A 72,089-nucleotide genomic window follows, 5' to 3' on the forward strand; every position below is an offset into this window, starting at 1 on the left:
TCATGGCCTATTGGAATAAGTTTGTTAGGGGGATTGGTTAGTAGATATTGGAGAGGAGTTGTCTTACGCAAGCCTATTGGAGTGAGTTTGGGTAGGGGGATTGGTTACATGGCCTATTGTATTGAGTTTGGGCAGGGGCATTGGTTTCATGGCCTATTGGAATAAGTTTGTTAGGGGGATTGGTTAGTAGATATTGTAGAGGAGGTGTCTTACGCAAGCCTATTGGAGTGAGTTTGGGTACGGGGATTGTTTACGCTAGCCTATTGGAGTGAGTTTGGGTAGGGGGATTGGTTACATGGCCTATTGGAGTGAGTTTGGCTCGGGGAATTGGTTACATGGCCTATTGTATTGAGTTTGGGTAGGGGTATTGGTTTCATGGCCTATTGGAATAAGTTTGTTAGGGGGATTGGTTAGTAGATATTGTAGAGGAGTTGTCTTACGCAAGCCTATTGGAGTGAGTTTGGGTAGGGGGATTGGTTACATGGCCTATTGGAGTGAGTTTGGCTCGGGGAATTGGTTACATGGCCTATTGTATTGAGTTTGGGTAGGGGTATTGGTTTCATGGCCTATTGGAATAAGTTTGTTAGGGGGATTGGTTAGTAGATATTGTAGAGGAGTTGTCTTACGCTAGCCTATTGGAGTGAGTTTGGGTAGGGGGGTTGTTTACGCTAGCCTATTGGATTGAGTTTGGGTAGGGGGATTGTTTACGCTAGCCTATTGGAGTGAGTTTGGGTAGGGGGGTTGTTTACGCTAGCCTATTGGAGTGAGTTTGGGTAGGGGGATTGTTTACGCTAGCCTATTGGAGTGAGTTTTGGTAAGGGGATTGTTTACGCTAGCCTATTGGAGTGAGTTTGGGTAGGGGGATTGGTTACATGGCCTATTGGAGTGAGTTTGGGTCGGGGAATTGGTTACATGGCCTATTGTATTGAGTTTGGGTAGGGGGATTGGTTACATGGCCTATTGGAGTAAGTTTGGGTAGGGGGATTGGTTAGAAGATGTTGTAGAGGAGTTGTCTTACGCTAGCCTATTGGAGTGAGTTTGGGTAGGGGGATTGGTTACATGGCCTATTGGAGTGAATTTGGGTAGGGGTATTGGTTACATGGCCTATTGGAGTAAGTTTGTTAGGGGGATTGGTTAGTAGATGTTGTAGAGGAGTTGTCTTACGCAAGCCTATTGGAGTGAGTTTGGGTAGGGGGATTGGTTACTATATATTGTAGAGAAGTTGTCTTACGCTAGCCTATTGGAGTGAGTTTGGGTAGGGGGATTGGTAACATGGCCTATTGGAGTGATTTTGGGTAGGGGTATTGGTTACATGGCCTATTGGAGTGAGTTTGGGGAGGGGGATTGGTTACATGGCTTTTTGGAGTAAGTTTGGGTAGGTGGTTTGTTTACGCTAGCTTATTGGAGTGAGTTTGGGTAGGGGGAATGTTTACGCTAGTTGATTGGAGTGAGTTTGGGTAGGGGGGTTGGTTACATGGCCTATTGGAGTGGTTTTGGGTAGGGGTATTGGTTACATGCCCTATTGGAGTGATTTTGGGTAGGGGTATTGGTTACATGCCCTATTGGAGTGATTTTGGGTAGGGGTATTGGTTACATGCCCTATTGGAGTGAGTTTGGGTAGGGGGATTGGTTACATGGCCAATTGGAGTGAGTTTGGGGGATTGTTTACATGGCGTAGGATAATACTGGTAATGCTGGATCGAAGGTTACTTTTATTGCGTTTTACTATTACGTAAGCAGCATGTGGTGGTGTTTTTTTTATCGACAATCAATATCAATAAGGAAACTAGAATTAAAAAGTGACCGTAAGGAATGAAGTGCCAATCTGAAGTAAGACTCCTCTTCCTTTCCGTGTCTATCTCCCGAGTACCGGTTTGGCATGAAACAACAAAATTAAAATCAATGGTTTCGTATGTTACCAAACAGTGCGGTAAGCTCCGAGTCACACAGATATTCCCACCGTGTTCCCCCGTAGTCTTTATCTCGTCTTTGGAATTGATTTGCATAGAACAATATCATATTTCATGAATGTATTTTTCATGATACAGCCCATTGGGGAACAAGATATGGAATGTCAGGGATGGCGGGTCTTATCGGTTCCTCGGCGTATGTACGCCAGCACTTCGGCGATATTTTTTCTTTCTCCTACACCACTATTATAATGATGGGTCCTTTGACTTAGAAACGTTTTGAAATCGATATTTTCGGGTAGTGAGTTTCTCCATGACTTGAGGCACTACACGTTCCTGTCGATCCCTCTCACTACTAGTTCGTGCTGGTGAACTAAATGAAGCTCATGACCAAACTAGAGCTGGTGATCATTCCCCGTACTAGCTAGGTGGTGCTGGTGATCATTCTCCGTACTAGTTGTCGCTGGTGATCATTCTCCGTACTAGTTGGCGCTGGTGATCATTCTCCGTGCTAGCTAGGTGGCGCTGGTGATCATTCTCCGTACTAGTTGACGCTGGTGATCATTCTCCGTACTAGGTGGTGCTGGTGATCATTCTCCTTACTAGTTGGCGCTGGCGATCATTCTCCGTACTAGGTGGCACTGGTGACCATTCTCTGTACTAGTTTGCGCTAGTGATCATTCTCCGTACTAGTTGTCGCTGGTGATCATTCTCCGTACTAGTGGGCGCTGGTTCCGTATTAGGTGGTGCTGGTGATCGGGTAATCATTCTTCGTACTAATTTGCGCTGGTGATCATTCTCCGTACTAGTTGGCGCTGGCGATCATTCTCCGTATTAGGTGGTGCTGGTGATCGTTCTCTATACTAGTTTGCACTAGTGATCATTCTCCGTACAAGTTGTCGCTGGTGATCATTCTGCGTACTAGATGTCGCTGGTGATCATTCTCCGGGCTAGGTGGTGCTGGTAATCATTCTCCGTACTAATTTGCGCTGGTGATCATTCTCCGGGCTAGGTGGTGCTGGTAATCATTCTTCGTTCTAATTTGCGCTGGTGATCCTTCTCCGTACTAGTTGGCGCTGGTGATCATACTCCGTACTAGGTGGCGCTGGTGATCATTCTCCGTACTAGGTGGTGCTGGTAATCATTCTCCGTACTAATTTGCGCTGGTGATCATTCTCCGTACTAGTTGGCGCTGGTGATCATTCTCCGTACTAGGTGGCGCTGGCGATCATTCTCCGTACTAGGTGGCGCTGGTGATCATTCTCCGTACTAGTTGTCGCTGGTGATCATTCTCCGTACTAGTTGGCGCTGGTGATCATTCTCCGTACTAGTTTGCGCTGGTGATCATTCTCCGTACTAGATGTCGCTGGTGATCATTCTCCGTACTAGGTGGTGCTGGTGATCATTCTCCGTATTAGGTGGTGCTGGTGATCGTTCACAGTATTATGCGGCGCTGGTGATCATTCTCCGTACTAATTGGCGCTGGTGATCATTCTCCGTACTAGTTTGCACTGGTGATCATTCTCCGTACTAGGTGGTGCTGGTGATCGTTCACAGTATTATGCGGCGCTGGTGATCGTTCTCCCTACTATGTGGCGCTGGAGATCGTTGTCCCTACTAGATGGCGCAAGTGATCGTCGGGTACCTAGGTGATCGCTCCCCGTACTACAGTAGGTTGCGCTGGTGATCATGCTGCCCAGCCTACATGTAGTTGGGTTTTATTTACGTGTTCATGTACTATGTATTTTCAGTTTGGTTCTAATTTTGTTTTAGTGTGAGTTTTGGGTTAACAGATATAATGGTTTGCAATTTAAAACGTTGCAATGAAAATGCAGCTGAAAGGTTGAAATGCAGTTTCTTCATAACGTTTCTACAATAAGATCGAAGTCTAAGTTGTTTTGCTGTCTTCATTACTTAACTCTAACATCGTTCATAGTCAAAAACACACAGTTATTTCAATTCAGCCACAATCGCCCCTATTTGAGTATGAACTAATCCACAACTTCTACTTCTCGCCGCCATATTCAAAGTTATAACTGTGTAATGATACCTATTGAGTTTTTCCCAGTAATATAAGAAGGCACGATGTCCTATATGTTTATATACCTCAAAACATGACCAACCCTCGTGACCTTGTAGCAACGAATACTGAATGTTCTACCAGGAATCCTCCATTAGTCGCCTCACGCGGTCTATCGGGCTAAGTAAAATGTCTACATATCATATATCGCCTACCATTACTAAGGATGTCAAAACTCTTTTATAAAGAAATCAGACGGAAATTAAGTTGGCAGTTATGTTTCACTTGCGTCAAGATCACACTGCAGAGAAAATAAACCTCTCTGGATATATAGCCATGGAACTAAGTATAAAAAAAGAAAACTTGTGTTTATGAAGATTATCGAAGTGATTAATGCCTTCTGAAACCTATGAAATTCTTATATTTGATTTCTGAAGTAAGCACTACAAACGATTGACTGAAGAGACTGGCAAACCTGTACTTTGCTAGCGTTTAGATTTGTGTATGCATGCGGAATCGATAGGAAGCATCAGGTTGCCATAGGACCTATATATAAACGAAATGAGTCTCGCTGACAACGTTTTCGCCCGTGTGGTTGATGTCTCCTCAGTGTAAAAAGGCATGCAGTCAAACGTTTCGTAGATTAGGATTTATTATCTGTTGAAGAAACGTTTTTGGATCGAAATAAGGGAGAGAGTTACGCAGGCTTACACACAACGGCAGACGTAGCTTTCACGGTAGGTCTGGCCTCCAGCCCAAAGTTATATAGAGACAATTAATGTCCCGACTTGAAATGATCATCTGACATTTCCGAGTGGCTTTCTCATCAAGAAAAAGAGTCAAAAAGCATTATAATAGTAATATTACAACTGCATGGAAAAATAAAACTAGAGTGTGCATCGGTCCACGTCCAGATTATATGGAGGATTGATATTGTTTTGAATTGTAGTGTCGTGAACTGTCCCAAGCCGATCAGAAAGCAGACGCCATCAACAGGCGCTTCCAACCAACGCCACACTCTTAAATGGCACACACCGCTTATTAACCACAATGACCACTAACAAATGCCAATGACCACTAACAAACGCCAATGACCACTAACAAACGTCAAAGACCACTAACAGACGTCAATGAGGACTAACAAATGCCAAGGCCTACTAACAAACGTCAATGACCACTAATAAAACGTCAATGACCACTAACAGACGCCAATGAGGAATAACAAATACCAAGGCCTACTAACAAACGTCAATGACCACTAACAAAACGTCAAAGACCACTAACAGACTCACGCACTATTAACAAATGTCGCGAGCAATTTACAGCCGTTGTATACTATCAGACGTAACGGACTACTAACTACGGACCACAAGCAGACGTCATGGACCCCTGATAGACCATAAACAGACTCATAAACTACTAACAAAAGTCTCAATCCATTTACAGACGTCACAATTTACTATCAGACACCACGGACCAGTAACAAATTTCACGAACCAAAAACAGTCTTCACCTCCAGCACAGACCACAAACTTACGTCACGGACCACCGATCACGGACCACAAGCAGACGTCACGGGCCACTGACAGATCATAAACAGACTCAAAAACTACTAACAAAAGTCTCAATCCACTAACAGAGGTCACAATGTACTAATAGATTCATCAGCTACTGTGTCATGACCCAATTACAAACGTCACGGACTAGAAACAGATTTCACGAACTACTAACAAAAGTCTCAATCCATTTACAGACGTCACAATTCACTATCAGACGCCACGGACCAGTAACAAATTTCACGAACCAAAAACAGACGTCACGGTCCACTAAGCACAGACCACAAATTGACGTCACGGACCACCAACCATGGACCACAAGCAGACGTCACGGGCCACTGACAGACCATAAACAGACTCAAAAACTACTAACAAAAGTCTCAATCCACTAACAGAGGTCACATTGTACTAATAGATTCACCAGCTACTGTGTCATGACCCAATTACAAACGTCACGGACTAGAAACAGACTTCACGAACCACGAACAGACTCGCGAAATACTAAGAGGCATCTTAATCAAGGTACATCAACAGACGTCAACCCCACTACAAATATCGTGATCATCAACCAGCAGACGTCAACCCCACTACAAATATCGTGATCATCAACCAGCAGACGTCAATCCCACTACAAATATCGTGATCATCAACCAGCAGACGTCAATCCCACTACAAATATCGTGATCATCAACCAGCAGACGTCAATCCCACTACAAATATCGTGATCATCAACCAGCAGACGTCAATCCCACTACAAATATCGTGATCATCAACCAGCAGACGTCAATCCCACTACAAATATCGTGATCATCAACCAGCAGACGTCAATCCCACTACAAATATCGTGATCATCAACCAGCAGACGTCAATCCCACTACAAATATCGTGATCATCAACCAGCAGACGTCAATCCCACTACAAATATCGTGATCATCAACCAGCAGACGTCAATCCCACTACAAATATCGTGATCATCAACCAGCAGACGTCAATCCCACTACAAATATCGTGATCATCAACCAGCAGACGTCAATCCCACTACAAATATCGTGATCATCAACCAGCAGACGTCAATCCCACTACAAATATCGTGATCATCAACCAGCAGACGTCAATCCCACTACAAATATCGTGATCATCAACCAGCAGACGTCAATCCCACTACAAATATCGTGATCATCAACCAGCAGACGTCAATCCCACTACAAATATCGTGATCATCAACCAGCAGACGTCAATCCCACTACAAATATCGTGATCATCAACCAGCAGACGTCAATCCCACTACAAATATCGTGATCATCAACCAGCAGACGTCAATCCCACTACAAATATCGTGATCATCAACCAGCAGACGTCAATCCCACTACAAATATCGTGATCATCAACCAGCAGACGTCAATCCCACTACAAATATCGTGATCATCAACCAGCAGACGTCAATCCCACTACAAATATCGTGATCATCAACCAGCAGACGTCAATCCCACTACAAATATCGTGATCATCAACCAGCAGACGTCAATCCCACTACAAATATCGTGATCATCAACCAGCAGACGTCAATCCCACTACAAATATCGTGATCATCAACCAGCAGACGTCAATCCCACTACAAATATCGTGATCATCAACCAGCAGACGTCAATCCCACTACAAATATCGTGATCATCAACCAGCAGACGTCAATCCCACTACAAATATCGTGATCATCAACCAGCAGACGTCAATCCCACTACAAATATCGTGATCATCAACCAGCAGACGTCAATCCCACTACAAATATCGTGATCATCAACCAGCAGACGTCAATCCCACTACAAATATCGTGATCATCAACCAGCAGACGTCAATCCCACTACAAATATCGTGATCATCAACCAGCAGACGTCAATCCCACTACAAATATCGTGATCATCAACCAGCAGACGTCAATCCCACTACAAATATCGTGATTATCAACCAGCAGATGTCAACCCCACTACAAATATCGTGATCATCAACCAGCAGACGTCACCCCCACTACAAATATCGTGATCATCAACCAGCCGACGTCAACCCCACTACAAATATCGTGATCATCACCCAGCAGACGTCAACCCCACTACAAATATCGTGATCATCAGCCAGCAGTCGTTAGCAGGGCCTACGAGACATAAATTAACGTCACGGACGCTTCCCACTGTTATTTTGTTTTAGCCACTACAAATATCGTGATCATCAACCAGCACACGTCAACCCCACTACAAATATCGTGATCATCAACCAGCAGACGTCAATCCCACTACAAATATCGTGATCATCAGCCAGCAGTCGTTAGCAGGCCCTACGAGACATAAATTAACGTCACGGACGCTTCCCACTGTTATTTTGTTTTAGCCTTGATCGATGTGATTGTATCCCATCCTTTAGTTAAAAGATCTGTAGATATTTCAATGGTTTTAATGTACGTACATTCATCGAAATTTTAAGATACAGCTTACCTTCGCTCACAGCTGATGTAGTTGCATGACTGTGACACTGTTTATTTCTGATTTTGGCGGTTTCTATTTGGTATGCTTATATTGGGTAAATATGAGGGGGACAAATGTTGGTTTCCGAGATTTTTTAATATTGTTGATCTATTTCGCACTACAACTTCACAGCATTTATCTATATTTCATGAATTTTGCAGACTACTAAATATGCACTCAACGAAATAAAAGCGATATATCTATCATACATTTCCCTTCCTCCGAAGCTACTGTAGAGACTGGGTACATTTTCCACGTCATTGTGTCGAGTCGGTATACACGTGTACGTATGACGTAGCCAGGTGCATTGTTACGCCTCCTGGGGATGTAGTGTAATTGTATTGCTTGTTGAATGAGCTGTTAAAGCGCACGTGGATGTTATTTATACACCAATCGTGTCCAATTACTGTGTTCTCGGTCGCTACAACAAATTGAAATACATAATTAACTGACCAATTTAAAACTATTTAATCATTTATAGGTATGCGCCATCCTAATACATCAGAGATACTGCTCCACACTATTTAATTTGGTGGCGATATACTGACTCCACAAATAGATATTGTAGGAAACGTCACGGCGCGCTGTTCCAGTAAACTTTGTGACCCATCACGGCTTATGATAAAAAGCGCAACTCTGAAAAGCGCAATCGGTGTGTTGCGTCTACTATTTCTTACGGTTAATTTTGCCTTTGTTCGAAGAGAGCTACATTGTCGTCTGTGGAATCGCCAATCTAACTTTGTACTGACTAGTTTTGTTTTATTCAAATAGCCTTTAAAGGAACATTGTGTGCATGATTGCAGGTTTAGCTGTTTGGTAGCGAATATAGCACTGTGGAGCCAGAGTATCATCAGGTACGGATTAAGGGCCACCGACCATAGTATCCGATAAGCAGTAGTAGGCCAACACACTGATTGCGCTGTTGTGTGTATTATTATAGGCACCCATATCGGTAAACGAAAAATGCTGTTTACGAAAAGTGCCGACGGTTTCCGATTGCCATACCAGTACCTAATTATTACGCATGCGTGAATCATAATGAAGTTTTCTTCCGCTGTTCAATTTAGGGGCATATTTACAATCATATTCACAGTTCCGCGAGTCTCTGCGATACTTACATGGCCACGCATTGGACAAAGCCATGAGCAGTCGTGCGAGCAACATAGACGTATGTTCCCAACGTAATACAGAAATGTGTCATTGACTGTCCAATTAATTTCAAATAAATCTAACACCTAATAGAATTAAAGAACTAGCGAGCATATGTTAAAATCAATTCTGATTTGAAACTTAACTGTGTAGTTGTTAGTTCCTGGATACGCCTGCCACAGTGTACAGAGGGCGTTAACAGACAAACAGGAAAATTACTCCCCAATCTCGCGACTTAGCCAGTCAAAATCGTAATGATGCGTTCATGCTTAGAATATGAAGCGCTTTGACCAAATTGTATTTGTTTGTATCGATAGATTGATGGATTTAAGCGCTTTCATCAAAAGTCTTATTGTCCATTCTTTTATATAACAATTTATATTCAAAATAAACCTGCATCGAAAATTGAGACTGGCAAAATGTATACAGCAAGCTTGTTTAACATCTTGGTTTATATTTTGTTTCTAAAATGATTTCATGACTTTAACGAATATATCCGACGTCGTGCGGTTGCGTTGCGCTTTAATGGTTTTAAAGGACAGGCGATGACATACCAGAATTATTGGTTTGGATTTACATTTTCGGCAGTACAGTTTTTTAAATTAAGTTATCAATTACAGAATGTAAAAGGTTAGTAATGAAAGCATAACAACAAAGTGTCAATACACGTGAACGTCTTATCGTAAACCGTCCAGGTTTGTCGACATACTGTTACAGAGATCGGGACCAAACGTATCGTGACGTCATAGTCCGACTTCGACGGAGATTCAGGAATGGTGAATTAATCGCCTGCAAAAACGGTAACCACGCTTAACATGCAATTAACTAAAACATTCTTCCGCGCGTAACAATGTATATTTCTTAACAGTCTGTTTTAATTAAGACCAAGGTTCATGGAATATGTTTGAGACCATGTAGCGTGCCATGATCAGAAATGTCCAAAGAGGGTAATCAGAGAGTCGAACCATAACTTAAACAAAACCGAAAAATAAACGTTACATTATCGACTCTCTCCTCGTCGTTTTCTGTTTCGTGTTTGTTCATTCAAAGTTTCAAGAGAATAGGTTAGAAAACTAACGACCGAAAACCTACATTCCAAAAACATCAGATGCATTCAATATCTATGGTACTATCACACAAAAGATATATCCAATGCTATTTTTTTTTTTTATTGTTATATTATGGCATTAGCAAAATCAAACATCATCAATACTGTTTTGAATAAGAACTCGTTTAAATTAAAAGAACATGTATGTAGTGTATGATTGGCACAGCAAGGGTCAGATGAAAAATAGTTTATTTATAATCAAACATGTCCATACATACATGTGATATACATTTCCTCGAAAATCATACATTTGAAACTGTAAATTTATATATAATGAGATAATCACAACTATTCTGGAACGTTTCAGATTTTAATCATTCACCTTAATGCGGTGATTTTCAGCAGAAAATATCATTGTTTTTACAGCGTAGAGCGCAAGCCAAATATAAACTTAGTGTATATCTGCTGAACAAAATAAACAAACATCGAAGAGACAGCGAGTAACGTCGCTAGACACGTGTGTGTTGGAGGTTCGAATCCAACCTCTGCCTTATATATCTTGATTTAATTCACATGTAAACATATCCGTGGAAATTAACAAGTTACGAACAATATCACGATACACTGTCTGTTGTTTCCACGTCAATTAACATTAAAAAGTATGGATTTCCAGGAGATTATATACAGATACCTTTCTTCCCCGAATTCAATACGTCATCTAGGATTATACAGTCGTTTTATATTACCCATAGTATAATTTAGCTTTGACTACAGTTTTCCATTTATCGTTGAAGCATTTTTAAGTTATTGTTTGCCATCTATTTTGTGTTCGCCCATTTTTTTTCTGCGTAGTGTGTTGTGTTACATGCCCTACCAACCATCTTCGAAATACAATGTTCGAATGTATTTCGAAGATGCCTGCCGGATGATCCAACCAAATCAGGCCTTTTTTCGTAGTCTGTTTCGCCCCTGTTACAAGAAAATTGAATGCATGCTTGATGTTACACATAAAAATATTAAAGAAAAAACTGGCACCTTTCTATCTTAACATCGACTCGGTAATCGACACGAGAACATGGCCCTCAGATATAACTATGTTGGTGTAAACCATGACTAAGGTTGAGGACTCAAGGCTTTCCCTTGCTCCCTGGCCAGCTCTGAGGCATAATGAAGTTCTACTACAGAAAGGATAGCGGTAATAATTCATGACAATTCACACTTCCAATCTGAAGTTGTCCACTACAGACTCTCCAAGGTCATCAGGCAGGCGATGTGCAGATAACATCAGCGACCTCCGTCACGTAAAGGGAATGCCACACCATAACAAACTGCACTGTCACTATAACTGAAGAGCTAAGACAACCCGTTTTGTCTTCACTAGTTGTAACATGGCGGCCAACTGGTGCTGTAATTAGTTATCGCCCCGGTTACATGGGCGAACACTTTGAGTTATCGCCCATGTAACGTAGACTATTACATACTAGATACGGAACTGTCCTTAACCAGTTAGTGAATGGAGACCTTTACATGTAGTTATCGTCCTAGTTACTTAGACTACTGCCTGCTATATATAAGGAATATGAAATTATCGTCTGTTCAGGATTGGTGACCTTGGTGACATTTACACTGAGTTATCGCCCCTGTAACAGAGAATGTGGCCTGTTGCACTGAGTTATCGCCCCTTTTAACAGAGACTGATACCCTTTGTTACTACCCACGTTACAAAGAACAGTGGATATTGACCATAAATAAGTTCAAGTTCAAGTTCTTTATTAATTTGAAGTTTTGCGACGTATCAGTTAACAGGTGCCAGTTGTTTCACTCTATTAGGACCGCTACTGATCATGGGGCCACCCTTAGACTAGAATTGTTGTTGATCTTGATGTAACAGAAAAACCTAGCAAACCCATCCTTTTAAAATATTTCTAGTATCACAAAGTAACCATTTTCCTCATTTTAATGTGTTTGTGTGAAAATGGTGAATATCGCGTGCTACGACATGAGAATTGACGAGGTGTAGTAAAATTCAATAGCAGATATAATGGTGTCCATCAAAATACAACATTTTATACAAGCATCTTCACACATAACACGCAATAGTGTGTTAGTATGTGTATCTACTTGAAAATTGGGCGATTTATTAACCAATTCATCAGAAATACAAAAATATCTGGAAACATGAAGATGAATTTATTTGACTCTGCAGGTCGATTTCCACGCAGCAAACAAAAAAGTTTGATGCGCTGTCTAATGTCTTCACCCGCCATTATAGCCAGATATTGGTATGGATTAATGTAGCGAAAGATACAAGAACAAAATACCACCACCAACACCAGAAAAAACATCGCGACTCTTCTAGATATGCTTATTTAGTGGTGTTTGTTTCAGAACAAACATTCGTCTTTGGAAAACAAGACTGTGAAGTCCTAGCGCAGTCAGAGTGTTAGAAGAAAATGCAAATATAGTCTGATATAATTTTAAAGTCTCGATACCTAGAGAAAGGGCACACTTGTTCGGCCATTGATTTGAGACGTGACCTTATCTCCCTGATGCAAACACATTGAAATTTAAGGTTATATGCTACCTTCCATATTTTAACATTGATACATAGCAAGAGTTAGTTTCCTTGGATTATTTATCAGTAGTTATTCCTCAACCGCATCTTGCACCGTTATTAAATCTTACAGAACAGAAAATCAGTGAAGGTAAGGACAGATATGGACTAGTACACGTAGACTTCTATGTAAACATAACCTTCCAATAAACAGGTTCACTATCGTTCCCAAACAGATGATCGATTCTCGTGTGTCTGTTAGTTTGTATCTTGCGTAAGATGGTGTCTCAAGGCAGTATTACTCACGGTCTGGATACGGGCCATGTGCCCCTGCAATTATCGTGTTATTCAGGGGTATAACGTGTTGCCGTAGTTTCGTATTTATAGTACGGCAGTACCGAATATATCGACTGCTGACGGAAGAGCATTAAAAGAAAAACGTAAATTGATAAAATAAGACTTCATTCCAGAAATAATTCAGGCAAGTGTTATAAAAAAAAATATATATATAGGGTCACGGACACAGGGTCCCCAGGATTTGTTCAAGCTGTAGATCTATGTGGACCTTTATTAAGGTATTTAGAGTGATTTTACACGTTTTAGGGGTTTAAATCAACTTTCGGTCAAGGGTGGTAGTTCTCGATATCGAAAAATGACCCCACCTTACTTTCTTGCATCTAAAACCCACATTTCTAATGATACACACGGAAACCTCCTATATGCATGTAAAAGGTTTAGGTCCAAATATGGATATTGTGTACTATTCAAATCCAAATAAATCTGCGCTCAAAAGGCTCACAGGACACAAATCCATGCTCATTACCAGCACCACCACACTATCCAGGTCGAACTCTACGCTCGTCACTCCCTTTTGAATATTTGTGTACTAGTCATATTACAGTAAAAATACTATTAAATGTATTTTCTAAACAATGATCAACTTAATATTCGGCCACAATAAGTCCTGGCGATTTTAAATGAAGTTTGGACGCGACCCGTCAATCCTCGCGGTCATCCTGCCCCGTTATTGATTCTTGCCGCCAAACCACAGGTCAAATACCAAAGGACAAACGGAGAGGAGGAAAAAAATGAAATAGTAAATTATTAAATTGCTACGAGGTCAACGGTTAACGAAATGCTGGGAAAACGGTGATCACTGCAGAGTGGCATAATTTGTTTGACCAGCTTAAAAGGACTAAAATGAATTTGTCCCTTTTATCTTATGAATGGCTAGACACGGTCTTCCGACATTTTTTATGGAACCGAAGTGGAACCCACATCCAAGTGTCCACTAAACCTATATAACGGCTCGACATTGTCGGAAAAGAAACGGGGATTACTAAAAAACGTATCCCCGGTCCAGAACGCCGGATTATTTATTTTCCTAGTAGGAAAAACCGGGATATTTATTTCCAGATCATTTCAGACAGCTTCAAAAATAAATGAATAAAATCAAAATCTAGTCATATTTCCACTTCCTTTATGTACTATGTGAAGTCATATCTCCACTTCCTTTATGTACTATGTGAAGTCATCTCCACTTCCTTTATGTACTGTGTGTAGTCATATCTCCTATTATGTACTGTGTGTAGTAATATCTCCCCTTCCTTTATTTACTGTGTGTAGTGATATCGCCCTTCCTTTGTATCTCCACTTCCTTTATCTACTGTGTGTAGTCATATCTTCACTTCCTTTATGTACTGAGTGTAGTCATATCTCCACTTCCTGTATGTACTGTGTGTAGTCGTATCTCCGATTCCTTTATGTACTGTGTATAGTTATATGTCCACTTCCTTTATGTACTATGTGAAGGCATATCTCCACTTCCTTTATGTCATGTGTATAGTTATATCGCCCTTCATTCCTATCTCCGCTTCCTTTATGTACTGTGTAAAGTCATATCTCCACTTCCTGTATGTACTGTGTGTAGTCGTATCTCCGATTCCTTTATGTACTGTGTGTTGTCATATCTCTGAAGTCGTATGACCACTTCCTTATGTTATGTGTGAAGTCGTATAACCATTTCCTTTATGTTATGTGTGAAGTTGTATTACCACTTCCTTTATGTTATTTGTGAAGTCGTATGACCACTTCCTTATGTTATGTGTGAAGTCGTATAACCATTTCCTTTATGCTATGTGTGAAGTTGTATGACCTCTTCCTTTATGCTATGTGTATAGTCGTATGACAACTTCCTTTTTGTTATGTGTGAAGTCGTATAACCATTTCCTTTATGCTATGTGTGAAGTTGTATGACCTCTTCCTTTATGCTATGTGTATAGTCGTATGACAACTTCCTTTTTGTTATGTGTGAAGTCGTATAACCATTTCCTTTATGCTATGTGTGAAGTTGTATGACCTCTTCCTTTATGCTATGTGTATAGTCGTATGACAACTTCCTTTTTGTTATGTGTGAAGTCGTATAACCATTTCCTTTATGTTATGTGTGTAGCCATATCTCCACTTCCTTTAAGTACTATGTGAAGTCATCTCCACTTCCTTTATGTGTAGTCGTATCTCCAATTACTTTATGTACTGTGTGAAGTCGTATGACCATTTCCTTTATGTTATGTGTGTAGTCATATGACCACTTCCTTTATGTTATGGGTGAAGTCGTATGACCACTTCCTTATGTTATGTGTGAAGTAGTATGACCACTTCCTTTATGCTATGGGTGAAGTCGTATGACCACTTCCTTTATGCTATGGGTGAAGTCGTATGACCACTTCCTTTATGCTATGTGTATAGTCGTATGACAACTTCCTTTTTGTTATGTGTGAAGTCGTATAACCATTTCCTTTATGTTATGTGTGAAGTCGTATGATCACTTCCTTTATGTTATGTGTGAAGTCGTATAACCATTTCCTTTATGTTATGTGTGAAGTTGTATTACCACTTCCTTTATGTTATGGGTGAAGTCGTATGACCACTTCCTTATGTTATGTGTGAAGTCGTATAACCATTTCCTTTATGCTATGTGTGAAGTCGTATAACCATTTCCTTTATGTTATGTGTGTAGCCATATCTCCACTTCCTTTACGTACTGTACTGTGTATAGTTATATTTCCACTTCCTTTATGTACTGTTTGTAGTCATAGCTCCAATTCCTTTATGTACTGGGTGTAGTCGTATCTCCAATTCCTTTATATACTGTGTGTAGTCGTATCTCCACTTCCTTTATCTACTGTGTGTAGTCATGTCTCCACTTCCTTTACGTACTGTGTGTAGTCATATCTCGAATTCCTTTATGTACTGTGGGTTATCATATCTCCACTTCCTTTACGTACTGTACTGTGTATAGTTATATCCCCACTTCCTTTATGTACTATGTGAAGGCATATCTCCACTTCCTTTATGTACTGTGTGTAGTCATATCTTCACTTCCTTTATGTACTGTGTATAGTTATATCTCCACTTCCTTTATGTACTGTGTGTAGTGATATCGCCCTTCCTTTGTATCTCCACTTCCTTTATCTACTGTGTGTAGTCATATCTCCACTTCCTTTACGTACTGTGTGTAGCCATATCTACACTTCCTTTACGTACTGTGTGTAGTCATATCTCCACTTCCTTTATGTACTGTGTGTAGTTATATCTCCACTTCCTTTATGCTATGTGTGAAGTTGTATGACCTCTTCCTTTATGCTATGTGTGAAGTCGTATGACCACTTCCTTTATGTTATTTGTGAAGTCGTATGACCACTTCCTTTATGTACTGTGTGAAGTCGTATGACCATTTCCTTTATGTTATGTGTGAAGTCGTATGACCACTTCCTTTATGTATAGTGTGAAGTTGTATGACCGCTTCCTTTATGTTATGTGTGAAGTAGTATGACCACTTCCTTTATGCTATGTGTGAAGTCGTATAACCATTTCCTTTANTAGTGAGAAGTTGTATGACCGCTTCCTTTATGTTATGTGTGAAGTAGTATGACCACTTCCTTTATGCTATGTGTGAAGTCGTATAACCATTTCCTTTATGTTATGTGTGAAGTTGTATTACCACTTCCTTTATGTTATGTGTGAAGTCGTATAACCATTTCCTTTATGTTATGTGTGAAGTCGTATGACTGCTTCCTTTATGTTATGTGTGAAGTCGTATGACCACTTCCTTATGTTATGTGTGAAGTAGTATGACCACTTCCTTATGTTATGTGTGAAGTCGTATAACCATTTCCTTTATGTTATGTGTGAAGTCGTATGACTGCTTCCTTTATGTTATGTGTGAAGTCGTATGACCACTTCCTTATGTTATGTGTGAAGTAGTATAACCATTTCCTTTATGTTATGTGTGAAGTCGTATGACTGCTTCCTTTATGTTATGTGTGAAGTCGTATGACCACTTCCTTATGTTATGTGTGAAGTCGTATAACCATTTCCTTTATGTTATGTGTGAAGTCGTATGACTGCTTCCTTTATGTTATGTGTGAAGTCGTATGACCACTTCCTTATGTTATGTGTGAAGTAGTATAACCATTTCCTTTATGTTATGTGTGAAGTCGTATGACCACTTCCTTTATGTTATGTGTGTAGTCATATGACCACTTCCTTTATGTTATGTGTGTAGCCATATCTCCGCTTCCGTTTACGTACTGTGTGTGGCCATATCTCCACTTCCTTTATGCTATGTGTATAGTCGTATGACAACTTCCTTTTTGTTATGTGTGAAGTCGTATGATCACTTCCTTTATGTTATGTGTGAAGTCGTATGACCACCTCCTTTATGTTATGTGTGTAGTCATATCTCCACTTCCTTTATGTGCTGTGTGTAGTTAAATCTCCACTTCCTTTGTGAACTGTGTGTAGTCATATCTCCACTTCCTTGATGTATTGTGTGTAGTCATATCTCCACTTCCTTTATGTAATGTGTATAGTTATATCGCCCTTCATTCCTATCTCCGCTTCCTTTATGTACTGTGTGTAGTCATATCTCCACTTCCTTTACGTACTGTGTGTAGTTATATCTCCACTTCATTTATTTACTGTGTGTAGTCATATCTCCACTTCCTTTATGTGCTGTGTGTAGTTAAATCTCCACTTCCTTTGTGAACTGTGTGTAGTCATATCTCCACTTCCTTGATGTATTGTGTGTAGTCATATCTGCACTTCCTTTATGTACTGTGTGTAGTTATATCTCCACTTCATTTATTGACTGTGTGTAGTCATATCTCCACTTCCTTTATGTAATGTGTATAGTTATATCTTCACTTCCTTTACGTACTGTGTGTAGTTATATCTCCACTTCCTTTACGTACTGTGTGTAGTCATATCTCCACTTTCTTTATGTACTGTGTGTAGTCATATCTCCACTTCCTTTACGTACTGTGTGTAGTTATATCTCCAATTCCTTTATTTACTGTGTGTAGTTATATCTCGACTTCCTTTATATGCTGTGTGTAGTCATATCTCCACTTCCTTTATATGCTGTGTGTAGTCATATCTCCATCTTTTACTTACTGTGTGTAGTCATATCTCCACTTCCTTTATGTACTGTGTGTAGTCATATCTCCAATTCCTTTATGTACTGTGTGTAGTCGTATCTCCAATTCCTTTATGTACTGTGTGTTATCATATCTCCACTTCCTTTATGTACTGTGTAAAGTCATATCTCCACTTCCTTTATGTACTGAGTGTAGTCATATCTCCACTTCCTTTATGTAATGTGTATAGTTATATCGCCCTTCCTTCGTATCTCCAGTTCCATTATGTACTGTGTGTAGTCATATCTCCACTTCCTTTATGTACTGTGTGTAGTCGTATCTCCAATTCCTTTATGTACTGTGTGTTATCATATCTCCACTTCCTTTATGTACTGTGTATAGTTATATCTCCACTTCCTTTATGTACTGAGTGTAGTCATATCTCCACTTCCTTTATGTAATGTGTATAGTTATATCGCCCTTCCTTCGTATCTCCAGTTCCATTATGTACTGTGTGTAGTCATATCTCCACTTCCTTTATGTACTGTGTGTAGTCGTATCTCCAATTCCTTTATGTACTGTGTGTTATCATATCTCCACTTCCTTTATGTACTGTGTATAGTTATATCTCCACTTCCTTTATGTACTGAGTGTAGTCATATCTCCACTTCCTTTATGTAATGTGTATAGTTATATCGCCCTTCCTTCGTATCTCCAGTTCCATTATGTACTGTGTGTAGTCATATCTCCACTTCCTTTATGTACTGTGTGTAGTCGTATCTCCAATTCCTTTATGTACTGTGTGTTATCATATCTCCACTTCCTTTATGTACTGTGTATAGTTATATCTCCACTTCCTTTATGTACTGAGTGTAGTCATATCTCCACTTCCTTTATGTAATGTGTATAGTTATATCGCCCTTCCTTCGTATCTCCAGTTCCATTATGTACTGTGTGTAGTCATATCTCCACTTCCTTTATGTACTGTGTGTAGTCGTATCTCCAATTCCTTTATGTACTGTGTGTTATCATATCTCCACTTCCTTTATGTACTGTGTATAGTTATATCTCCCCTTCCTTTATGTACTGAGTGTAGTCATATCTCCACTTCCTTTATGTAATGTGTATAGTTATATCGCCCTTCCTTCGTATCTCCAGTTCCATTATGTACTGTGTGTAGTCATATCTCCACCTCCTTTATGTACTATGTATATTTATATCTCCACTTCCTTTATGTACTGTGTGTAGTGATATCGCCCTTCCTTTGTATCTCCACTTCCTTTATCTACTGTGTGTAGTCATATCTCCACTTCCTTTATGTACTTCGTATGACCACTTCCTTATTGTTATGTATGAAGTTGTATGACCGCTTCCTTTATGTTATATGTGAAGTAGTATGACCACTTCCTTTATGTTATGGGTGAAGTCGTATGACCACTTCCTTTATGCTATGTGTGAAGTCGTATGACCACTTCCTTATGTTATGTGTGAAGTCGTATGACCCCTTCCTTATGTTATGTGTGAAGTCGTATGACCACTTCCTTATTTTTATGTGTGAAGTTGTATGACCGCTTCCTTTATGTTATATGTGAAGTAGTATGTCCACTTCCTTTATGTTATGTGTGAAGACGTATGACCACTTCCTTTATGTTTTGTGTGAAGTCGTATGACCACTTCCTTTATGCTATGTGTGAAGTCGTATGACCACTTCCTTATTGTTATGTATGAAGTTGTATGACCGCTTCCTTTATGTTATATGTGAAGTAGTATGACCACTTCCTTTATGTTATGGGTGAAGTCGTATGACCACTTCCTTTTTGTTATGTGTGAAGTTGTATGACCGCGTCCTTTATGTTATATGTGAAGTAGTATGTCCACTTCCTTTATGTTATGTGTGAAGCCGTATGACTGCTTCCTTTATGTTATGTGTGAAGTCGAATGACCACTTCCTTATTGTTATGTGTGAAGTCGTATGACCATTTCCTTTATGTTATGTGTGAAGTCGTATAACCACTTCCGTTATGTTATGTGTGAAGTCGTATGACCACTTCCTTTTTGTTATGTGTGAAGTTGTATGACCGCTTCCTTTATGTTATATGTGAAGTAGTATGACCACTTCCTTTATGTTATGTGTGTAGTCGTATGACCACTTCCTTATTGTTATGTATGAAGTTGTATGACCGCTTCCTTTATGTTATATGTGAAGTAGTATGACCACTTCCTTTATGTTATGGGTGAAGTCGTATGACCCTCCTTTATGTACTATGTATATTTATATCTCCACTTTCTTTATGTACTGTGTGTAGTCATATCTCCCCCTCCTTTATGTACTATGTATATTTATATCTCCCTTTACGTACTGTGTGTAGTCATATCTCCAATTCCTTTATGTAATGTGTATAGTTATATCTTCACTTCCTTTACGTACTGTGTGTAGTCATATCTCCACCTCCTTTAAGTACTATGTATATTTATATCTCCACTTTCTTTATGTACTGTGTGTAGTCATATCTTTTATGTTATGTGTGAAGTCGTATGACCACTTCCTTATGTTATGGGTGAAGTCGTATGTAAAGTCATATCTCCACTTCCTTTATGTAATGCGTATAGTTATATCGCCCTTCCTTCGTCTCTCCAGTTCCATTATGTACTGTGTGTAGTAATATCTCCACCTCCTTTATGTACTATGTGTATTTATATCTCCACTTCCTTTATGTACTGGGTGTAGTCATATCTCCACTTCCTTTATGTTATGTGTGAAGTCGTATGACCACTTCCTTATTGTTATGTGTGAAGTTGTATGACCGCTTCCTTTATGTTATATGTGAAGTAGTATGACCACTTCCTTTATGTTATGTGTGAAGTCGTATGACCACTCCCTTTATGTTATGTGTGTAGTCATATGACCACGTCCTTTATGTTATGTGTGAAGTCGAATGACCACTTCCTTATTGTTATGTATGAAGTTGTATGACCGCTTCCTTTATGTTATATGTGAAGTAGTATGACCACTTCATTTATGTTATGTGTGAAGTCGTATGACCACTTCCTTTATGTTATGTGTGTAGTCATATGACCACTTCCTTTATGTTATGGGTGAAGTCGTATAACCATTTCCTTTATGTTATGTGTGTAGTCATATGACCACTTCCTTATGTTATGGGTGAAGTCGTATGACCACTTCCTTTATGTTATGTGTTTATGTTATGTGTGAAGTCGTATGACCACTTCCTTTATTTTATGTGTGAAGTCGTATGAGCACTTCCTTATGTTATGTGTAAGGTCGTATGACCACTTCCTTTATGTACTGTGTGTAGTCATATCTCCACTTCCTTATGTTATGTGTGAAGTCGTATGACCACTTCCTTTATGCTATGTGTGAAGTCGTATGACCACTTCCTTTATTTTATGTGTGAAGTCGTATGAGCACTTCCTTATGTTATGTGTAAGGTCGCATGACCACTTCCTTTATGTTATGTTTGTAGTCATATCTCCACTTCCTTATGATATGTGTGAAGTCGTATGACCACTTCCTTTATGTTATGGGTGAAGTCGTATGACCGCTATGTGTGAAGTCGTATGACCACTTCCTTTATTTTATGTGTGAAGTCGTATGAGCACTTCCTTATGTTATGTGTAAGGTCGTATCACCACTTCCTTTATGTTATGTTTGTAGTCATATCTCCACTTCCTTATGTTATGTGTGAAGTCGTATGACCACTTCCTTTATGCTATGTGTGAAGTCGTATGACCACTTCCTTTATGCTATGTGTGAAGTCGTATGACCATTTCCTTTATGCTATGTGTGAAGTCGTATGACCACTTCCTTTATTTTATGTGTGAAGTCGTATGAGCACTTCCTTATGTTATGTGTAAGGTCGTATCACCACTTCCTTTATGTTATGTTTGTAGTCATATCTCCACTTCCTTATGATATGTGTGAAGTCGTATGACCACTTCCTTTATGCTATGTGTGAAGTCGTATGACCATTTCCTTTATGCTATGTGTGAAGTCGTATGACCACTTCCTTTATGTATAGTGTGAAGTAGTATGACCACTTCCTTTATGTTATGTGTGAAGTCGTATGAGCACTTCCTTATGTTATGTGTAAGGTCGTATGACCACTTCCTTTATGTTATGTTTGTAGTCATATCTCCACTTCCTTATGTTATGTGTGAAGTCGTATGACCACTTCCTTTATGTTATGTTTGTAGTCATATCTCCGCTTCCTTATGTTATGTGTGAAGTCGTATGACCACTTCCTTTATGTACTGTGTGTAGTCATATCTCCACTTCCTTTGTGTCATGTGTGAAGTCGTATGACCACTTCCTTTGTATCATGTGTGAAGTCGTATGACCACTTCCTTTATGTTATTTGTGTAGTCATATCTCCACTTCTTTGATGTTCTGTGTGTAGTTATATCTCCACTTCCTTTATGTACTGTGTGTAGTCATATCTCCACTTCCTTTATGTAATGTGTATACTTATATTGCCCTTCATTCGTATCTCCACTTCCTTTATGTACTGTGTGTAGTTATATCTCCACTTCCTTTATGTACTGTGTGTAGTCATATTTTCACTTCCGTTATGTACTGTGTGTAGTCATATCTCCACTTCCTTTATGTACTGTATGAAGTCGTATGACCATTTCCTTTATGTTATGTGTGTAGTCATATCTTTTGTATCTCCACTTCCTTTGTGTACTGTGTGTAGTCATATCTCCACTTCCTTTATGTAATGTGTATAGTTATATATCCACTTCCTTTATGTTATGTGTGAAGTTGTATAACCACTTCCTTTATGTACTGTGTGAAGTCGTATGACCACTTCCTTTATGTATAGTGTGAAGTAGTATGACCACTTCCTTTATATATAGTGTGAAGTCGTATGACCATTTCCTTTATGTTATGTGTGAAGTCGTATGACCACTTCCTTTATGTTATGTGTGAAGTCGTATGACCACTTCCTTTATGTACTGTGTGAAGTCATATGACCACTTCCTTTATGTATAGTGTGAAGTCGTATGACCACTTCCTTTATGTTATGTGTGAAGTCGTATGACCACTTCCTTTATGTTATGTGTGAAGTCGTATGACCACTTCCTTATGTTATGGGTGAAGTCGTATAACCACTTCCTTTATGCTATGTGTGAAGTCGTATGACCATTTCCTTTATGCTATGTGTGAAGTCGTATGACCATTTCCTTTATGTTATGTGTGAAGTCGTATGACCATTTCCTTTATGTTATGTGTGAAGTCGTATGACCACTTCCTTTATGTTATGTGTGAAGTCGTATGACCACTTCCTTATGTTATGGGTGAAGTCGTATAACCACTTCCTTTATGCTATGTGTGAAGTCGTATGACCATTTCCTTTATGCTATGTGTGAAGTCGTATGACCATTTCCTTTATGTTATGTGTGAAGTCGTATGACCATTTCCTTTATGTTATGTGTGAAGTCGTATGACCACTTCCTTTATGTTATGTGTGAAGTCGTATGACCACTTCCTTATGTTATGGGTGAAGTCGTATAACCACTTCCTTTATGCTATGTGTGAAGTCGTATGACCATTTCCTTTATGCTATGTGTGAAGTCGTATGACCATTTCCTTTATGTTATGTGTGAAGTCGTATGACCATTTCCTTTATGTTATGTGTGAAGTCGTATGACCACTTCCTTTATGTTATGTGTGAAGTCGTATGACCACTTCCTTATGTTATGGGTGAAGTCGTATAACCACTTCCTTTATGCTATGTGTGAAGTCGTATGACCATTTCCTTTATGCTATGTGTGAAGTCGTATGACCATTTCCTTTATGTTATGTGTGAAGTCGTATGACCATTTCCTTTATGTTATGTGTGAAGTCGTATGACCACTTCCTTTATGTTATGTGTGAAGTCGTATGACCACTTCCTTATGTTATGGGTGAAGTCGTATAACCACTTCCTTTATGCTATGTGTGAAGTCGTATGACCATTTCCTTTATGCTATGTGTGAAGTCGTATGACCATTTCCTTTATGTTATGTGTGAAGTCGTATGACCATTTCCTTTATGTTATGTGTGAAGTCGTATGACCACTTCCTTTATGTTATGTGTGAAGTCGTATGACCACTTCCTTATGTTATGGGTGAAGTCGTATAACCACTTCCTTTATGCTATGTGTGAAGTCGTATGACCATTTCCTTTATGCTATGTGTGAAGTCGTATGACCATTTCCTTTATGTTATGTGTGAAGTCGTATGACCATTTCCTTTATGTTATGTGTGAAGTCGTATGACCACTTCCTTTATGTTATGTGTGAAGTCGTATGACCACTTCCTTATGTTATGGGTGAAGTCGTATAACCACTTCCTTTATGCTATGTGTGAAGTCGTATGACCATTTCCTTTATGCTATGTGTGAAGTCGTATGACCATTTCCTTTATGTTATGTGTGAAGTCGTATGACCATTTCCTTTATGTTATGTGTGAAGTCGTATGACCACTTCCTTTATGTTATGTGTGAAGTCGTATGACCACTTCCTTATGTTATGGGTGAAGTCGTATAACCACTTCCTTTATGCTATGTGTGAAGTCGTATGACCATTTCCTTTATGCTATGTGTGAAGTCGTATGACCATTTCCTTTATGTTATGTGTGAAGTCGTATGACCATTTCCTTTATGTTATGTGTGAAGTCGTATGACCACTTCCTTTATGTTATGTGTGAAGTCGTATGACCACTTCCTTATGTTATGGGTGAAGTCGTATAACCACTTCCTTTATGCTATGTGTGAAGTCGTATGACCATTTCCTTTATGCTATGTGTGAAGTCGTATGACCATTTCCTTTATGTTATGTGTGAAGTCGTATGACCATTTCCTTTATGTTATGTGTGAAGTCGTATGACCACTTCCTTTATGTTATGTGTGAAGTCGTATGACCACTTCCTTATGTTATGGGTGAAGTCGTATAACCACTTCCTTTATGCTATGTGTGAAGTCGTATGACCATTTCCTTTATGCTATGTGTGAAGTCGTATGACCATTTCCTTTATGTTATGTGTGAAGTCGTATGACCATTTCCTTTATGTTATGTGTGAAGTCGTATGACCACTTCCTTTATGTTATGTGTGAAGTCGTATGACCACTTCCTTATGTTATGGGTGAAGTCGTATAACCACTTCCTTTATGCTATGTGTGAAGTCGTATGACCATTTCCTTTATGCTATGTGTGAAGTCGTATGACCATTTCCTTTATGTTATGTGTGAAGTCGTATGACCATTTCCTTTATGTTATGTGTGAAGTCGTATGACCACTTCCTTTATGTTATGTGTGAAGTCGTATGACCACTTCCTTATGTTATGGGTGAAGTCGTATAACCACTTCCTTTATGCTATGTGTGAAGTCGTATGACCATTTCCTTTATGCTATGTGTGAAGTCGTATGACCATTTCCTTTATGTTATGTGTGAAGTCGTATGACCATTTCCTTTATGTTATGTGTGAAGTCGTATGACCACTTCCTTTATGCTATGTGTGAAGTCGTATGACCACTTCCTTTATGTATAGTGTGAAGTCGTATGACCACTTCCTTTATGTTATGGGTGAAGTCGTATAACCACTTGCTTTATGCTATGTGTGAAGTCGTATGACCATTTCCTTTATGCTATGTGTGAAGTCGTATGACCATCTCCTTTATGTTATGTGTGAAGTCGTATGACCACTTCCTTTATGTATAGTGTGAAGTCGTATGACCACTTCCTTTATGTTATGTGTGTAGTCATATCTCCACTTCCTTTATGTACTGTGTGTAGTCATATCTCCACTTCCTTATGTTATGTGTGAAGTCGTATTACCACTTCCTTTATTTCATGTGTGAAGTCGTATGACCACTTCCTTTATGCTATGTGTGAAGTCGTATAAGCACTTCCTTTATGTTATGTGTGAATTCGTATGAGCACTTCCATTATGCTATGTGCGAAGTCGTATAAGCACTTCCTTTATGTTATTGTACTGTGTGTAGTCATATCTCCACTTCCTTATGTTATGTGTGAAGTCGTATAAGCACTTCCTTTATGTTATATGTGAAGTCGTATGACCAATTCCTTTATGTTATGTGTGAAGTCGTATGAGCACTTCCATTATGCTATGTGTGAAGTCGTATAAGCACTTCCTTTATGTTATTTGTGAAGTCGTATGAGCACTTCCCTTATGCTATGTGTGAAATCGTATGAGCACTTCCCTTATGCTATGTGTGAAATCGTATGAGCACTTCAATTATGCTATGTGTGAAGTCATATGACCATTTCCTTTATGCTGTGTGTGAAGTCGTATTACAACTTCCTTTATGTACTGTGTGAAGTCGTATAACCACTTGCTTTATGCTATGTGTGAAGTCATATGAGCACTTCCTTTACGCTATGTGTGAAGTCTTATGACCATTTCCTTTGCTATGTGTGAAGTCTTATGACAACTTCCTTTATGCTATGTGTGAAGACGTATGACCAATTCCTGTATGTTATTTGTGAAATCGTATGAGCACTTCATTTATGTTATATGTGAAGTCGTGTGACCATTTCCTTTATGCTGTGTGTGAAGTCGTATTACAACTTCCTTTATGTACTGTGTGTAGTCATATCGCCCCTTCCTTTATGTACTGTGTGAAGTCGTATAAGAACTTCCTTTATGTTATATGTGAAGTCATATGAGCACTTCCTTTTTGTTATATGTGAAGTCTTATGACCATTTCCTTTGCTATGTGTGAAGTAGTATAAGCACTTCCTTTATGTTATGTGTGAAGTCGTATGACCAATTCCTTTATGTTATGTGTGAAGTCGTAAGACCACTTCCTTTATGTTATATGTGAAGTCGTATGACCATTTCCTTTATGCTATGTGTGAAGTCGTATGAGCACTTCCTTTATGTAATATGTGAAGTCGTATGAGCACTTCCTTTATGTATAGTGTGAAGTCGTATGACCATTTCCTTTATGCTATGTGTGAAGTCGTATGACCATTTCCTTTATGCTATGTGTGAATGAAGTCGTATGACCATTTCCTTTATGCTATGTGTGAATGAAGTCGTATGACCATTTCCTTTATGCTATGTGTGAATGAAGTCGTATGACCATTTCCTTTATGCTATGTGTGAATGAAGTCGTATGACCATTTCCTTTATGCTATGTGTGAATGAAGTCGTATGACCATTTCCTTTATGCTATGTGTGAAGTCGTATGAGCACTTCCTTTATGTTATTTGTGAAGTCGTATGACCACTTCCTTTATGCTATGTGTGTAGCCATATCTCCACTTCCTTTCCTTTATGTAGCCCTCCACCACTGGGTCGCGGGATTTGGCGCTTCGTTGGGCAGTCACCAGATACTGGCCGTATGTCGGTATTTTCCGTCTTTTTTCACCATCAAACCTATCTTACGTCCTTAAATTGACCATAGCTAATGATAGAACGTAAAACAAAAACAAAGCAAACCATGTGCCGATAATTTGGTCTGTGACAACCTAATGCACCTGGTCCGACTTACATTTAACATTTGACTGTCTGTGATGTTACTGTTTATTACGACAACCGACTTATGACGATCATTTGGACAGTCTGTGACGTTACTGTTTATTTCGACAAACGACTTCTGACGATCATTTGGACAGTCTGTGACGTTACTGTCTATATCTGACGATTATTCTGACTACCCATGACAATGTAACTCTCTATTACGACTTATCGACTTCTAACGATTATTTTGACAGTCTGTGACGAAACTGTTTATTTTGGAGAGTCTGTGACGTAATTGTCTATCATCTGGACATCCTTTAATGATTTTCTGTGAAATACGACCGCATTTACGGCATGACCGACTTCTTTATTTTTCCCATCCGCACAAAAACGTATAGAACTTAACCTATATAGTGTATTTAAATGCTGAAAGGTTTTTAGATTATTGTTTTAAAGAGGACATTTCTCCAGGCATGACAAAACATCAAGCTAAACAGAAACCTATCTATTTCTATGTGCTGTGAGTAAAATACAGACCGCTATGGGATGTATGATAGTTATTTACTTTAACCGGTTATCCAAATGAAAAGTTTCAGCGCTGCGCGATCTGCCCTCGTGTCGCGTCCTCAGTGACGGGATCAGAACGTGAATGCACGTCTTGGGCACGCGACTGTACTCACCAACAAGCTCCGCATAAGGCCGGCCGCATTGCAGCTGTAGGGACGGGAACAGGGGCACTGTCCCAATACTCGTAGTACATAACGGCCTAACCTTTAATACCTAAAATCAATCGCACAAAAGGCCAATCGGCTGAGCGAGCTGAGAGGCGACACGGAGTGTAATAAATACCGCCTTTATTGCTGCTGTTTTCAGGGACTTAACACACGTTTTGGAGTTGTTTAATTATTTACTTGTGGAACATATATATATATAAGTGTATGTATTATATATTTTATATACATGAAGGTAAGCCTGGTCCAACAACATGTGCACGTCAGTCCATACATAAATGACAATTTAAGATACAAGGGTGATCTATTGCGAGCCTTTTCCGCCACGCGCGCGTGAGGAGGCTGTGTTGAGCGGTACATAGTATGGTGCGCAAGGCACTGGGAAGCCCAGCAGGACGTCGGGGGAGACACAATACCGCGCCTCGCTTATGTTTCGTCAACACCACCACCACCAATACATAGGCCTAACGTTAGCCCAATCAAACGTGCCAAGCGACAGTCTACTCTATGCAATACATACAAAAATGGCGGATACTGAAAAGGAAGAGGATGACAACGAACCAGTTGTCATAAATGTTGGTGGAACTATTTTCGAAACAACTTATGAAACTTTACGACAAGAACCGGACACTTTACTCGCTTCCCTAAGACCTTCCTCCCCGGAATACAGACCAACCAGAGGACACTTTTTCTTTGACAGGAACCCCGACCTATTTAACTGTGTCCTGGATTTATACCGGACGGGGGAGTTACACCTACCCCACGGATTTTGTGGCGCTACCCTTAGAACGGAGCTCAAGTTCTGGAGGATACCGGAGGACAGAATTGGAATGTGTTGTCTGCAGACATACTTCAAATACGACACGGATCGCGAGGTACTGGACACACTTCATGACGCATTCGAGGCCAAAGTAATGGACTACAACCCTAAGGAGGCCGATAGCAGCAAGTGGGTTAAAATTAAAAGGACCTGTTGGCTCTTCCTTGACCAACCAAACTCATCACCGGCCGCAAAGGTAAAACACGCTCCGTCCGAATTATTTTATTTTTCTAATATAATGAGGTAGTGTTTAACAATGTACTTGTTTCAAATGCTGATCCTGTTAATGTATTAACCATTTAGAATGTTACACGAAGACAGTTTCACACCAGATCATATTCAGATATTCGTGGTCATTTTTTGTTATGCACGAATCACCGATTCACATTGTCATCAGAGGAATGCTGAGTTATGTCCCTTCGGGGTTTTCACGTATTTGCTTTATGATGCAGATTTTGTGACGGATTAGTCGTAAAACGAGATATAAACAAATTGATGTCCATCCAATACAAAAATCTGTGTTCAGGCATGTAAAAATAATAATCTCTTTTCACACCGGACAATTCATCTTCAACTATATATACATCAACGTACATAAATACTGAAAATCCATCTTCTTCCAAAGCAAACACACCACATCTCTATCACTGCTTCTATAACAAACGACTTCCTCCATTTGCAGTCCTATTGTAGTTCAAAGCTGTCAGTGAAATAACCCTAGTAATACACATCACTGTTTCCATGGCAACATGAAACAAAGTCCTAGATAGATGTATTGTTATTAAGGATACCAGTGCTACTGCCAAAAACTTAACTACTCACCGGAAGTTGGTTTTCCCCGACATGACTATAGCTTTGATCAATCATTTCTGAACAGAAAACCATGCCTTGTGGGACTGATTTTTAATGAAAAAGTGATAGAAATGAAGTGATATAATTAACAACAGTGTTCTGAGTGTATATAACAGTCTGCGGGGCTAGACCAAGATTCGAACCCTGAACCTCATAAAGTGTAACCAGTTAACCTACTGTACTAAATGCCGTAGTTATATACACAACGAAGTAAGGGGAGGTTACTGTATTTGTAGAAAAAACAGCGAGATATTTTTTGGTGCTTCAGTTCGGGTTGTGGTTGTGACAGTGTAAATCTGTTAGCTCTCCCCATCCCCATCCTCCTCCTTCTTTATGAAAGCGAACTAGTTATGACATAGTTTTCTTTTAAACATGTCAAAGTATTCTTCATCTACAGAGCCTGACCTTTGTTCCCTTTATATATGAAGAAGTGACCTATATAATTATGGTGTCTTTTAGCTAAAGATTGTTAGACTCTGGCAATAATCGAGACACTGTGTAACTCGCTTTCACATATGACAAATCAGGGGATCATAACGAACGTGAGGAGCAGGTCAGGGAATCTCTTCAGTCCGATTTGAACATTTTGTACAAAGAGGGGATCCCCCAGATTTGTAGGAGTCCGGTTGTCGTGTCTCTTTTGTAAGTCTCCCTCGGCTCCTAAAGTTCTCGTTGTTATGGAGAGGCGCGTGTTGATGAAGCGATCGCGTGCGTGTGTTCGCTTGATGTTGTATCGATGCATCTGGTGATAGATTCACCCAGGCTCAAAGTCGTCTACAGAGATTGTCTCTAAAATCATTAATTGTTTGGTGAATAGTCAAAATGCTTTCATGGACGTTGCAGAAAATACAGCTAGCGCGCTTTTAAAATTTGTTGCAACAAATTCCATAAAAAACAGTTCTAATGATACGTCACTTAGAAGGGTGTTAATTTCCATTGTTAATTGTTACGATCTGTAAGATTGGTTTTGTTTGATTTCGTTCGTGGATGTATCGGTCCCCGCGGCAGTAGAGCCTGTGGACACTGATGCCTAGACGAGTAGCGAATTTTATTGATTTTTATCTGAAAATTTGGTTTATCGCACAGTTAAAAAATCTGCGAAAAGTATCGATCTGAAAGAGAATGAGACTAAATCAAGTTAGTTTCAACTTTTATTTGGCAAAAAAACACCTGGTATTGTAAACTTTGAAATGTGTATTTCTGCAGCACTGAGATTTTAAAAGGATATGCCGCATTGGAATGTTGAAATGTCTTTTTTATGTGCAAATTTGATAAACTTTACTTGCTGTGTTTATATAGATTTTTGTTTGTATATACTAGTATATCACTGTAGGTTTTTATATTTGTAGAAATGCAGTTTAATGGTTGTTGTTAACAGAGTGTCGTTGTTTACCTGTCTCTGTATATGATGGAGTGTCGTTGTTTATCCGTTTCTGTATATGATCGAGTGTCGTTGTTTACCTGTCTCTGTATGTGATCGAGTGTTGTTGTTTACCTGTCTCTGTATATGATGGAGTGTCGTTGTGTACCTGTTTCTGTATATAATGGAGTGTCGTTGTTTACCTGTTTCTGTATATGATCGAGTGTCTTTGTTTACCTGTCTCTGTATATGATGGAGTGTCGTTGTTTACCTGTCTCTGTATATGATCGAGTGTCGTTGTTTACCTGTCTCTGTATATGATGGAGTGTCGTTGTTTACCTGTCTCTGTATATGATCGAGTGTCGTTGTTTACCTGTCTCTGTATATGATGGAGTGTCGTTGTTTACCTGTCTCTGTATATGATTGAGTGTCGTTGTTTACCTGTCTCTGTATATGATGGAGTGTCGTTGTTTACCTGTCTCTGTATATGATGGAGTGTCGTTGTTTACCTGTCTCTGTATATGATGGAGTGTCGTTGTTTACCTGTCTCTGTATATGATGGAGTGTCGTTGTTTACCTGTCTCTGTATATGATGGAGTGTCGTTGTTTACCTGTCTCTGTATATGATGGAGTGTCGTTGTTTACCTGTCTCTGTATATGATCGAGTGTCGTTGTTTACCTGTCTCTGTATGTAATCGAGTGTCGTTGTTTACCTATCTCTGTATATGATCGAGTGTTGTTGTTTACCTGTCTCTGTATATGATGGAGTGTCGTTGTTTACCTGTCTCTGTATAAGATCGAGTGTCGTTGTTTACCTGTCTTTGTATCTGATTGAAAGTCTTGATTGTGGACTAATTACAACAAAAAACGCTATTTGATCAATGTTGAGCTCACACACCACCCATTTGAAAATTGTAATTCTAGAAGATTTGTCAAGTTTGTTTAAACTGTTATACCTGTGTAATTTTGATGTAGGCACTTGACTATGTCCTTATATATCCTGCCTGAATTCAAATACACCTCGCTCTTCGCTCAGGTAACATTTAATTCCAAACAGGTAATATAATCGCATGATACTTGCTTAAACCAATAAACATGATAGAGCATAGGTCCCACTGTGATGTGGCAATTTAACGACGTCATTGACATCGAAACAATTAATTTTCATTACTTTAATTTTAACGTAACGTTGATAAACGAGTTTGGTGTAATAGTTACGAGGGTTGGTTATAACTATAGAAGGATAGACATAGGCTGCTTTCGTTTATCGCGATCCAAACGGTTGAACCGGTTGGACCGAGGTTGTTCGTTTATGAAATGAGATCGGACCTAGTAATCTGATGCTGCTTTCAGGTAAGCCTTAACAAAGCCTTACAAGGCCTGCATAAATATTTTCAGTTCCGCCAGGATTTATACCCGAAAATGTTACATTGAATAAAAGAACAGGCCCCGGTCGTATCCCTCATCAACGGTGTTGCCGAAGCTGTTGTAGGAAGCTTCTCCAATGTGGCAGTTAGGTCCGTCCTCAGTCGATGTTACAGAGTCGTACACAACCACAGAAAGGAAAGATAAATACAGTTTACGCCTGTACAATAAAATAAAATCAAGTGAAATGAAACTCGTTTGAGTTTTGTTGAAGGCAAACAAAAATATCTCGGGATATCGATTGGTTCATGCAATAAGAATTATTCTTATTTTATTTGATAATACACCACAGTGGTATATACACACACCCATGACTGGTGTAAATTGGTACGCACACACACAGAAATATAGGGGGACCACACGTCCACACAGAAACATAGGGGGAGCACACGGTCTACACAGAAACATAGGGGGCCATGTGGTAGGCAGCAACCCTCCAGAACACCAGTGCTTTATGAGTCTAACATGTGTGACAACTTATCAAAAATATGCAAACACTTATAGCCACCCCCCTCTGCTGATATGTCCGAAGCATTGTTATACATTTCACACGTTGGTCGACCGTATACCAGGACGTAGCCGCTTTCGTTGATCTAGTTCCAAACGATAGGACTAATTAGGCCAAGTTGTTCGTTTATGACATAGTGACGAACATCGTGATATGATGTTGCTATGAAGGCCTGCTGAACCTGTGAAGGTCCGCCAGCGTTTATCCCTGAAATAAGGACATCGAGACAATGTTCTAAACCTCACTGATGATACTGACATACCTGATGTATCGGGTTTTACCATGCAGTAACAATAGATTTTGGTAGCTTTATTATTTATCGGCTCATTATGAGCTATTTGCGGGCTATGATTGGGGAATCAAACACTTATGTACGGATGTGAGAACCTTAGAGGAAACCGAACATGTTTACGATTTTCTAGGTAATTAGATAAATTAATACACATGTATATGAAATTCATTATTAGACATACATATATATGAGGCCCTCCTTTTGGAATACTACGGTTTTGATTTTAAAAAATGCGAGGAGCTCCGAGAAGGCGACAGAGAGAACCAATACTAAAATCGGAGAGCCTATCTGATTGGTAAATCAATTACGAGTGCCCAAGCAATTTTAGCAAATTGTTACTCTCTATTGGTAGTAATTATACGTTACACATGCCTTGTTGTGATTATATGAAGGTCATTGTTGATGTGTCGTACAGAACCCTATGGTGAGCGTTAGACCGGTTGATCCGCGAGTATTACCGCTGGAACTCATTATGAAGCGCTATATAGTAGCCTCCGTGTATAGGGGCGTTGTCACTGGACCCGATGGGAGGGTGCACCAACGTGTCAAGGACGATCATCATTATTACTGACCACGTGGTCAGGTCACATGATAGATAATTGATTCGGTTTTTTTCAGTGGCTCTGTTTGAAGACGGCCCCAGATCAGGTGTCAGTGGGGACCATACCACCATAAAAACACAGCCACAACGTGCGTTTCACAATCCTAGCTTCTTTCGATTTTTCACGAGAGTTAAACTCTGTAACAGGAAAGAGAGTAGTATTTCCACCGGGGATCGAACCTGCAACCCTTAGTTTCGAATTCCACCACTCTACCAACAGAGCTAAAGGGAAATTCCCTCTAGCACGAAGCTAGAAGGCGACCGTAATCCTATGTACAATGAAAATCTGCCACACTACTCCTCCCTTTTTTAAATGTGCCTTCGGAACAACAATAACCCAGGTTCTAACTCCCTGACACCACAGAGACACCATTTTAACAGAAAATAGAGGATTGTGCTTCCACTGGGGATCGAAAGGATACATTTCTGAATTGTAGAAAATTACAAACATCGGTTTATACCGCAACATTACCCGCAGAATAAAAAAAAGAGAAAAAAAGTGTTACAATCAAATGGAGAATGAATGTTACAACATTACAAGGGAAATAACGGTCACAATATCAAAAGGGGAAATAACGGTCACAATATTACAAGGGGAAATAACGGTCACAATATCTCAAGGGGAAATAACGGTCACAATATCACAAGGGGAAATAACGGTCCCAATATCACAAGGGGAAATAACGGTCAAAATATCACGAGGGAAATAACGGTCACAATATCACAAGTGGAAATAACGGTCACAATATCACAAGGAAAATAACGGTCACAATATCACAAGGGAAAATAACGGTCACAATATCACAAGGGAAATAACGGACACAATATCACAAGGGGATATAACGGTCACAATACCCCAAGGGAAATAACGGTCACAATATCACGAGGGACATAACGGTCACAATATCACAAGGGGAAATAAGGGTCACAATATCACAAGGGAAATAACGGACACAATATCACAAGGGGAAATAACGGTCACAATATAACAAGGGGATATAACGGTCACAATATCACAAGGGGAAATAACGGTCACAATATCACAAGGGAAATAACGGTCACAATATCACGAGGGAAAATAACGGTCACAATATCACAAGGGGAAAAAACATACAGAGAAGGTCTGGAACAGGTGCCTGGCATGGTAAAAGTGTAGTAATAGTAGCTGGATAAACAAGGATTTGGCTACATCGGTGCGGCTTGCCTTGTAGATATAAAGTAAGTATGCGTTAATGGTAAATGATTTCTCAAAATTACTTTCATGAGAGTAAACGTTGTGTGTACACTTTGTCGGATAGTTAGACAGTCCCTCCCAGACAGGTCTATAAAATATTGAAGTGATTCGTATCAATGGCCGATAGTTACAGGCGCCATGTATCGCCGAGTAGTACCGATGACCGGTCCATTAGTTTCGGGTGTGAGGAATGCTATTATTTTAATACTGGTATTGACTATTGTAACATTACCTGCCATACGTAAACGTGTGCCGCTTACCATAAAGGCAGCAGGTCAGCCTAGTGGACTGTCCGAGACTATTTGTACATTCTATATGCTTATCATTGCATAACACAGTTGACCTCAGCACATCGCGTATTGATACGATGTCAGGCCGTAATACAAACGTAGTTTTTGATCACCGTTCGCCTTGAAGGCTATTGTGTTAATATAAACGAACATTAACTATTGTTGCACAAATTGAGATAATAAAATGTGTTGTTGATAATTTAAAATATAATTACGAATTACGTGTAAATGGATCTACATTTTGAGTTTTTTGCTGTCATGCTGTTGCTAAGGCCTCCAACGGAAGTTTCATATTTTCCCGAGAAAACACGCTGTTCTCTCTAGTGTGTTTCCCCTCTTCTAAAGTAATGTAAATAAGAACATCGTCCTCTTTAGATACTATAGATACGAATACTGAAGAATCTTACAAGAGCTGAACCACCGGTTAAGAAAACCTGCCGTTTACGTTTATTTAATTTGGCATTCGATTTCATGTGTTATTGTTGTAGCCGACTTGGACATATTGCTTTCTCCTCCTTATTAAACAATGGAGTCCGCGTGTTAACTGTGTAGTGGACGTATTCACTAGGAGAACTATCATTGTACAGTATCACTTCATAGATTGTTCATCACGGTCACTACATCAGTCAGTCTTACACGAACCTCAACAATCACAAATATATAAGTCACTCACCAGACTTACCACGAACCTCAACAATCACAAATATATAAGTCACTCACAAGACTTAACACGAACCTTAACAATCACAAATATATAAGTCACTCACCAGACCTAACACGAACCTCAACAATCACAAATATATAAGTCGCTCACCAGACTTAACACGAACCTCAACAATCACAAATATATAAGTCTCTCACCAGACTTAACACGAACCTCAACAATCACAAATATATAAGTCCCTCACCAGACTTAGCACGAACCTCAACAATCACAAATATATAAGTCACACACCAGACTTAACACGAACCTCAACAATCACAAATATATAAGTCACTCACCAGACTTAACACGAACCTCAACAATCACAATATATAAGTCACTCACCAGACTTTACACGAACCTCAACAATCACAAATAAATCACTCAGTCACTTACCAGACCTCAACACTCACAAATATATAAGTCACTCACCAGACTTAACACGAACCTCAACACTCACAAATATATCAATCAGTCACTCACCAAGACTTTACACATACCCCAACACTCACAAATAAATCAATCAGTCACTCACCAGACTTAACACGAACCTCAACACTCACAAATATATCAGTCAGTCACTCACCAGACTTTACACGAACCTCAACACTCACAAATAAATCAGTCACTCACCAATACTTTACACGAATCTCACACTCACAAATATATGAGTCAGTCACTCCCCAAGACTTTACACGAACCTCAACAGTCACAAATATATCAGTCACTCACTCACCAAGACTTTACACGAATCTCACACTCACAAATATATGAGTCAGTCACTCACCAAGACTTTACACGAACCTCAACACTCACAAATATATCAGTCACTCACTCACCAAGACTTTACACGAATCTCGCACTGACAAATACATCAGTCAGTCACTCACCAGACTTTACACGGACCTTAACACTCACAAATATATGATATCCACCTTAATGAACAACTGTTGTGGGACAGGCTATACCTATGTAATAATATACATTATAGCGTTGTCTTGTAGATTAATATTCTTCAGTGTACGGCCCGGTAGATCTGATCACTGGTCCCAACACACGGCTCGAGAGCTGGGGAATGTCGTCGTGACTCCACTAATAAACTATTAATGATTTCTCTCTGCTACACGTAAAACACGTGCTACTTGTAAACAACGACATGCATGCGCAACGTGTGTGTTGAGTGCCTACATGTATCGGGAAATTGTTTATATATTACCTTGTCCGTTAATTAGCTTCTACGGTAATAAATGGCGAATGATATTTCATTATGATTAATGTCCAATGGAGTGAGTTCACCCTCGCATATAATTTACGAGCACCAAACATGAGAATATGTGAGAATACACTCACGAGATACGATTTAATTCGTTATCGATCACCACTAGTTTCAGATTTTGTTTATCTCAAAACACACATAAACAGTCATAAATATATATCGTGACAAGTCATAACAGGTGAGGTGAGGTATATAATGCATTACATAAATGCCAATGGGAGTTGGTCCAATCATCATATCTTATCCGTAATAACCCAAGACCTCCATAACAGCCCGAGGGCTGATATTGGTCGAGGGTTGATTCAGGGTAAGATTATCATATACTACATACACACTGCAAATATCTTGGTTCAGCATGAGAATTATCAGCAATAAGACAAATCACGTGTTATCAATTCATTATTTTTCTGAATTCTGTTGAACTTGAGGATATTGGTCAATCCGAAATATGTCCTGTGCATACCCATACGCCCGGTGTGTGTCATATATGTCCGGTTAAACAAAGTTAAGAAAAATGACGTTTCTATTCTACTTATATTGTTGTTGCTAATGACTTTTTTCCCGGTTAAAACTGTTTCATTATGTGATCACTCTCTGAAACCATTGCACCATGCAATGCAGTTATGGTAATGTATATATCCGTACAGTTGTCGCAAAGCATGCAAGTTCTCGTCAAATTATTAGGAAATTTAATGAGTCCATGCAGAAAGCCATACAATGTTAATAGTTTCCATTACGTCTATTCAGCAATAATCATTGGTAAATACAGGTCAAACGTATGGGGGAAACATGCCTCAAGTGTTCCGAAAAATGAGATATTTTGTAATTTTCCAAATTTAAACTTCTGACTACAACAAATGATTAATTTTTTATGCCAGAATATATATACATTTTTGTAGAATAGAAGATTTGGCGCTACTTCTAATATATTTCTAACTTATAGAGTTATTGCCCTTTTTGTGAATGTGTGAATGTCCTTTGAAACGTGATAGATCTCTGAAAATATAATCTACCTACATCTCTTTCCACTAAAACACAAGTTGATATTTCATTGTAAACCTTCAGGTTATACATATGTGTTATTTAATACTTTGGAGGCGAATTACGATGTTCTATGCCGCCTGTTCTTTACCTATGAGTGTTTATTTCTGTATCGAATTACAGTATAAAGCTATACTTAAAAATTGCCGCAGTATTTTGATGGTTTCAAATTTTGGATCCAAGAAAGCTTCTCTTTTATTTAACATCGTGAAGAAATTAACATACTGTATTTCTGCGAGTTGTTCCGTATACCGTATTAGAGGTATTCGTCAGTCCATGCACGTTTGTCTCCCCTTTTCAATGAGCATTCCATATAAACATCGAACCATATTATATGCCTCTTTTTCACCCGTCATTGATAAAAATTCAATTAACGTTGTCGCTATGACGTATAGCAGCTCGCGGAATATCTGTAACTGTAAAAGTGACACGCGTTTAACATAACAAAACTCCCATTGGTCGTAAAGGTTGACTAGAATTTCCTACTTTGGCAGTCTATATACTGAGACGCTCCCACTATAACGTTAAGTAGAAGCTAGGGATATCTACCGCCAACACTGCCAGGACGGGGAGATATATAGGTACTGCGACCCAATATTGCTAACACACATTGCATGTTTTGACGCATAAACATGCCGAGATAGATTTGATGAGAGCATCGCCAGTTTCGTTTCTGATATTTATGGGTAGAACTAACGGAAAACTTAAAACGTAAGACAGATAGTTAATCTTGTTGTTAGGAGGAAAACCTGTAGAGCACAGTAAAACCACTGTAAGTGATATTGAACGCTCGATGTTATTGGTTCAGCTATTTATAACCTGGTCGTAACCAAAGGGTGGTTGTAACCTATTTAATCAAATGCTAAACGGTAAGGCATACTTGCCCCGTTGTTGAGTTGAACAACCAAGGACTCGTTATGGCGGTATAGGACTGTTAAACTATTGTTTTCCTCACGTCAGTAAATTGAAGTTCGAACGTATCTAGATACAGAAGGCTAACTGCCCAATATCCACCGTTGTATCGTCAATTTGGGTTTGAACGCATGCATTATGTTAGCTGTCTCAACTGGTGCCAAAGAATTAGATGCTCCTTTTACTCGTGACCAGAGTATTATTTTCCGTTTACATGTTATGGGGCATTGCTTGTTATTGAGCATTGTTTTACCGAGAGAGTAAATAGTTTCCCCGTAGACTATGGCCCCGGGGAAAGATCGGAATATTCACCCGGATATTAGTACGCGGGGAGAGAAGAAATTTTCCCTGTGACTAAAACCCGGAGAGAGGTCAGAATGTTGGCAAGGGGAATAATTCCCAGGGAAAGAATATGTGTCGGGGACTAACATTCGGGAAGGGGAATATTTGTCAATGGACGTATACCGGGGATAGAGAATATGTGCCGGGGACTAACACTCGGGGAGAAGAAAGTTTTGCCTGTGGACTTATACCCGTGGATAGAGAATATGTGCCCAGAGATTAACACCCGGGGAGAGGGAATGTTTGCCTGGGAATTTATACCTGGGGACAGATTCTTTGCCCGGGGAGTAACACTCGGGGAGGGGAATATTTGTCAGGAGACATATACCCGAGGATAGAGAATATGTGCTCGGAGACTAACACTTCGGAAGACGGAAGAAAGGTTGGAATATCTGCGAGTGGGTCTAATAGGAAATATTTGCCCGGAGACTATAATACCCAGATGGGAAATGTTTGCATGGGTACCTATACCCGGGGAGAAGAAATGTTTGCATGGGTATAAAGATATAGCCGAGGTCTACAAATTAGGTGGCACCATTCCAAACGAAATGGGCGTGCTCTCTGTCAAATTACTGCTGATTAGACCGAGCAATCAGTGATGATCCTTGTAGTTTCCTGTAAATAGAATTACTTTGAGAAGTTATTTCTCGTGAAATGCACTAACAGTTCGCCAGGGACAATGAAAGATCACCAGGGACATTATTGGAGGAGTGTGGGCATCCTCGTAAACATTAATAAATGCGCTGTATGGCCTGTTTGCATGTCATTCTGATAAAAGAACGTCTCGTCTGTTTTGGCTGTCTTGAATCAAGATATAAATTATTTACATAATCGTGCTTGCATGATCGGACCTTCGATGTCAGTATATCAATACAGAAGGGTCCAGGTTATATCATTTTGGATGTTGTGGAAAAAGAATAATCAGTGGGTTGTAAGCTTGGATAAATATTTCATTTATTTGTGTACAAACTAGTACATAGACATAGCGTTACAAGTTGGCGAGAAAGTACTGCTAGGTGATATACGTCCCTTGGCTACCTACATTATGAATGGTTGCGGAGTTTCCTAAAACAAATAAAGTAATCACTGTTTAGTTGCTCCCCTCCCCACCTCCAGTAGTAACCACTGTTTAGCCTCCCCTCCCCGCCTCCAGTAGTAACCACTGTTTAGCCTCCCCTCCCCGCCTCCACTAGTAACCAATGTTTAGCCTCCCCTCCCGCCTCCAGTAGTAGCCACTGTTTAGCCTCCCCTCCCGCCTCCAGCAGTAACCACTGTTTAGCCTCCCCTCCTCGCCTTCAGTAGTAACCACTGTTTAGCCTCCCCTCCCCGCCTCCAGTAGTAACCACTGTTTAGTTGCTCCCCTCCCGCCTCCAGTAGTAACCACTGTTTAGTTGCTCCCCTCCCGCCTCCAGTAGTAACCACTGTTTAGTTGCTTCCCTCCCCGCCTCCAGTAGTAACCACTGTTTAGCCTCCCCTCCTCGCCTTCAGTAGTAACCACTGTTTAGCCTCCTCTCCCGCCTCCAGTAGTAACCACTGTTGAGCCTCCCCTCCCGCCTCCAGTAGTGACCACTGTTTAGCCCCCCCTCCCGCCTCCAGCAGTAACCACTGTTTAGCCTTCCCCCCCCGCCTCCAGTAGTAACCGCTGTTTAGTTGCTCCCCGCCCGCCTCCAGTAGTAACCACTGGTTAGCCTCCCCGCCTCAAGTAGTAACCACTGTTTCGCCTCCCCTCCCGCCTCCAGTAGTAACCACTGGTTAGCCTCCCCGCCTCAAGTAGTAACCACTGTTTAGCCCCCCCTCCCGCCTCCAGTAGTGACCACTGTTTAGCCTCCCCTCCCGCCTCCAGTAGTAACCACTGTTTAGCCTCCCCGCCTCAAGTAGTAACCACTGTTTAGCCTCCCCTCTCCGCCTCCAGTAGTGACCACTGTTTAGCCTCCCCTCCCCGCCTTCAGTAGTAACCAATGTTTAGCTTCCCCTCCCGCCTCCAGTAGTAACCACTGTTTAGCATCCCCTCCCCGCCTCAAGTAGTAACCACTGTTTCGCCTCCCCTCCCGCCTCCAGTAGTGACCACTGTTTAGCCTCCCCTCCCGCCTCCAGTAGTGACCACTGTTTAGTTGCTCCCCTCCCGCCTCCAGTAGTGACCACTGTTTAGCCTCCCCGCCCGCCTCCAGTAGTGACCACTGTTTAGCCCCCCCTCCCGCCTCCAGTAGTAACCACTGTTTAGACTCCCCTCCCCCCTCCAGTAGTGACCACTGTTTAGTTGCTCCCCTCCCGCCTCCAGTAGTGACCACTGTTTAGACTCCCCTCCCGCCTCCAGTTGTAACAACTGTTTCGCCTCCCCTCCCGCCTCCAGTAGTGACCCCTGTTTAGCCTCCCCTCCCGCCTCCAGCTGTAACAACTGTTTAGCCTCCCCTCCCGCCTCCACTAGTAGCCAATGTTTAGCCTCCCCTCCTCGCCTCCAGTAGTAACCACTGTTTAGCACCCCCCCCCCGCCTCAAGTAGTAACCACTGTTTCGCCTCCCCTCCCCCCTCCCGTAGTGACCACTGTTTAGCCTCCCCTCCCGCCTCCTGTAGTGACCACTGTTTAGCCTTCCCTCCCCGCCTCCAGTAGTAACCAATGTTTAGCCTCCCCTCCCAGCCTCCAGTAGTAACCACTGTTTAGTTGCTCCCCTCCCGCCTCCAGTAGTGACCACTTTTTAGCCTTCCCTCCCCGCCTCCAGTAGTGACCACTGTTTAGCCACCCCTCCCCGCCTCCACTAGTAGCCACTGTTTAGCCTCCCCTCCCGCCTCCACTAGTAGCCAATGTTTAGCCTCCCCTCCTCGCCTCCAGTAGTAACCACTGTTTAGCCCCCCCTCCCCGCCTCCAGTAGTAACCACTATTTAGCCTTCCCTCCCCGCCTCCAGTAGTAGCCACTGTTTAGCCTCCCCTCCCGCCTCCTGTAGTGACCACTGTTTAGCCTTCCCTCCCCGCCTCCAGTAGTGGCCAATGTTTAGCCTTCCCGCCCCGCCTCCAGTAGTAGCCAATGTTTAGCCTTCCCTCCCCGCCTCCAGTAGTAGCCACTGTTTAGCCTCCCCTCCCCCCCCTCCCGTAGTAACCACTGTTTAGCCTCCCCTCCCCGCCTCAAGTAGTAACCACTGTTTCGCCTCCCCTCCCGCCTCAAGTAGTGACCACTGTTTAGCCTCCCCTCCCCGCCTCCATAAGTAACCACTGTTTAGCCTTCCCTCCCCGCCTCCAGTAGTGACCACTGTTTAGACTCCCCTCCCGCCTCCAGTTGTAACAACTTTTTAGCCTCCCCTCCCGCCTCCAGTTGGAACAACTGTTTAGCCTCCCCTCCCCGCCTCCAGTCGTCACCACTGTTTAGCCTTCCCTCCCCGCCTCCAGTAGTGGCCAATGTTTAGCCTTCCCGCCCCGCCTCCAGTAGTAGCCAATGTTTAGCATCCCCTCCCCGCCTCCAGTAGAAACCACTGTTTAGCCTTCCCTCCCCGCCTCCAGTAGTAACCAATGTTTAGCCTCCCCTCCCAGCCTCCAGTAGTAACCACTGTTTAGTTGCTCCCCTCCCGCCTCCAGTAGTGACCACTTTTTAGCCTTCCCTCCCCGCCTCCAGTAGTAGCCAATGTTTAGCATCCCCTCCCCGCCTCCAGTAGAAACCACTGTTTAGCCTTCCCTCCCCGCCTCCAGTAGTAGCCAATGTTTAGCATCCCCTCCCCGCCTCCAGTAGAAACCACTGTTTAGCCTTCCCTCCCCGCCTCCAGTAGTGGCCAATGTTTAGCCTTCCCGCCCCGCCTCCAGTAGTAGCCAATGTTTAGCCTCCACTCCCCGCCTCCAGTAGTAACCACTGTTTAGCCCCCCCTCCCGCCTCCAGTAGTAACCACTGTTTAGACTCCCCTCCCCCCTCCAGTAGTGACCACTGTTTAGTTGCTCCCCTCCCGCCTCCAGTAGTGCCCACTGTTTAGCCTCCCCTCCCGCCTCCCGTAGTGACCACTGTTTAGTTGCTCCCCCCCCGCCTCCAGTAGTGACCACTGTTTAGACTCCCCTCCCGCCTCCAGTTGTAACAACTGTTTCGCCTCCCCTCCCGCCTCCAGTCGTGACCACTGTTTAGCCTCCCCTCCCCCGCCTCCCGTAGTAACCACTGTTTAGCCTCCCCTCCCGCCTCCCGTAGTGACCACTGTTTAGTTGCTCCCCCCCCGCCTCCAGTAGTGACCACTGTTTAGTCCCTCCCCTCCCGCCTCCAGTAGTGACCCCTGTTTAGTTGCCCCCCCCCCGCCTCCAGTAGTGACCACTGTTTAGTTGCCCCCCTCCCGCCTCCAGTAGTGACCACTTTTTAGCCTTCCCTCCCCGCCTCCAGTAGTAACCACTGTTTAGCCTCCCCTCCCGCCTCCAGTAGTGACCACTGTTTAGCCTCCCCTCCCCCGCCTCCAGTAGTAACCACTGTTTAGCCTCCCCTCCCCCGCCTCCCATTTCGGTTTCATAAATATGTCAAAACATTTGAATGCTTGAATGTTGTGCGGCATACTCTGAAGAATTTTATCGCCATTTAGATTTTACGCTTTTACCCTTTTATTGTCTTATTAATCAATTCCATGCTAGTATATGAATCCGAAGGAGTTGCGTGAAGTTGACTCAAGATACGACATTCAGATCGCTCATCATTCAGATTTTAAATGTCGTTTGTCGAGCCGCTCATCATTCAGATTTTGAATGTCGTTTGTCGAGCCGCTCATCATTCAGATTTTTAATCTCGTATGCCGAGCCGCTCATCATTCAAAATCTGAATGTCGTAAGTCGTATGTTGAGCCAACTTGACGCAACTATCCAATGTGTAAAACAATCCACGATAAAGTTTATGCATTATATTTGGTATCCAAGATGGTTTCTGTGGTCACTACGATCACTATCGGTCTGTATACAATTTATGGTTTCTATTGACAACTCAAGATACAGTTTGTCTTTTAAACGGTATCAAAAGCATTAGCAGTAGCGTTTATCCTCCATCTACATTAATTTTGGGGAAAGCAACTTGAAAGTCAATTAGTCAACGTACAAGTGTAAGAAATAGATATATTTGTGTATTTAAAACTTATTTTGTGTCGATGTATTTAAAAAAGGGGGTTCCATCAAGTATCACCAACGTAGAAGGATATTTCGTAAATATCTCATTTACGTGATTGGCCTCTATATACACGTTGATGTAGGCTCCAGGACGTGATCGGCCTCTATATACACGTTGATGTAGGCTCCAGAACCTGATCGACCTCTATATACACGTTGATGTAGGCTCCAGGACGTGATCGGCCTCTATATACACGTTGATGTAGGCTCCAGGACGGTCCTTTTTGAACTATATTTTTATTTTATTTTGCTTTATCAATAGCTTAACTCAAGTGCCTGTGGTTAAGGGATAACAAATCGGTTTGATGTGGTATGACTTTCTAACCAAAACCCTGTTTGTACAAATGCGATATTAACTTGATTATTTACTATTTTGCAGGTGTTCAGCTATTTTTATCTGGGGATCGTTGTGTTATCCGGGGTACTGTTCTGCTGTGGCACACACCCGGATTTCTTGGATACGACTTTCGTGCCAAGCAACGCGACTGATTATGGCTTTCTTAACCCAGAAAACCCAAAGGAGCTCCTCCTCCTTACAACTCATCCGACGTTTGCTCTGGAAGTCGGGGGATGGTTTGTTCTCATTTTCTTTTCAATCGAATTTTTGATCCATTTCTTTCTTTGTCCTGTGAAAAATGAGTTTTTCAAGAGCGGTTTGAATTGTTTGGATGGTATTCTTTTCGTTTGTATGTGGATGGTGTTCACCTTTGAATTCCACAGTGATATTGTATACGCAAATCGCCATCTTGGAATGTTTTACCTCGTTCTGAAGTCGATGATGATCCTACGGTTGTTCCGGTTGCTGCGCCTGGTGAAGCAATACAGTGCTCTGCGCATCCTCACGGTGTCCCTCGTGGCCAGCCTAAAGGAACTAGGACTGCTCCTCATCACCTTCCTCATGGCCTCTGTGTTCTTTGCAAGTTTCATCTATTTCGCCGAGTTCGAGGAACCCACCACTTTTCCCCACATATTCATAGGAATTTGGTGGGCTGTTGTTACTATGACAACTGTTGGATACGGTGACATTTACCCAAAATCTACACCTGGCCATCTAGTAGGTTCCGCATGCGCAATATGTGGTGTGTTAATTTTATCTATGCCTATTGCGATCGTTGCAACGAAGTTTAGCAATTTCAACGACAGAAATGCAGAGCGTGAAAGGAGTAAAAACTTGAAACCTGCCGACCCCTACACGCCACACGAATCTCCGAACACCAGCAAACTGTTCCTGACCAAAGTGTCTTCTGTCCTCGAGACTAAGCAGTCCCCGACGTAGGGTACGCTAAACACTATAAGTAAATATTGGCCTGAAAGAATGCTTCCGAAAACGTTAGTTCATTTGCAATTAAAATAATGGTGGATCTTGCCAAAATATTATGTAATCGTACAGAATGTTTTTTTATTGATATCAAATTTGAATGAAATACATGGACCTGTTTTAACATATAAATATGTCATAAGCCAGAATGCTCAAATATCCCACTGTTAATACGATCGCTATTACAGAAACTTGTTACTGCTTGCTTTTCTGTCATTACATAGTCCTAACTTTTGTTTTAAAATATTGACATGTACTATCAAACAAAATCAAAGTAATTTTTATTAATTTCTATAAAGTTTTTTATGACACTGTAATATCGAAATGAAGCATTCTGTACTCATAAGTTAAAACAACGAAAAACAAACTTCTTGCAAAACGAAAAATGAAGAAAATACGACTAAATGAAGTGATCATGAGGGGTGAAAGTTGTGGAAAGTAATATCTGCTATTGAAAGTATTCACTATTCCAGAAAGTACTGTTTACTACGGAAAGGCATGTCTACCTTGAAAGTGTTACCTGTTCAAAAACAGAAGATGAATCAGCTGGAACATTTTTTTTCAAATTTTTGCATGTGGATTTTTTTTCTATCAAACACATTTTCACAGTAGAATTTGACGAGTGAGAGAGAGGGTAGATTGTTTGTCTTGTTAAGCATGCAGTAGGAGGTAGTTTCTTCTTCAGCACAATGTTACATTTCTAGCTGTATTGATACGGTGCAAGTTGTACTCTAGTGTTAATCCATCAACAGGTAAACATTTGATTACCGTAAATGTTACATTTCAGTAAGTGAAATTTTAAAAACAATTCCTTCATATTTCGGTCTTTATAACCAAGAAATTGTGATCAACATCAAGAAAAAATTGGAGGGCAAATATTTGACGTGTAATAAAACCTCGCTAAATTCTAAATCGCGTAGTGGATCACATGAGGCCATAGCCCCAAAGTGACGTTAACAAATTGACATGGCTTAGCGGGATAGCGAGAAAATCAATACACTGTTTTCAATCGTCGCTCAAGAGCGCCTTCATAGAGAAACCATGACAGACTGGACCAATGATCGTGGAACCGAACAAGTACTGGACCAATGGTCTTAGTGCCCTACTAAGTCTGGACCAATGGTCTTAGTACTGTACTAAGACTGGACCAATGGTCTCAGTACCGTACTAGGGAAAGACCAATGATCGTGTGACGGTACTCGGGCGGGACCAATGGTCTTGGTACCGTACTAAGAAAAGACCAATGATTGTGATACGGTACTAGTGCTAGGCCGACCCTCAGAGGTAGCGTACTTGTTTCAACATGTACTTCTCTTAACACTTTATAATTTACGCCCTGGTTCGTCACACGTCCTGCACAACAGTTAAAGTGGTGAAGTTATTCATTGACATTGATTCGCGACCATGGTTAAGTCCTGTATTAGATCCTTGATGAAGTTGACTTAAGCAGCCTTAGTAAGTAACCGGAACTTCTTTTGTCTGAACTCATCGGTTGTTATCAACTGATCAAAATGGCAACTTTCTTTTGCACTTTTCAAAATGGCAACTTGGAGTACGAATAGTTTCCGAAAATTTTAACGCCATTTTACATTATGGTAACGTGACGTCATTGTTCCGTCCTCGGCGTCAACTTTTCTGTCGTTGTTCAGCTTAAGTTTACGGGAAGCATTTTTTTCCTAAATATAATAATGTATGTAAAAAAAGATATGGTGGTAAAATAACCAAAGCGACATTACACGAGTATGTTATTCTGTCATAGAAAACACTGTTTAGCTGTGCGGACGTATACATATTCTCGTACGCTTTGTGCGCTCGTGGATGTATTCTTACGCGCAAAACAAAAGTGTAATTATAAGTGTACTAATTGATTTGAACACGACATTAGATAGATCGTGGGCAGGTAGTACCATACAATTGACTAACTGTTCAGTTATTACTTATTTCATTTATTCGGTTTAGTTAATTCTACTTCAAGTGTAAATATCGATAGCTATCTATATTGCCGCAGATATCTCGAAGGAAAGGGGGCGTTGTATTCTGATACAATAATTTGTCTTAAACTGAAGTATACCTGCATCACCCCAAGCAGTATGCCATGCCAGGTGTTAATTATATTACAATTAGGTCGCGGTGAGTGTTAGTGAAGCCTTGTATGAAATGTAGATTTTAAAACAATTGAAGACTTTTGATGAAACTTATACATACCTGCATCACCCACAGAGGGCATGCAGTGCACTAACATAATTCTGTTAAAAACAAATATGTAGTTGTGGTTGGGACGCCACTTAAGGTAGGGATCGAACGCGCCTCGCAAGATAGGATAAGTTAACTGGGTGCGCTTTGCCAGCTAGGCTATGTTGGCTGAGGGCTTGACACGGTCAGCGGTGCGTCGACAAGGACGTGTCGCTTGGCTTGATGCGTCGGTTAGGAAATGTCAGCTTGGCGTAGTGCACCATTTAAATCATAGGACGTTGGGTGTTAGTGTATCTACAAACTCCTAGTGTGTAACGTTCGACCCCATGTGGTGATAATATTAATGAGTTTGCCGTGTTTGTATACATCGGATAGGCCTAACAAAACGAATATAAACAATGTGCCAGAATTACTACGAAAACATTACTAGAATGCCAGAAAATGCTAGGCAGTGCGTTTTTATATGTCGGAATGTAGCGATTGGCTGTTCGGCGTCTTTGACGTTGTGCCAAACCATCATTATAGGAACAATATATATAGCCCAGCTTTTATTATGAGAAATAATAGTTTCTTCAGACTTGAAGCTATGCATTACGAGTACGTCTCTAAAACTTAGTCTGTTCTCCATCTGTGAGAGCTAAAGGCATTATCGCAGGAGGCCGGGTCCATTACAACACAGATCCTAAGGTCTCGCGAGACTTTGACATCACCACGGCCGCGACAGGGAAATATGGGAGCGCCTTGAAGTTAATCTTTCTCTATATCAATAGAGCTGTGTGCAGACTCCGATAATTTTGTGACTGCAAGTTTTGGTAATTTAGACCGTCGTACGCGAACGGCTTCCTCGGTACACTCTTGGGTCAATTTCTGAAAGTCTGTTGCATTTGTCTTCTTCTGGAAATAGAAGGACGAGTGGCAGACAGCCACAGAAGGAATCAATATATTGACTGTCATAGTGGAGCTAGTACGCGGCGTCCCGACCCAATGTAGCGCTCAGCGTGGGGACTCAGTCGAGCTTTTATTTTTATTCAAAATATTTACAAATTACAACTGGATATTTTAAGGGGAGTAAGAAAGGAGCTCACTTTAGAAAAATTGAAAACCGTATTAACCGAAATGTGCGAATCGCTAATCCGTACGAAATAATGCGTATGTTTAGCGGACAATATTTTTGTTTAAGTTACTGCAGTTGAAATGCATTGCAATATGGTAAAACAGTATCTCTCGAAACAAAAGTGTTATGTGGCGTGCACATCATAATGCTTACCCTGGCGTTCTATTCGGTACACGTGCTCAAGAAGTCCCGCTAGAGGGAGCAGTGCGTTCTATCAATTTTCTTTTTTAACGATTGGCTGGTAAATTTGGCGTGTTTGACGTAGTGCCGAGTCGAGTGACCATTGTCCATGCCAACACTAATGTCCACTGGGTATTTCTTTGTATTGGTTCGAGCTGAAACACGATATTGGCTGTCCGAGGCTGATACGAACCCTGACAGGTCAGGCACGAGACGTCGGGCCGGCAGCGTACAGGCAGGACCGACACTTACCGCGAATACGGCTTCGGACAGACAAAGCACGGTACCACAGGCGGAGGCAATTCTTTGGCCCCGGACATTACAAAAACATGCATGGTATCGTGTATTCGGTCTTCATATTACAAAGAAACTGTCACGCATATATGCTCTGGGGCTCGGGACATAAGTACTGCGGGCAGGGTCTATTCGACAGCTACCTCTTGGCTCCGTTCGGCGGCTTCGAAGTGCTGCGCATACTAGCTGTATGCTTGGGGGCTTCCGATGAATACTAGAGATAGAGTTTGTTAATGTCCAAACGCTGTTAACTTACCTCGATTTCTTGAAGGTGTGACGAAATTGTTCTCTATTTCAGCGTTATAATAAATGGCCTCATCAGCCTACTTTGCGCTAGTCTCCTGGGCCTTTAATTACAAATTCGTCACGTGCCTGCTACATTTGTCCTTATAGTTATATATATAAAGCTGTCAGTTTATGAAGTTATTTCACATTTTGTGTAAAACGGTATACTTTAATTTATTAAATTCCTTGATTTTTTTATTTGAACCTTGACCTAGGCGATCGTGTGCTTTGCTCATGGTGACGTGCCACGTTGATAGTGCGTGTTGACGTCGTTGTCGTGGTTACGGACGTGTGGCGTTCCATGTAGGTGATGTCTTTGCAACTTTGTAAACATGCTCAATTTGAACCACAGAATGTTGACTGTAATTAAGACATTTTTGATTATGCAAATTTATCAAGTGTGCAAGTGATAGGGTTTTACTCAGGAACTGTGAGATGTCTTGTTCATATGAATGTTCTAAGTGATGGAAAGAAGTTTTCCACGATTGAAATCAAAATTGAAATATCTGTACGATATATAACAGATCGAGATAAGCATTATCTAGTCGCTCTTTTGTATTAATTGCCAAATGAAAAATATGAAATTTGTATTTCACCTCAACAAATGTAAAATTATCCGTATTCGCTAACTCGAAATCGCGATATTGACCATTTGTTATCGAGAATAAGTGTGTAAGCTTTGTCTGTGGACGAGATGACTAGAGTTTTGATTTGAGTCGTGGAGACACGTCACGTTATGACATCACTTCCTGTCTGTATATATACTCATACCAATATATGCACCACCAAATGCACTTGTACATAGATATAAATATAATATGTAATTAATGTTTACTGAATTTGAATGCAAAATTTAAACGTCTTAAACGTTTAAAGCTCAAACTTATGCAAATGTGTGTCACGATTTTATCCAATGACTTTAATATAAAACATGTCTGTCTTACCAATTTTCGAATATCCACATTCCACACTATCATTAGCATAGGTTAACCAACATCTAACACTGACCCATCAAACAACCAATCTCTTACACTGACCCATCAAACAACCAATCTCTAACACTACCCCATCATACAACCAATCTCTAACACTGACCAACCAAACAACCAATCTCTAACACTGACCCATCATCATACAACCAATCTCTAACATTACCCCATCATACAACCAATCTCTAACACTGACCAATCAAACAACCAATCTCTAACACTGCCCCATCATCATACAACCAATCTCTGACACTACCCCATCATACAACCAATCTCTAACCCTGACCAACCAAACAACCAATCTCTAACACTGACCCATCATACAACCAACCTCTAACACAATCTCTAACACTACCCCATCATACACACTGACCCATCATCATACAACCAATCTCTAACACTACCCCATCATACAACCAATCTCTAACACTGACCAATCAAACAACCAATCTCTAACACTGACCCATCATCATACAACCAATCTCTAACACTACCCCATCATACAACCAATCTCTAACACTGACCAATCAAACAACCAATCTCTAACACTGCCCCATCATCATACAACCAATCTCTGACACTACCCCATCATACAACCAATCTCTAACACTGGCCAATCAAACAACCAATCTCTAACACTGACCCATCATACCACCAATCTCTAACACTAACCCATCATACAACCGATCTCTAACACTGACACATCATACAACCAATCTCTAACACTGACCCATAATACAACCAATCTCTAACACTGACCCATCATCATACAACCAATCTCTACCACTACCCCACCATACAACCGATCTCTAACACTGACCAATCATACAACCGATCTCTAACACTGACCCATCAGACAATCAATCTCTAACACTACCCCACCATACAACCAATCTCTAACACTGACCCATCAAACAACCAATCTCTAACACTCACCCATCATACAACCGATCTCTAACACTGACACATCATACAACCAATCTCTAACACTGACCCATAATACAACCAATCTCTAACACTGACCCATCATCATACAACCAATCACTAACACTGACCCATCAAACAACCAATCTCTAACACTGAACCATCATACAACCGATCTCTAACACTGACCCATCGTACAACCAATCTCTAACACTGACCCATCAAACAACCAATCTCTAACACTCACCCATCATACAACCGATCTCTAACACTGACCCATCAGACAATCAATCTCTAACACTACCCCACCATACAACCAATCTCTAACACTGACCCATCATACGACCAATCTCTAACACTGACCCATCCTACAATCAATCTCTAACACTGACCCATCATACAACCGATCTCTAACACCGACCCATCAAACAACCAATCTCTAACACTGACCCATCATTCAACCAATCTCTAACACTGACCCATCATACAACCGATCTCTAACACTGACCCATCATACAATCAATCTCTAACACTACCCCACCATACAACCAATCTCTAACACTGACCCATCAAACAACCAATCTCTAACACTGACCCATCATACAACCGATCTCTAACACTGACCCATCATACAACCAATCTCTAACACTGACCCATCATTCAACAAGGTAAAACATTTACCCTGCCTGTGATATGCGACCATATTATTTTTTATTTAAGATTCCGTGTACTATTATCTTAATTATGAAATGTCTCTGGCCATGTACAGCGAAGTTATTCTTTTAACATATCTGATAACAGATTAGGTAAGCAAAAGACCGGTATAAACAAGTGTGCAAAAGACGTTATACATTTTAATTTTGACAATGTTGACCGCATATATATTATAGAAACAGTTTTGCCACATGTCCTGTATAGTTCTGTTAATTGCTATAGTTTCACTACATGGCCCGTGTGCATTTCTGCTATATAGTTTTACTAAATTGTGCTTCTGCTATATATGTGCTGTATCTGCACTGAATATTTCGTTCTTACTTTTTTTATGTCCCGAAAAAAACGTGCAAAATATCTAATCGGATGTTGCTTACCAATACAAAATGTTGGTGGGTCGTTCTTCGGTGGTCGGGATGGACAACGCATTGCAGTGGAAGAAATGATGGCGATTCTTTATTACATATGCAACATGAAGGAACGTGGGTAAAATTGATGTGTAGGGTAATAGTTTTAAACTTCCAAACCCGCGCCATTCCAGGCTGCATATATAGATAGCGAGGGGAGATAACTCTAATATATTAGACAAATGTAATTGGATAAGATTGAATTGGAATAATATAAATAAGTTTCGTTGTTTAAAGAGATGGGATGATATCGGAATGTAATATGAATTGGGATTCTAAGATGTTTATAGTTAAGTTAAATTGATCCAATAAGATCGGGTAAGGATATGATTTTGGGGAGGGTTGGTTGGGTGTTGTAAATTTTCAAACTTAGTTCGATACACTTTATAAAATGTCCCCTTCATTCTTTTACTAAACATCGAAATCGTGTTGACAGCACTACCTGTGAGGACACATACCATCGAGAATACTGATATATATTTTACATCATTGATATTTAAAATTGTCTTGATCAAACACAAAATAATATTGATAGTCTTAGAATATATATTATATTCTGAACATCATAAACACATGTAAAAAGTCTGTTCTTTTTTCATTATTAAAAGTGCATGCCGTCTGAATGATGTACTTAAATGTCACATATTTTCCTTTCCTATCAATTGCCCTTACTTGTGTTTTAATATAGAGGGCCTAGAAAACTAGTTATGCCTCGTCACACTATTGAATGCATGTGGCACTGTGAGGCCCCCATACTTACCATTTTTGTCACAGCTTGGTATGGGGGCCCAGTGGCATCCGTTCTTTATTACTGGTATCACTCGCTGAGCTCGAATCCGAATGTGATAATGCACCTCTGTACTCACCGTTTCTCTTATGCAGAATTCTTTGTAACTAAATTGATAATCTTCTATATACACAAAATCACTGTCCATGTTTTAACACTAAAGGTAAGCACACTCAAAATGAAGTAGATGAACCTATAGATAAAATAGAGTTGTTTCACGATTTTACACGTGTAATATTTTTTGTGTGATAAATGACACCATCACATTCACACTAATTAAATAAGATTGTTACTCAAAATGCATAGCGACATAGCATATACACCATACATACATGTATATGGTCTGTCATTCCTCAATTTTTTCCCGCTAGTTTTTTTCTCTTGTGATCCTAAATTTGTCTACCTTGATTGTTTACATATGCTATACCGCATCCGAGCACTCTATTGCAACAGCACCAACTTGCGATGTTGTAGATTTTCCTTCGATTACGAATAATTTAAGGTATACATTGGTATTTCTGAGTAACTTTTCCTTGTGTCTTGATATCATTTCGTTTAACTTTATAATTGTTTTAAGGCATTTTATCCCAAAATCATATGCCTCCGTCTTGTGCTGTAGTGGTCAGTTTCAAAGCGCCGTGCTTTGACTGCCACATATGCAATGTATGCTTCTATTATAAAACAGTGTTACAGAGTTGAAACATCTTTGAATTGGTAAACGACCTCTCTATGGTCTAATGACGTCATAGAAACAAAAATGATAGCCTGGTAAAAGTGATGCACTGTACTGATTTATTTACCCAGGTAAAATAAAATATATGTTTGTGATACTTCTCTTATTTACCAATCAATCAATCTATCAATCAATCGATCAATCTCAATCAATCAATCAATCAAGTTGTCAAGTTATCAATCAAGTAATCAAGTAATCAACCGATCTATCTATCTATCTACCATTGACAGCTTTGTAGTATTGTTTTATTTACCGAGGTACCTGGATTTTGCAGTATGTTTCATTTACCCAGGTGACTTAATACTTTTTGTCACTTACTATTTTCTTTACCCAGGTAATTGAATGGATTGTATTTACACATTTTGTATATCCAGAAAATGTAATACATCTAGCTTACCTGCTTTAGCCATTTGTACATATTTTATTAACCCAGTTAGTGACGTCATAGTTGCAATTCCTATTTTATTGTGTAGATTATTCCATATGTTATGTTAACAAAGGAAGTGTTTGGTGAGACGTTTGATTTACTTCATAACTGCTACCTGATTCCCATGTCTGTATATGGTATCGGTCCCGTGTCGTGATTACCTGGTGTTGCTCTGACCCTTACCTGTTTACCTGGTCTGATACCACGTGATCAGCCCGATATCGCCGACTTTGCACTGTTGAAGTATCCAAGTCTTTAAAAACATTAAATAATTTTAGTATGAGGCGAGATAATCTGAATGTGAACTTATATTTGTAAGCTGTAGCATATTTGCTGCTTATATATGTGGTGAACGGTACCGGTATATGAACCCCACATTTTACAAAATTGACAACTTTTCTCGCTCAAAATTTACATTATAAAAAATGATCATTTCATAATAATATCTCGACCAATTCCGAAAAAAAAGTTTGGGGTTCAAAATGCCGCACCAGGCGGAATACGGAAGTGTTGAGCAAATTACTGCTGGATATGTGGACCTATTAAACAATCTGTATTGTCGTTTTGGACAAGGATTACCTTTGTTATATATATATATAAATAACCGGTTCCATACCGTTGTTGTCCAAACCACGTGTCCGTTTGGCAGCGTCATCTGTGATAGAAATCTTATCTTCCAACCTGTAATCTCGAAGTAGACTCGTCCAGCTGTGGAAATGCGACGGTCCACTGACAGTTGTGGGTAATGAAGATCATGGACAGTTTCATTGTTATAGAAATGTTATTGCAATGTCTTGATTGACATGTGAAGTTGTTTTTTCCCATTTCCTTCCCATTTTTATACAAGTGATGATGTAATAGCATTCCAACACTGGGTCTATCCCTCACTGTATTCTAAGGATTAGCTTTGCCTTTTACCTTTTGTCTTCTCCTTGTTACGGCTTATTAATTTAATTCGTCTTTTACTAATATAAACGAGACATGCATTGTAAATAAAACTACATTGATAAACGGTAAATCAGCAGCCAACGGGTTCCTGTAGGCTGACAATCTTCGTTTTAGATTTCTCAATGACCTGATTGTTCAAAATTATCAAATGAAAGCAACCGTATCAAATCGTATATATAAGTTGCTCGGAGAGGGACCTTTCCAAACATTTGAAATGCTAGCTTATCAGAGCTTTGTATGTCAAGAAAGGTGGTAGATACACCTTCAACTGACCAATCAGAGGTGCCTGTATTTAACCTGGATGATAATAGATGGTACAGGATATCGGTACCATCATAACATCACAATATCAGAACACGCACTATTTGTAGTATATTATGTACTTATAACAACTCGTTATAGTAACAAAACCTCTTTCATACTTTCAAATTTGTATTATGTATTATGCAATTCTTATCTATTCTTCTTTATCTTTGAACTACATCACTTTTAGACATGAATCATACAAACCGGTACCTACAAATTCGAGCTATATTTGTCTATACTGTACAAGTCATAGGAAAAAGAACAGAAGGAAATAACTTACTTAAGGCAAATTATTTAAAATCGCAATACCTTATCCGTTAAGCTTTTCGAGCCTATCTTGGCACCGTTCTCGGCCATTTCAAAGAAAAATATTATATTGTTCGTTATTGCCAGTGAGTTTTTTTATCGAAATATGTTCGAATTATTTCCTTTAGTGCTTGATTCCTATTGGTGCGTTTTCGTCTCTCCCAACGCACAATCGGAACAATCAGGAAGAGGTGTTCCGATTGTCGCGATAGAAGCAAACTCTTAACTGGTTCCTTGTGCTGCCAGGTTTAATGTGAGCTTGACTTTTGACTAGCAATCTTGCTTTAAAAAGCAACATGGCTAGTTTCCTACGCATGGGCAAGGTGTCCGTTTTTCTCTCTTTATTCTACTTATAATCACCCAACCTTGTACATACAGTCAGAAATAGACACAACTAATAAATAAGCACGTTTTTATTAAACTACCGTTTTAATTCATTATAGGCCTACATAAAAATGTAGAATTCAATGAAAATACTGTTGAGTATTTTTCACGTTTTTTCATTGTTTACTATTTGTTACACATTAAAGATACCGCTGTTTGATATGTGTTTGTTGTTTATCGTCAAAGTTGTTCAATTCATGTCATCAAAAGATAAAATCAAGAATTTCAAAATAAGTTGTAGTTTCCTTTAGAAGATGCATGCCAATCTTCATATGTAATTATGCAATTTTACCAGCAGACAAATAATGTCCTCTCCAGGAGGACGTTGGTCTAATCCTAGTGTTATTTATTCGTTCATTTACTTTCATTCCTTTGTAAAAGAGTAATGGTCCATTAATAGAATGATATCTCTACTAGAAAACAGAAATCGAAAAACCGGAAGTTATGTACGGAGACTGATACTGGAAGTAAAAAATAGTTCAAGTTGCAAAATGAAGAAAAACATCCCCAAGAATAAAACAAATTCCATTGGGAAGCCAACACCAATTAACCCGTTCAATCATGCAATCCAATGCAGCAGGTCAGTAATAACTTGACACCGTACTTCTGTTCTTGGTCATATCTCGGATATATTTATTGGTGCAATTTCGAAGCATAATCAACCGGAGAACTGATTGGAACACATCAGAGAGAAACAAATATATAATTGTCAACTTCCGGTATACAGATGTCAATATTCCTTATTTTTAACCTCAATACATTTTGTGTATATTATCTCAAAAATATTTGTTCAAACAGTAAAATAACTGTAAAATTGGTTATAAGATTATCTATTACTTTGGATACAAACAAGTCACCAAGATTTTACGGAAAATCCCATCATCCATGTCCATAATGACTTATAACTAAACTGCAACGCGAACGGTAGACTACTGCTAAACAAACCAACAGCCACGTGATAACTGTACAAATTAACTCTAATCTGCAGCAGAGAGCAGAAATATTCCGACAAAACAAGGTGCAAGTGTGTATTCAACAAAACAACGTGTAGGGGAGTATTCCACCAGCAGGGAACTATGGAACAAAACCACCTGCACGAGACGTAAACACCGGCACGGGACGTAAACATAACAAGGGGATGAGCTATCTTTACATGACCGTCGTAACCTAGGTATTAGCCATCGTTACTACAGTTTGACCATCGTTCCTAAGGCATTGACCAACATTATTAAGACATTGACCTTCGTTAGTACGGTGTTGATCATTGTTTGAGGGTATCGACCATCTTAACTTAAGTACTTACCTTCGTTATTTTTGCATTGATCTTCCTTATTAATGAATTAACCATTTCGACTACGGTAGGTATTGACTGTTAATAGTGAAGTATTGGTTATCGTTAGTAAGGAATGGGTCATCGTAACTACGGGCTCAACCATCCATACTAAGACGTTATCTGTCGTAAATGATGAATTGACCGTCGATAACAATGTATTGATCATCGCTACTGAGGTATTTATATCGTGGATACTAACCATCGTAACAAAGGTATTGACAACTATACTAAGGTAATGACAAAGGATCCTCAAGCCTTGGTCATCTTTACTACGGTATAAACCATCGTTACTACGGTATAACCATCGTTACTACGGTATTAACCATCTTTACTACGGTATTAACAATCCTTACTACGGTATTAACCATCCTTACTACGGTATTAACAATCGTTACTACGGTATTAACCATCTTTATTACGATATCAACCATCTTTACTACGGTATTAACCATCGTTCCTACGGTATTCACCATCGTTACTACGATATAACCATCGTTACTACGGTCTAACCATCTTTACTACGGTATTAACCATCTTTACTCAGGTATTAACCATCGTTACTACGGTATAACCGTCGTTACTACGGTATTAACCATCTTTACTAAGGTATTAACCATCGTTACTACGGTATAACAATCGTTACTACGTTATTAACCATCTTTAGTACGGTATTAACCATCTTTACTAAGGTATTAACCATCGTTACTACGGTATAACCATCACTACTACGGTATAACCATCTTTACTACGGTATTAATCATCGTTACTACGGTATAACAATCGTTACTACGTTATTAACCATCTTTAGTACGGTATTAACCATCTTTACTAAGGTATTAACCATCGTTACTACGGTATAACAATCGTTACTACGTTATTAACCATCTTTAGTACGGTATTAACCATCTTTACTAAGGTATTAACCATCGTTACTACGGTATAACAATCGTTACTACGGTAGTAACCATCTTTACTACGGTATTAACAATCCTTACTACGGTATTAACCATCATTACTACGGTATTAACAATCCTTACTACGGTATTAACCATCCTTATTACGGTATTAACAATCGTTACTACGGTATTAACCATCTTTATTACGATATCAACCATCTTTACTACGGTATTAACCATCGTTACTACGGTATAACAATCGTTACTACGTTATTAACCATCTTTAGTACGGTATTAACCATCTTTACTAAGGTATTAACCATCGTTACTACGGTATAACTATCGTTACTACGGTATTAACCATCTTTACTACGGTATAACCATCGTTACTACGGTATTAACCATCTTTACTAAGGATTAACAATCGTTACTACGGTATTAACCATCTTTAGTACGGTATTAACCATCTTTACTAAGGTATTAACCATCGTTACTACGGTATAACTATCGTTACTACGGTATTAACCATCTTTACTAAGGTATTAACCATCTTTACTACGGTATTAACAATCCTTACTACGGTATTAACCATATTTACTACGGTAGTAACCATCCTTACTACGGTATTAACCATATTGACTACGTTATTAATCGTCCTTTCTACGGTATTAACCATCGTTACTAAGGTATTAACCATCCTTACTACGGTATTAACCATCGTTACTACGGTATTATCCATCGTTTCTACGGTATTATCCATCGTTACTACGGTATTAACAATCGTTACTACGGTATTAACCATCTTTAGTACGGTATTAACCATCTTTACTAAGGTATTAACCATCGTTACTACGGTATAACAATCGTTACTACGGTATTAACCATCTTTACTACGATATCAACCATCTTTACTACGGTATTAACCATCGTTACTACGGTATTATCCATCGTTACTACGGTATTATCCATCGTTCCTACGGTATAACCATCGTTACTACGGTATAACCATCCTTACTACGGTATTAACCATCTTTACTACAGTATAACCATCTTTACTACGGTATTAACCTTCTTTACTACTGTATTAGCCTTCGTTACTACGGTAGTTACCATCGTTACTACGGTATTAACCATCGTTACTACGGCATAACCATCGTTACTCCGGTATAACCATCTTTACTACGGTATTAACAATCGTTACTAAGGTATTATCCATCGTTACTACGGTATTATCCATCGTTTCTACGGTATTATCCATCGTTACTACGGTATTAACAATCGTTCTTACGGTATTATCCATCGTTACTACGGTATTAACCATCCTTACTACGATATTAACCATATTTACTACGTTATTAACCGTCCTTTCTACGGTATTAACCATCGTTACTAAGGTATTAACCATCCTTACTACGGTATTAACCGTCCTTTCTACGATATTAACCATCCTTACTAAGGTATTAACCATCTTTACTACGGCATAACCATCTTTACTACGGTATTAACCTTCTTTACTACTGTATTAGCCATCGTTACTACGGTAGTTACCATCGTTACTACGGTATTAACCATCGTTACTACGATATAACCATCGTTACTACGGTATAACCATCTTTACTACGGGATTAATCATCGTTACTACGGTATAACAATCGTTACTACGGTATTAACCATCCTTACTACGATATTAACCATATTTACTACGTTATTAACCGTCCTTTCTACGGTATTAACCATCGTTACTAAGGTATTAACCATCCTTACTACGGTATTAACCATATTTACTACGGTATTACCCATCCTTACTACGGTATTAACCGCCCTTTCTACGGTATTAACCATCGTTACTAAGGTATTAACCATCTTTACTACGGTATTAGCCATCTTTACTACGATATTAACCATCGTTACTACGGTATAACCATCGCTACTACGGTATAACCATCTTTACTACGGGATTAATCATCGTTACTACGGTATAACAATCATTACTACGGTATTAACCATCTTTACTACGATATCAACCATCTTTGCTACGGTATTAACCATCGTTACTACGGTATTATCTACGGTATTAATCATCGTTACTACGGTATAACAATCGTTACTACGGTATTAACCATCTACTACGGTATAACCATCGTTACTACGGTATAACCATCCTTACTACGGTATTAACCATCGTTACTACGATATAACCATCGTTACTACGGTATAACCATCTTTACTACGGTATAACCATCGTTACTACGGAATTAACAATCGTTACTACGGTATTATCCATCGTTACTACGGTATAACCATCTTTACTACGGGATTAATCATCGTTACTACGGTATAACAATCATTACTACGGTATTAACCATCTTTACTACGGTATAACCATCTTTACTACGGGATTAATCATCGTTACTACGGTATAACAATCATTACTACGGTATTAACCATCTTTACTACGATATTAACCATCTTTACTACGGTATTAACAATCGTTACTAAGGTATTATCCATCGTTACTACGGTATTATCCATCGTTCCTACGGTATAACCATCGTTACTACGGTATTAACAATCGTTCTTACGGTATTATCCATCGTTACTACGGTATTAACAATCGTTCTTACGGTATTATCCATCGTTACTACGGTATAACCATCTTTACTACGGTATTACCCTTCTTTACTACTGTATTAGCCATCGTTACTACGGTAGTTACCATCGTTACTACGGTATTAACCATCGTTACTACGATATAACCATCGTTACTACGGTATAACCATCCTTACTACGGTATTAACCATCTTTACTACAGTATAACCATCTTTACTACGGTATTAACCTTCTTTACTACTGTATTAGCCATCGTTACTACGGTAGTTACCATCGTTACTACGGTATTAACCATCGTTACTACGGCATAACCATCGTTACTCCGGTATAACCATCTTTACTACGGTATTAACCCTCTTTACTACTGTATTAGCCATCGTTACTACGGTAGTTACCATCGTTACTACGGTATTAACCATCGTTACTACGATATAACCATCGTTACTACGGTATAACCATCTTTACTACGGGATTAATCATCGTTACTACGGTATAACAATCATTACTACGGTATTAACCATCTTTACTACGATATCAACCCTCTTTACTACGGTATTAACCATCGTTACTACGATATAACCATCGTTACTACGGTATAACCATCTTTACTACGGTATAACCATCGTTACTACGGTGTTAACCATCGTTACTACGGTATTAACCATCTTTACCCCGGTATTAACCATCGTTACTACGGTATAATCATCTTTACTACGGTATTAACCATCTTTACTAAGGATTAACAATCGTTACTACGGTATTAACCATCGTTACTACGGTATTAACAATCGTTACTACGGTATTATCCATCGTTACTACGGTATTAACCATCCTTTCTACGATATTAACCATCCTTACTACGGTATTAACCATCTTTACTACGGTATAACCATCTTTACTACGGTATTAACCTTCTTTACTACTGTATTAGCCATCGTTACTACGGTAGTTACCATCGTTACTACGGTATTAACCATCGTTACTACGGTATTAACCATCTTTACTAAGGATTAACAATCGTTACTACGGTATTAACCATCTTTACTACGGTATTAACAATCGTCACTACGGTATTTACCATCTTTACTAATGTATTAACCATCCTTACTAAGGTATTAACAATCGTTACTACGGGATTAACCATCTTTACTACGGTATAACCATCGTTACTACGGTATTAACAATCGTTACTACGGTATTTACCATCTTTACTAAGGTATTAACCATCCTTACTACGGTATTAACCATCCTTACTAAGGTATTAACCATCCTTACTACGGTATTAACCATCCTTACTACGGTATTACCCATCTTTACTAAGGTATTAACCATATTTGCTACGGTATTAACCATCGTTACTAAGGTATTAACAATCGTTACTAAGGTCCTACTTATCGATACTAACGTATTGACCATCATAACTAAGGTACTGACCATCATTACTAAGGTACTGACCATCGTTACTAAGTTATTGCCTATCGTACCTAAGTTATTGCCTATCGTTACTAAGGTACTGACCATCATAACTAAGGTACTGACCAGCATAACTAAGGAACTGTCCATCATAACTAAGGAACTGACCATCATAACTAAGGTACTGACCATCAAAACTAAGGTACTGACCATCGTAACTAAGGTACTGACCATCGTAACTAAGGTACTGATCATCGTAAAAAAGGTACTGACCATCATAACTAAGGTACTGACCATCGTAACTAAGGTACTGACCATCGTAACTAAGGTACTGACCATCGTAACTAAGGTACTGACCATCATAACTAAGGTACTGACCATCGTAACTAAGGTACTGACCATCGTGACTAAGGTACTGACCATCCTAGCTAAGGTACTGACCATCGTAACTAAGGTACTGAACATCGTAACTAAGGTACTGACCATCATAACTAAGGTACTGACTAGCATAACTAATGTACTGACCATCCTAGCTAAGGTACTGACCATCGTAACTAAGGTACTGACCATCGTAACTAAGGTACTGACCATCATAACTAAAGTACTGACCATCGTAACTAAGGTACTGACCATCATAACTAAGGTACTGACCATCGTAACTAAGGTACTGACCATCATAACTAAGGTACTGACCATCATAACTAAGGTACTGACCATCGTATCTAAGGTACTGACCATCATGAATAAGGTACTGACCATCGTAACTAAGGTACTGACCATTGTAACTAAGTCACTGACCATCGTAACTAAGGTACTGACCATCATAACTAAGGTACTGACTATCGTAACTTAGTTATTGCCTATCGTTAATAAGTTATTGACCATCGTTACTACGTTATTGACCATAATACTACGTTATTGACTATCGTAACTAACGTATTGCCTATCGTTACTAACGTATCGACTATCCTAGCTAAGGTACTGACCATCGTTTCTAAGTTATTGACCATCGTTTCTAAGTTATTGACCATCGTTTCTATGTTATTGACTTTCGTTACGAAGTTATTGCCTATCGTTACTAAGGTAATGCCTATCGTTACTCACTTATTGACCATCGTAACTAAGGTACTGGCCATCGTTATTAAGGTATTGACCATCGTTACTAAGGTATTCCTTTGATATATACCATTCAACCACATCAGGTATCCCTCGGAGACTTACCATTTCACTACATCAGGTATCCCTCGGATATCTACCATTCTATTACATCAGGTATCTCTCGGATACTTACCATTCCACAACATGTACATCAGGTATTCCTCGGATACTGACCTTTTCAGTACATCAGGTATCCCTCGGATAATTACCATTCCACTACATGTACATCAGGTATTCCTCGGATACTTACCATTCCTCAACACTTGGTATTCCTCAGATACTTACCATTCTGCTGCATCAGGTATTCTTGGATACTTACCATTCCTCAACACTTGGTATCCCTCATATTCTTACCATTCTGCTGCATCAGGTATCCCTCTGATACTTACCATTCTACTACATCAGGTTTACCTCGGATACTTACCACTCCACTATATTAAGTTTCCATCAGATACGTATCATTCTACTTAATATCTCTTGGATGCTTACCGTTTCACTACACTAGGTATCCCTCGGACATTTACAATTATACTTCACTTACTACCCCTCGGATACGTATCATTCTACTTAATATCTGTCGGAAACTTACCATTTCACTACATTAGGTATCCCTTGGATATTTACCATTCGACTACATCAGGTATTCCTCGAATACTTACCATTCCACTACATCAGGAATTCCTCGGAAACTTACCATTTCACTTCACTATGTCTCCCTTTAATACTAACCATTCCTCTACACTTGGTATCCCTCGGATACTTACCATTCCACTACTACATCAGGTACCTCGGATACTTACCATTCCGATACATGTACATCAGGTATCCCTCGGATACTTACCATTCCACCACTAAATCAGGTACATCGGATACTTTCCATTCCACCACTAAATCAGGTACATCGGATACTTACCATTCCACCACTACATCAGGTACATCGGATACTTACCATTCCAATACATGTTCATCAGGTATCCCTCGGATACTTACCATTCCACCACTACATCAGGTACATCGGATACTTACCATTCCAATACATGTTCATCAGGTATCCCTCGGGTACTTACCATTCCACCACTACATCAGGTACATCGGATACTTTCCATTCCAATACATGTTCATCAGGTATCCCTCGGGTACTTACCATTCCACCACTACATCAGGTACATCGGATACTTACCATTCCAATACATGTACATCAGGTATCCCTCGGATACTTACCATTCCAATACATTTACATCAGGTATCCCTACCAATCGACTACAACAAGAACCCTCGTAGAATTACCATTTCACTACACTGGGTATCTCTTGGATACTTACCATTCTGCTACATCAGGTATCCCTTGGATACTTACCATTCTGCTACATCAGGTATCCCTTGGATACTTACCTTTCTGCTACATCAGGTATCCATTGGATACTTACCTTTCTGCTACATCAGGTATCCATTGGATACATACCATTCTGCTACATCAGGTATCCCTCGAATATTTACCATTCTACTACATCAGGTATCCCTCGGATACTTTCCATTCTGCTACATCAGGAACCCTCGGAGACTTACCATTTCGCTATACTGGGTATCCCTCGGATACTTACCATTCTACTATATCAGGTATCCTTCGATTTCATATCCTTCTCCGTGTCAGCCATATACTTCCTCGGGCTGATATGATACGGAGTAAGATATGAAAATGGTCATATGGAAACCTTTTTTTCAAAAACTGCTCTATAACATCCAAAATATTAGAAATAACATATAAAGCTAGCAGAAAATTATATTTCATGAGCTTCACCAACATCACATTCTACCTTAAAGAAAACAAAATAAACGGAATAGCAAACACAGGTGGATTATTGCAATGTGGACACTACCAGTTTGAGGTGTGATTTTTCTGAAAAGTGTTGAACCGGAAGTTAACCGATTATGGCGCGACCCGGGCGGATAGGGATTGGTCCGGGTTATGACCTATTTACAGCTAGCAGTATCACACATGCAAAGCAACCCATATCACGGACAAGTGTATGTTAAATACCATTTCATTCCTCTTGGTATCACTCCTAAACGTACTTTAACTCGAACAAGATACACTTGTTGGCAGCAAGATGCCTGCTGTCACCGGGGACATGATGACGTCATAGTGATGGATTCGATGCCAACTCGGCTGGCATTGCATATACGTTTTGGAAGTAATTTTGTTTTGAGGTCCAATGCGTTTTTACTTAATGCGTCTCTCATTTGTTTAGCAATACACATTTCTAAGTAGATTTCTCTGTTCCTCAGTTATCAAATTTGCGCTCAAAATCAGCTTAATTGCTTTTAAATCAATGAATGAAATGTAAAGTTGTATCTACTTTTCAAATCTAACATGGCATTGTTTCAAATTTTTTCACGCGTTTTTCATAGTTTCTACAACAGTATCTTTATTTCTTGTGGGTACCAGTAATTACAATATAAAAATACAGATTCTAATCAACTGGAATACTGTTCGACTATTGGATATTATAACTACACTGAAGGGACTTCATTTCTATCGATTTCAAATGCAATGCACTTGATTTATGACTTATAATTAAATAATGAGCACATGGTGTGGTAGCTGATGTAGAGCACGTACGTGTTAAGTGAATCAGGTGGAAGCTCGCTTCTTACACAAATATAACTCCCGTGTCTTGTTTTATATAATTGGTACAATAGTGTCGAGTTGTAAGGCTGGGACAGTCTGTCTTGTTGTCGTGTAGTGAGACTAGTACAGTCTGTCTTATTGTCGTGTTATAAGGCTAGTACAGTCTGTCTTGTTGTCGTGTTGTAAGACTGGTACAGTCTGTCTTGTTGTCGTGTTATAAGGCTAGTACAGTCTGCCTTGTTGTCGTATCATAAGGCTAGGCCAGTCTGTCCTATTGTAATGTTGTAACACTGGTACAGTCTGCCTTGTTGTCGTGTTATAAGGCTAGTACAGTCTATCTTATTGTCGGGTTATAAGGCTAGTACAGTCTGTTTTGTTGTCGTGTCGTAAGACTGGTACAGTCTGTGTTGTTGTCGTGTTGTAACACTGGTACAGTCTGCCTTGTTGTCGTGTTATAAGGCTAGTCCAGTCTGTCTTGTTGTCGTATCACAAGGCTAGTACAGTCTGTCTTATTGTCGGGTCGTAAGGCTGGTACAGTCTGTCTTGTTGTCGTGTTATAAGGCTAGTACGGTCTGTCTTGTTGTCGTGTCGTAAGACTGATACAGTCTGTCTTATTGTCGTGTCGTAAGGCTGGTACAGTCTGTCTTGTTGTCGTGTCGTAAGGCTAGTACAGTCGGTCTTGTTGTCGTGTCGTAATACTAGTACAGTCTGTCTTGTTGTAGTGTTGTAAGACTGGTACAGTCTGTCTTATTGTCGTGTTATAAGGCTAGTACGGTCTGTCTTGTTGTCGTGTTGTAACACTGGTACAGTCTGTTTTGTTTACGTGTCGTAAGGCTAGTACAGTCTATCTTATTGTCGTGTTATAAGGCTAGTACAGTCTGTCTTATTGTCGTGTTATAAGGCTAGTACAGTCTGTCTTGTTGTCGTGTTATAAGGCTGGTACAGCCTGTCTTGTTGTCGTGTCGTAAGGCTAGTACAGTCGGTCTTGTTGTCGTGTCGTAAGACTAGTACAGTCTGTCTTGTTGTAGTGTTGTAAGACTGGTACAGTCTGTCTTATTGTCGTGTTATAAGGCTAGTACGGTCTGATTTGTTGTCGTGTTGTAACACTGGTACAGTCTGTCTTGTTGTCGTGTTATAAGGCTAGTACAGTCTGTCTTATTGTCGTGTTATAAGGCTGGTACAGTCTGTCTTGTTGTCGTGTTATAAGGCTAGTACAGTCTATCTTATTGTCGTGTTATAAGGCTAGTACAGTCTGTCTTATTGTCGTGTTATAAGACTGGTACAGTCTGTCTTGTTTACGTGTCGTAAGGCTAGTACAGTCTGTCTTGTTGTCGTGTAGTAAGACTAGTACAGTCTGTCTTATTGTCGTGTTATAAGGCTAGTACAGTCTGTCTTGTTGTCGTGTTATAAGGCTAGTACGATCTGTCTTGTTGTCGTGTAGTGAGACTAGTACAGTCCGTCTTATTGTCGTGTCGTAAGGCTGGTACAGTCTGTCTGTCTTGTTGTCTTGTTGTCGTGTCGTAAGGCTAGTACGGTCCGATTTGTTGTCGTGTTGTGAGACTAGTACAGTCCGTCTTATTGTCGTGTTACAAGGCTAGTACAGTCTGGCTTGTTGTCGTGTAGGAAGACTAGTACAGTCAGTCTTGTTGTAGTGTCGTAAGACTGGTACAGTCTGTATTTGTGTCTTATCGTAGGACTGGTACAGTCTGTCTGTCTTGTTGTCGTGTTGTAACACTGGTACAGTCTGTCTTGTTGTCGTGTTGTAACACTGGTACAGTCTGTCTTGTTGTCGTTTTATAAGGCTAGTACAGTCTATCTTATTGTCGTGTTATAAGGCTAGTCCAGTCTGTCTTATTGTCGTGTCGTAAGACTGGTACAGGCTAGTACAGTCTATCTTATTGTCGTGTTATAAGGCTAGTCCAGTCTGTCTTATTGTCGTGTTATAAGGCGAGTACAGTCTGTCTTATTGTCTTGTTATAACACTGGTACAGTCTGTCCTGTTTACGTGTCGTAAGGCTATTACAGTCTATCTTATTGTCGTGTTATAAGGCGAGTACAGTCTGTCTTATTGTGTTGTCGTGTTGTAAGACTGGGACAGTCTGTCTTGTTGTCGTGTTGTAAGACTGGTACAGTCTGTCCTATTGTCGTGTTATAAGGCGAGTACAGTCTGTCTTATTGTGTTGTCGTGTTGTAAGACTGGAACAGTCTGTCTTGTTGTCGTGTAGTAAGGCTAGTATAGTCTGTCTTGTTGTCGTGTAGTAAGGCTAGTATAGTCTGTCTTGTTGTCGTGTTGTAACACTGGTTCAGTCTGTCTTGTTGTCGTTTTATAAGGCTAGTACAGTCCATCTTATTGTCGTGTTATAAGACTGGTACAGTCTGTCTTGTTGTCGTGTTGTAACACTGGTACAGTCTGTCTTAGTGTCGTGTTATAAGGCTAGTACGGTCTGTCTTATAGTCGTGTTGTAACACTGGTACAGTCTGTCTTGTTTACGTGTCGTAAGGCTATTACAGTCTATCTTATTGTCGTGTTATAAGGCTAGTACAGTCTGTCTTATTGTCGTGTCGTAAGACTGGTACAGTCTGTGTTGTTGTCGTGTTGTAACTAACACTGGTACAGTCTGTCTTATTGTTTATAAGGCTAGCACGGTCTGTCTTGTTGTCGTGTTATAAGGCTAGTACAGTCTGTTTTGTTGTCGTGTCGTAAGACTGGTACAGTCTGTGTTGTTGTCGTGTTGTAACACTGGTACAGTCTGTCTTATTGTCGTGTTATAAGGCTAGTACAGTCTATCTTATTGTCGTGTTATAAGGCTAGTACGGTTGGTGTCGTGTCGTAAGACTGGTACAGTCACAGTCTGTCTTGTTTACGTGTCGTAAGGCTTGTACAGTCTGTCTTATTGTCGTGTTATAAGACTAGTACGGTCTGTCTTAAAGTCGTGTTGTAAGACTTGTACAGTCTGTCTTGTTAACGTGTCGTAAGGCTAGTACAGTCTGTCTTGTTGTCGTGTTGTAAGACTGGTACAGTCTGTCTTATTGTCGTGTCGTAAGACTGGTACAGTCTGTCTTATTGTCGTGTCGTAAGGCAAGTACAGTCTGTCTTGTTGTCATGTCGTAAGACTGGTACAGTCTATGTTGGTGTCGTGTTGTAGGACTGGTACAGACTGTGTTGGTGTCGTATCGTAAGACTGGTGCAGTCTTTGTTGGTGTCTTGTCGTAAGACCTGTTCTGTCTTTGTTGGTGTCGTGTCGTAGGACTGGTACAGTCTGGGTTGGTGTCGTGTCGTAAGACTGGTACAGTCTGTCTTGTTGTCGTGTCGTAGGGCTAGTACAGTCTGTCTTGTTGTCATGTCGTAAGACTGGTACAGTCTGTGTTGGTGTCGTGTCGTAAGACTGGTACAGTCTGTCTCGTTGTCGTGTCGTAGGGCTAGTACAGTCTGTCTTGTTGTCATGTCGTAAGACTGGTACAGTCTGTGATGGTGTCGTGTCGTACGACTGGTATAGTCTGTGTTGATGTCGTGTCGTAAGACTGGTACAGTCTTTGTTGGTGTCGTGTCGTAAGACTTGTTCTGTCTTTGTTGGTGTCGTGTCGTAGGACTGGTACAGTCTGTGTTGGTGTCGTGTCGTAAGACTGGTACAGTATGTGTTGGTGTCGTGTCGTAGGACTGGTAAAGTCTTTGTTGGTGTCGTGTCGTAGGACTGGTACAGTTTGTGTTGGTGTCGTGTCGTAGGACTGGTAAAGTCTGTGTTCGTGTTGCGTCGTAAGACTTGTTCTGTCTTTGTTGGTGTCGTGTCGTAGGACTGGTACAGTCTGTGTTGGTGTTGCGTCGTAGGACTGGTACAGTCTGTGTTGGTGTCGTGTCGTAAGACTGGTACAGTCTGTGTTGGTGTCGTGTCGTAGGACTGGTAAAGTCTGTGTTGGTGTTGCGTCGTAGGACTGGTACAGTCTGTGTTGGTGTCGTGTCGTACGACTGGTATAGTCTGTGTTGATGTCGTGTCGTAAGACTGGTACAGTCTGTGTTGGTGTCGTGACGTAGGACTGGTACAGTCTGTGTTGGTGTCGTGATGTAAACTTGTACATTCTGTGTTGGTGTCGTGTCGTAGGACTGGTACAGTCTGTATTGGTGTCGTGTCGTAGGACTGGTACAGTCTATGTTGGTGTCGTTTCGTAGGTCTGGTACAGTCTGTGTTGGTGTCGTGTCGTAGGACTGGTACAGTCCTACGACACGACACCTACAGTCTATGTTGGTGTCGTTTCCTAGGTCTGGTACAGTCTGTGTTGTTGTCGTGTCGTAGGACTGGTACAGGTTGTGTTGGTGTCGTGTCGTAGGACTGGTACAGTCTGTGTTGGTGTCGTGTCGTAGGACTGGTATAGTCTGTATTGGTGTCGCGTCGTAAGACTGGTACAGTCTGTGTTGGTGTCGTGTCGTAGGACTGTTACAGTCTGGGTTTGTGTCATGTTGTAGGACTGGTGCAGTCCGGGTTGGTGTCGTGTCGTAGGACTGGTATAGTCTGTATTGGTGTCGTGTCGTAGGACTGGTATAGTCTGTATTGGTGTCGTGTCGTAGGACTGGTATAGTCTGTGTTGGGGTCATGTC

The 72,089-nt window shown here is 40.2% G+C and overlaps 2 protein-coding genes across 2 annotated transcripts in view; one reads left to right on the forward strand and one right to left on the reverse strand.

Moving 5' to 3' along the window:
* Window positions 1-28,361: 28,361 nt before the first annotated feature.
* Window positions 28,362-51,716, forward strand: LOC110463138 (potassium voltage-gated channel protein egl-36-like). Its single transcript, XM_021517506.1, has 2 exons — window positions 28,362-29,406; window positions 45,533-51,716. The coding sequence occupies exons 1-2, from the start codon at window positions 28,819-28,821 to the stop codon at window positions 46,427-46,429; spliced, it is 1,485 nt and encodes a 494-aa protein (XP_021373181.1). The 5' UTR covers window positions 28,362-28,818; the 3' UTR covers window positions 46,430-51,716.
* An 18,906-nt stretch (window positions 51,717-70,622) lies between these two features.
* The window catches only part of LOC110463083, a 1,566-nt gene continuing 99 nt past the window's right edge, over window positions 70,623-72,089 (reverse strand). The window contains exon 1 of the mRNA XM_021517424.1: window positions 70,623-72,089. This exon is cut by the window's right edge and continues 99 nt beyond it. Coding sequence (XP_021373099.1) covers window positions 70,623-72,089 — 1,467 coding nt within the window.

Source organism: Mizuhopecten yessoensis, unplaced genomic scaffold (assembly GCF_002113885.1).
Source record: "Mizuhopecten yessoensis strain PY_sf001 unplaced genomic scaffold, ASM211388v2 scaffold10867, whole genome shotgun sequence".
NCBI lineage: Eukaryota > Metazoa > Mollusca > Bivalvia > Pectinida > Pectinidae > Mizuhopecten > Mizuhopecten yessoensis.

Coding starts and splice junctions, on each gene's coding strand:
- LOC110463138 (XM_021517506.1), top strand. CDS start 28,819: ATGTTTCGTCAACACCACCACCACCAATACATAGGCCTAACGTTAGCC. Junction 29,407..45,532: donor ACTCATCACCGGCCGCAAAG/GTAAAACACGCT, acceptor ACTATTTTGCAG/GTGTTCAGCTATTTTTATCT.